Here is a 72089-nt window from a genome sequence, read left to right as displayed (position 1 = left end):
AGATCCAACTGCGAAGTCACTCGCATCACACATGATTTCAAAGGGTAGACTCCAATCAGGAGCAATCATGATAGGCGCATGTGTTAGCTGTTCCTTCAGATAGTTGAATGCTTTTCGACATTCTTCATTGAAGACAAACAGGACTAACTTTCCTAGGAGATGAGTGAGAGGTCGTGTGACCTTTGAAAAATCCTTAATGAAGCATCGGTAGAAACCGGCGTGTCCTAGGAAACTCCTTACCGTACTTACTGTGGTAGGTTCTGGAAGCTTAGTAATGGTCTCAATCTTAGCCTTATCAACTTCTATTCCTGCTTTTGAAATCTTATGTCCTAAAACTATCCCTTCTTTTACCATGAAGTGACATTTCTCCCAATTCAGAACTAAATTTGATTCTTCACACCGGGTGAGCATCTTGTCAAGGTTAGAAAGGCACGAATCAAAGGTACTACCAAAGATTGAGAAGTCGTCCATGAAGACTTCCATACAACGTTCAATCATATCGTGGAATATTGCTACCATGCATCACTGGAATGTAGCTGGTGCATTGCATAGCCCAAAGGGCATGCGTCGATAGGCAAATGTTCCATAAGGACAGGTAAAGGTTGTTTTTCTTGGTCCTTTGGATCGAGGGGAATTTGAAAGTAGCCGGAAAAACCGTCAAGGAAACAGTAGAATTCATTTCCTGATAGACGTTCCAACATTTGATCGATGAAAGGTAATGGAAAATGATTTTTCTGGGTTGCATCATTTAGTTTACGATTGTATATGCAAACCCTCCAAATGGTTACTTCCCGAGTTGGAATAAGTTCATTATTCTCATTTTAAATTACGGTTGTCCCTCCCTTTTTGGGTACCACTTGAACAGGACTAACCCATGGTGAATCTAAAATAGGATAGATTAGACCGGCATCCAGAAGTTTGATTACTTATTTCTTGACAACTTCTAGAATTGTAGGATTGACCCTTCTTTGCCTCTGAACTGATGGTTTGAAATCGTCTTCCATAAAGATCTTATGAGTGCAATAATTGGGTCTGATTCCTTTTATGTCGGAAATCTTCCAAGCAATTGCCTTCTTATGAGATTTCAAAACTTGAATCAATTTTGCCTTCTCTTGTGGCATGAGGTCTTTTGAGATGATTACAGGGAGTTGTGACTCTCCTTCTAAGAATGCATACTCCAGATTGTCGGGTAACTTCTTCAATTCCAATTCTGGAAGCTCCTCGATAGATGGCTTCATTCTTGCTATCTGCGCTCTGTCTAACGAGTCATACCTCTCTTGGAATTCTGATTCTTCATCATTAGTAGCGGTCACTGATGCTATCTGTTCTTCATTTCTGGAAATTGTCCTTCTTAATGCTTCCTCTTCAGAAACGTCTTCTTTAGTTTCGAAGGTTGGTTTGGGAGACTCCTCACAGTCATGTTCCCGATATACTGGAATGAAATCTGTTTCTTCATTCGGTCTTCTCCTTAGTAGAGGTAAAGAAATGCCTTGTCCTAGCGGTGCTATTTGAATAGTCTTGTCAAGGAAGTTACTTTCAAAGAGGGGAGATATGTGTTGACTAAGGTCTATGGCTGAATGGTTGTCGAGATTTCCTTTAGGAGGTGTAAAGAACAGATCCTTAGAAATTTGATCTTGACTACATATAGCCATAGTCTCTTTCAGGTATTCGTTGACAAGTTCTTGAAAAGAATCAGAGAGATTGATATCTTCTTCTTTAGGATGGTTCATGAGGTGATCAACATTGAATGTGATTTCTTCTCCTCCAACCCTTAGTTTCAATGATTTCTCGTGAACTTCAATTACGGCCTTGGCAGTAACTAGGAATGGTTTGCCAAGAATGAGTGGGACCTTCGTGTCTTCCTCAATATCCATAATGACTAAATTAACAGGAAACGCGAACTTATTCACTCTAACTAGGACATCCTCAGCTATTCCCCGAGGAATCTTAACTAATCTGTCCGCGAGTTGGATAGTCATTCTGGTGGGCCTTAAGTCCTTTAATCCTAGTTTTTTGAATAACGAATAGGGCATTAGGTTTACACTGGCTCCTAAGTCTGCTAACGCATTGCTAATTTGGACATCTTGCAGGTAGCAAGGTACCGTAAATCTTCCTGTATCTCCTAACTTAGGGGGAATTCCATGTTGTAGCACTAATGAGCATTCTTCAGTTAAGGGAAAGCTAACTATCTCTCTTAATCTCTCTTTGTTTGAAAGTAATTCTTTAAAAAATTTAGTGCAGTTTGGCATTTCTACTAAAGCATCTGCTAGTCGCACATTCAAATGCAAATTCTTAATAATATCCCAATACTTAGCGAATTGCGATTAGTTTTTTTTCCTTCCTAAGCCTACCTGGGAAAGGTATGCGGGCGCGTGGAATAATTTCTGGGGTCTTAGGAGAGATAGGTTCCGGTGAATTGACAATTGGGTCAATTGGCACAGGTTCCTTATCGAAAAAATCTTGTATGGGTATATTAACAGTTGTTTCCTTTCCTCCTCTAGTAATTACTAGGGCATCAAACTCACTACTCTCTAATTCAGCTTTAGCGGTTAAACGTTTAAATGTAAGCTGAAAATTTATGACTAACTCTTCAAAAGTCTTTATCAAGGTATCAAATTTTTTCTGGCATTCTATGACTTGAAGGTTTATTGTGTACTGCTTTTTCATAAATTTAACTAAAGCTTCTTTAGAGAGGGTGGCAGGTTTGTGCAGCGGGAGGAGTATATTAAAGTCCAAGCTATTCTGATGTTTATATGCCCATCTAGGGTAAGGATACCTTAGATTGGTTCTAGTAGCATCGGTACTTTTAGGATTTGATAAATCTTGAAGAGTGAGGGTGAGATCTTATAACCTGGTTTCTAGCATTTGTACCGTATGAGCGAAGACGTCATCCTTCTCAACAGCTTCATTGTTCCAATCCTCCTGCTGTGCAGCTATTGTGTCCAAGAGATCCCATGCTTCGTCTGCTGTTCGGGACATGAAATTGCCTTGTGAGGCCATGTCTAGGAGAGACTTATCATCCTTGGTCAAACCATTGTAAAGCGTGCAGATTATGTTTGACGACCCGAAAAATTTCGACTAATTTTAAACCAAACTTTCGATATGATTTAATATTTTTGACACGATAAGAAAAGTCTGTTAGGTTGAGTCTCAAAATTTTTGAACCATTTTCCTGCATTCATTTAACTTTCGACTGTTCCCGACGATTCACGAACAATTGTGTGTAAACTGATATGTATATATATATATATATATATATATATATATATATATATATATATATATATATATATATATATATATAGAAACATAAAGAAGTATTTATAATAATGTAAATAATAAAATGTAAACTTAATTATCAGAATTTAAAAATATAAAATAATATACAGAGTAATGAAGTTGCTATTAAAATATATATATATATATATATAGATATATATATATATATAGATATATATATATATATATATATATATATATATATATATATATATATATATATATATATATATGGTTACTATACATAATTAATATTATATGTATATTGTAATGTATGAATATCGAATATTCAATATATGTTAAATATAATTAGTAAATGTTACATAATTAATAAATTGCAATATTAATATATGTAATTACAAATTAAAATATAGTTATTACGTTCATCAAAATAAATAATAATATCAGTATTATTAATAAATATAAAGTTTGATAAATGTAAATTGTTACATTATTATTATTATTATTACTTTTATAAATATTATAATTATCATTAAAAATCATAATTTTTATTATTAATATTATCATATTATTATCATTTATTATTATTAGAATCCTCATCAAAAATATTATTAGTAGTAATATCATTATTAATAATTATTCTTATTATTATTATTAATATATTTATTAATTTAAAATAAATAAATTAAAAAGGTAAACAAATTGTACGAATCCGTTAGCCATCTAAATCAACTTTTATTTTTTTCTGTTGTCTGTAATCAAATGAATCTGAATCCATTTTTCCATCACTTTCAAAATTTTGTTTCCTGTCTTTAATATTATTACATGTCAGAGATTATTCCACAATACAGATGAAATCAGTTTAACAGCAATTGCAGCTTTTATATTACATCAATTGCAGCTTTTATATTTTTATATTCTGTGCCCTGATAGAAATCTTGTCGAATCCAATATCTCCACTACAAATAACCATCTATCAAATCTTGTTACTGTATCCATGATATACTTATACTCTATAAGATTCATTACTACAATTCTATGAAAAAGAAATCAAACAGACAGATACAAAAGTTGTTAGATATTAAACAGAGGAAGAATCGAATTCAGTTAGGCATCAACATCAATTTTCTTATTTACCTGTCCTTCTTGTCTGATAAGAATAAACACGTCGAATTCAATCGCATATACAAAACAAAATTTGTTAGAAATAAATATCAAATAAGTGTACGAATTTGTTACCAGTCATATTCAACTTGTATATATATATATTTTTTTATCTGTACCCGATTGATTCTTCTGTCGACCCAATCAAAGCTACGAAACAAACTGTAATCGAATCTTGTGATGTATATATCTTACGAATCTGTTACATTTCTATTTCTGCTTTATATATTTTTGTTTGTTACTCCTGGCTCGAATACTTCTGTCAACCTTCTCAATCTTCTTTTATTTTGTTGGTATCTCTTCGGATTGATTCTTCATGTCGACACCTCTCAACATATATATATATATATATATATATATATATATATATATATATATATATATATATATATATATATATATATATATATATATATATATATATATATATATATATATATATATATCAATCAACATTATATATATTAGGAAGTTATGATACAAGCATTCACACAACCATACCCTTATTTCTCACTCGACCATTAAACATCATCACCTTCTATTTTTCTGTTTCGAATTTACACCAACACCATCTTTGTTTTCCTTCTTGTTCCTGTAGACCCATTTATTGCTACTATATCGTTATTATTGTTGCACCATGTAGATGATGATACAAGTTGAATACGCCACCTCCCTTACTCTTCAAACAATCACCTAAATCAAAACCGTTGCTACAAAGTATTAGTTTCTGTTTCTTACAACCACCACCCTAAGTATTGGAACACATATATCGATTTTGTTTTCATTGACATCTGTAACCGAGACCAAACCCATTCTTCTTCGTGAACACTCCATCACCACCTTTATCTCTCTCCTCTCTCTCTATACTCTCTATATTTTTTTTCCTCGTGAACACCATTGATACAACCCACCACCTTCGGCTCATCTCTTTCATCAAACATTAAACCACCCACTCCGCCACCTCCTTCTTCTTCTTCTTTGAAAACATATCGTAAATTACTGCAGCTACTATCCCTTGTGTCACCCAAATTCCACCCCACTGCCATTGATATTTTTTTTCTATTTTCTATACGAAGAGTGTTAATACAACGATTGCTAGTCCTTCTTCTATTAATATAAGGCGGTGATGATTAATGATAGTGGATAATCATTAACAATAATGGTGAACGGGATTTAGTGATTCAAATACCCCACTTCACCCACAATATTATAAAATGTGGCCGATATATTTATCCTGCTTACTGACCGTTTAGAAAGTAATGATAAAAAAATGTGAGTGCTGTTTAACAAGTGGTTATGCATAAAGTTTGATTATACACTGAAATGTTTGGACTGATTATCTGAACTTTTATAACAAAGAAAACCCCTCCATGTTTTTATCTTCTAAATTGGCCGAATTACTTGGGCAATGACCTGCTACGATTATGTATCGGGTTATTGTTGGATCATTTAGAATGGGGTCCTTTTAACATTGATGGGCTGCTATGATATCATTGGGCCGAGATCCATTTGAATTTTCAGTTGGGCCGTAGACTAGTGTTTCTATTTGGGCCTTATGCTTCTGTTTTTATTCTTGGGCCGAATTATACATATATTAGTGACGGTTAGAGATGTTACGAGTGTGATAACGATTTGATTATGACTCACGATCGAAGATGATGATTTTAGTGATGGCATGTTATATGATGATGATGGTTAGATTGTTAAGGTGATGGCGATATAGATAATAATTTTGATCATACACAATGACAAAACAATATTCGATGATGAAGGGGTGACGTGATGATCATTATGAGATGATCATGATGTTAATCTAATGAAGATAACATTCATAAGATAATGATGGTGAAATTGATACAATAATAAGGAGCGATTATGATGAAGATAATGATAACGATGACGATATACGATAATGATACATGATGGTATAAATCTTATCATTATTATTATTATTATTATTATTATTATTATTATTATTATTATTATTATTATTATTATTATTATTATTATTATTATTATTATTATTATTATTATTAGTATTATTATTATTATCATATCATTATTAGGAATATAAGTATTATTATTATTATTACTAGATAAATATTATTATTATTATCATCTTTATTATTATTATTTTAATTATTATTATCAATATTATTATCATTATAAGTATTATTATTTTTAGTATCATAATTATTATTATTATCATTATTAAGTATATTTACTAATATTATTATTATTATAAAATAATACAACTTTTTATTTATTATTATTAATATTATTTTATCAAATGATTTTTGATTATATAACACTATAACTAATACATATAATATATGTATATTAACATTTTATTATAAATACTACTTATTTAGTTAAAGTACATAAAATAGAAATATTCAAATTCGTTATTAATGAAACATATAATGTATTCAAATAATAATTATATCATTAATAATATATAAATTTGTTCGATTACAATTATATGTGTTAATATATACATAAATGATATAGGTTCGTGAATCCGAGGCCAACCCTACATTGTTCCGTTCCGTCGTATGCATATTTTTACTACAAAATATCGTATCGTGAGTTCATTTGCTCCCTTTTACTCTTTACATTTTTGGGACTGAGAATACATGCGCTGTTTTTATAACGGTTTTATTAAATGATTTTGAAATATATTTTTGGACTGAGAATACATGAGATGCTTTTATAAATGTTTGACAAGATAGACACAAGCAAAACATTCCTCGAATGAATTACTATACAGACTGAAGTTCTGTGGATTATTATTGAATTAGTTGGACGTTATAATTGCCACTAATTGTTGTGAATATTTCCCCTGATTATTATTGCTTGGTAACCTAAGAATTAGAAAACGGGTATGGCCCTAATTCACACGAATCCTAAAGGTAGCTACCGGGTTTAACACCCCCACCCAGAATGTTCACTAGACGGAAGAGCTAGTGGGCGTGGTGTTTAGTACTTCGAAGTTTATATATTATACAGACGAGATGTTCTATTTTGGGGATATTATTGATGCGCATTATATGTTAAGGTCGGTTACCAAGCTAAGCAACGAAAGCAATGTGAATGTTATGTATCGAGAGAATGACTTTATACACAGGTTATGTGTGTGATATTTTGTACACGAGATAAGTGTACGGTTATAAAGAATTGTTGAAAAATGATTTCGTACACGAGATATGTGTACTGTATTTAAAAGAATTCTCATGTACATTACAGGTCGGTATAGGATTCGGGCCCATTTGTACCATGTATCTTTTAAATCTTGTGGTCTATCAAAATTACAGAATTTTATTGTTTTATGATAAACCTATGAACTCACCAACCTTTTGGTTGACACTTTAAAGCATGTTTATTCTCAGGTATTAAAGAAATCTTCCGCTGTGCATTTGCTCATTTTAGAGATATTACATGGAGTCGTTCATGGCATGTAGAGGGCGGAACCTCGCAATGGGACCATCTGTGGAAGACTTCGTCTAGGTGGATTAGGACGGGTCGTTATAGGTGGTATCAGAGCGGTGCTCTTAGCGAACTAGGTCTTGCATTAGTGAATCTGGACTTCGACCTAGTAGTTGTTTGGATACATTAATAAGTCTAGACTTGGACCTTGTCTGCATGTCAAAAGTTTTCATATCATTCTTTGTCGAAAAATATCTACTTATCATTTCCAGTCTTGACGCGTCTTATTGCAATTATTGCATAGATGGTGTACAGACGATTTCATATTCCATCACATTAGACCTTGTCTGACACGTTTCCTTAATTCTCTCCATAATCTACGGGATCTTCTGTACTATATATAGGTATTCTATGTAATTAGAATATCATCCGATATCCGAAAATCATTTCATATCGAAAATCCTTTATCTAACCGTGCAAGATGAATTCTGCAACCAGTTCAAGTTCCTCGGATTCCGACAGCTATTCCGATATGGATTTCAACTCGAGCTCAGAAAGCAGTGTAACCGGAAGGGATCAACCAATCAGCCATCATCAAATTTGGATGAATTGGGGTTGAGTTCGTAGTCGACTAAATCAATGGGACGAAAAGAAGGCAATCCTTTCCACTCACCAAATTTCCCACTCGGCGAAGAACCTGAAGCACTTACCGGCGAACCAGTCCGGAACACCATTTTCTCCCTCATTTCCAGGATATCTCGCAACGATTATATAATATCTATAATTCTAAACCTTATTCATCTGCTCGTTCTGACCGACAATCATCCCGGAATAATGGAAGAAGTCAACGAACTTCGCGCTCGAGTAATCAATTTGGAGAATATGGTGCAAAATTTACCAGCTTCAGCAACATCATCAGCACCAACAGTACCACCAACATCAACACCCGTACCACCAACAACCCAAGTTTCAACATCACACGCTTCAACATCACAACCTAGACCTCAAACCTAATCATCATTCTACCTATCGTTCTACGTCATTTATCTTCGTTCTACCTGACGATTATGTAATTTCTAATATTTTAGAAATAATGTACTCTAGTTCTAACCGTAAATCAGATGTTTAATATCATATTAACTCATTAAATCCACGATTACATCTGAAGAAAATATATATATATATATATATATATATATATATATATATATATATATATATATATATATATATATATATATATATATATATATAAGTATATTTTCATAAAGATTGTAATTAAAAATTCTTTTGTACAAACTGTTAATGGTGAAAATATTTTAACAGGTAGGAAATACTCGATGAATATTTAGATTTCACATTAATGTGTTACACTGTACATTCTTCACTCCAGATTCAGCAGTCATTAACAATACTGCCCAAATCCACACATATACGTATCCGTTCATCCACGAATAACCATTTTCATTCAAATTCAATTTCATATTCGGATTTTGACTTATCAAAATCCAAAATCAAGACTTGACAAATAGCATAATAAAGAAAATAATGGACAAAATAAAATTGATTAGTAACTAATTAATTAATTACGTAAAAAAAATTTTCTTCTGATCTTAAATATTTTAAATTCTAAGATTATATATTGGACTACTAACCTTGGACAATTAAACAGTATTAAAAGAGTAGGAAATATTAATTACAACATTTTGACTTAAAATATCGTTAATAAGTTACACCTACTACAGTTAAATAATTTCTCAAGTTTGTCAATTGATTTCATCTTAAACATCATTTGTATCTTGACGAATACAACCTGCTTTCAAACCCATCGAAAATCTTGAAAACACCTAAGATTGATAACCAATGATTCAGATATGAGAATACTGATAAAGCAGTATAAACGGCTGAGAGTCTTAGAAGACAAGAGTTTGATAACAAAAGAATGCTACGTTGGAAAAGCTCAGAAAAACATCGAAATCTTCTTTCTTCATTATAATATTTACAATATTTCTATGATATCGTTATATCTTCCTTAGTTGTAAATATCCTCAACATTTTCGAAGGTATCTTTACATTGTTTTCATTCGAAATTATCTTCGCTGTCCTTCTATCCTTAGTACATTGTATCAAAAATTATTTTGATTTCTAAAATTTAGTAAAACCTTGAAGTTTTAAATTCTTGGATATTTTAGAGTAATATTGGAATGAAAGCATGGGTTAATGTAATATAATGACACTTGATCAACGTGATTATATTATAGTAAGTCATGCGGAAGTTCTAATGGAATGTGATGATGGTAATGCTTGATCGACCTTACTGTCACTACGAACCGTGTTACTTGACTTGTATTCATCATAAACCATGTTACTTGACTCTCATATTCATCATGAAACTGAACTTGACCCTAGAAGAGTATTCATAAAACTATCTCTGTATTAATCTAGAAGAAAATCTCTAATCTTATCATTTTCTTCTTCGATGAAACATTTTCTCTTTCTATTAAGAATCTGAGTTCAAATTTAGTACTAAAACATTCTCGATTTCAATTCCAGCTGTCACCACTCAAATTTCGGGACGAAATTTCTTTAACGGGTAGGTACTGTGACGACCCGGAAAATTTCGACTAATTTTAAACCAAACTTTCGATACGATTTAATATTTTTGACACGATAAGAAAAGTCTGTTAGGTTGAGTCTCAAAATTTTTGAACCGTTTTCCTGCATTCATTTAACTTTCAACTGTTCCCGACGATTCACGAATAATTGTGTGTAAACTGATATGTATATATATATATATATATATATATATATATATATATATATATATATATATATATATATATATATATATAAACATAAATAAGTATATACAATAATGTAAATAATAAAATGTAAACTTAATTATCAGAATTTAAAAATATAAAATAATATACAGAGTAATGAAGTTGCTATTAATATATATATATATATATATATATATATATATATATATATATATATATATATATATATATATATATATATGGTTACTATACATAATTAATATTATATGTATATTGTAATGTATGAATATCGAATATTCAATATATGTTAAATATAATTAGTAAATGTTACATAATTAATAAATTGCAATATTAATATATGTAATTACAAATTAAAATATAGTTATTACGTTCATCAAAATAAATAATAATATCAGTATTATTAATAAATATAAAGTGTGATAAATGTAAATTGTTACATTATTATTATTATTATTATTATTATTATTATTATTATTATTATTATTATTATTACTTTTATAAATATTATAATTATCATTAAAAATCATAATTTTTATTATTAATATTATCATATTATTATCATTTATTATTATTAGAATCCTCATCAAAAATATTATTAGTAGTAATATCATTATTAATAATTATTCTTATTATTATAATTAATATATTTATTAATTTAAAATAAATAAATTAAAAAGGTAAACAAATGGTACGAATCCGTTAGCCATCTAAATCAACTTTTATTTTTTTCTGTTGTCTGTAATCAAATGAATCTGAATCCATTTTTCCATCACTTTCAAAATTTTGTTTCCTGTCTTTAACATTATTACATGTCAGAGATTATTCCACAATACAAACGAAATCAGTTTAACAGCAATTGCAGCTTTTATATTACATCAATTGCAGCTTTTATATTTTTATATTCTGTGCCCTGATAGAAATCTTGTCGAATCCAATATCTCCACTACAAATAACCATATATCAAATCTTGTTACTGTATCCATGATATACTTATACTCTATAAGATTCATTACTACAATTCTATGAAAAAGAAATCAAACAGACATATACAAAAGTTGTTAGATATTAAACAGAGGAAGAATCGAATTCAGTTAGGCATCAACATCAATTTTCTTATTTACCTGTCCTTCTTGTCTGATAAGAATAAGCACGTCGAATTCAATCGCAGATACAAAACAAAATTTGTTAGAAATAAATATCAAATAAGTGTACGAATTTGTTACCAGTCATATTCAACTTGTATATATATATATATATTTTTTTATCTGTACCCGATTGATTCTTCTGTCGACCTAATCAAAGCTACGAAACAAACTGTAATCGAATCTTGTGCTGTATATATCGTACGAATCTGTTACATTTCTCTTTCTGCTTTATATATTTTTGTTTGTTACTCCTGGTTCAAATACTTCTGTCAACCTTCTCAATCTTCTTTTATTTTGCTGGTATCTCTTCGGATTGATTCTTCATGTCAACACCTCTATATATATATATATATATATATATATATATATATATATATATATATATATATATATATATATATATATATATATATATATATATATATATATATATATCAATCAACATTATATATATAGTAGGAAGTTATGATACAAGCATTCACACAACCATACCCTTATTTCTCACTCGACCATTAAACATCATCACCTTCTATTTTTCTGTTTCGAATTTACACCAACACCATCTTTGTTTTCCTTCTTGTTCATGTTGACCCATTTGTTGCTACTATATCGTTATTATTGTTGCACCATGAAGATGATGATACAAGTTGAATACGCCACCTCCCTTACTTTTCAAACAATCACCTAAATCAAAACCGTTGTGAAGTATTAGTTTCTGTTTCTTACAACCACCACCCTAACTATTGGAACACATATATCGATTTTTTTTTGTTGACATCTGTAACCGAGACCAAACCCATTCTTCTTCGTGAACACTCCATCACCACCTTTATCTCTCTCTTCTCTATCTACTCTCTCTCTATATATTTTTTTCTCGTGAACACCATTGATACAACCCACCACCTTCGGCTCATCTCTTTCATCAAACATTAAACCACCCACTCCGCCACCTCCTTCTTCTTCTTCTTTGAAAACATATCGTAAATTATTGCAGCTACTATCCCTTGTGTCACCCAAATTCCACCCCATTGCCATTGATATTTTTTTCCTGTTTTCTATATGAAGAGTGTTAATACAACGATTGCTAGTCCTTCTTCTATTAATATAAGGTGGTGATGATTAATGATAGTGGATAATCATTAAAAATAATGGTGAATGAGATTTAGTGATTCAAATACCCCACTTCTCCTATGATATTATAAAACGTGGCCGATATATTAATCCTGCTTGCCGACCATTTAGAAAGTAATGATAAAAAAATGTGAGTGCTGTTTAACAAGTGGTTATGCATAAAGTTTGATTATACACCGAAATGTTTGGACTGATTATCTGAACTTTTATAACAAAGAAAACCCCTCCATGTTTTTATCTTCTAAATTGGCCGAATTACTTGGGCAATGACCTGCTACGATTATGTATCGGGTTATTGTTGGATCATTTAGAAGGGGGTCCTTTTAACATTGATGGGCTGCTATGATATCATTGGGCCGAGATCCATTTGAATTTTCAGTTGGGCCATAGACTAGTGTTTCTATTTGGGCCTTATGCTTCTGTTTTTATTCTTGGGTCGAATTATACATATATTAGTGACGGTTAGAGATGTTACGAGTGTGATAACGATTTGATTATGACTCACGATCGAAGATGATGATTTTAGTGATGGCATGGTATATGATGATGATGGTTAGATTGTTAAGGTGATGGCGATATAGATAATAATTTTGATCATACACAATGACAAAACAATATTCGATGATGAAGGGGTGACGTGATGATCATTATGAGATGATCATGATGTTAATCTAATGAAGATAGCATTGATAAGATAATGATGGTGAAATTGATACAATAATAAGGAGCGATTATGATGAAGATAATGATAACGATGACGATATACGATAATGATACATGAGGGTATAAATCTTATTATTATTATTATTATTATTATTATTATTATTATTATTATTATTATTATTATTATTATTATTATTATTATTATTATTATTATTATTATTTGTATTATTATTATTATTAGTATTATTATTATTATCATATCATTATTAGGAATATAAGTATTATTATTATTATTACTAGAATAAATATTATTATTATTATCATCTTTATTATTATTATTTTAATTATTATTATCAATATTATTATCATTATAAGTATTATTATTTTTAGTATCATAATTATTATTATTATCATTATTAAGTATATTTACTAATATTATTATTATAAAATAATACAACTTTTTATTTATTATTATTAATATTATTTTATCAAATGATTTTTGGTTATATAACACTATAACTAATAGATATAATATATCTATATTAACATTTTATTATAAATACTACTTATTTAGTTAAAGTACATAAAATAGAAATATTCAAATTAGTTATTAATGAAACATATAATTTATTCAAATAATAATTATATCATTAATAATATATAAATTTGTTCAATTACAATTATATGTGTTAATATATACATAAATGATATAGGTTCGTGAATCCGAGGCCAAGCCTACATTGTTCCGTTCCGTCGTATGCATATTTTTTACTACAAAATATCGTATCGTGAGTTCATTTGCTCCCTTTTACTCTTTACATTTTTGGGACTGAGAATACATGCGCTGTTTTTATAACTGTTTTATCAAAATGCTTTTGAAATATATTTTTGGACCGAGAATACATGAGATGCTTTTATAAATGTTTGACGAGATAGACACAAGCAAAACATTCCTCTAATGATTTATTATAAAGACTGAAGTTCTGTGGATTATTATTGAATTAGTTGGACGTTATAATTGCCACTAATTGTTGTGAATATTTCCCCTGATTATTATTGCTTTGTAACCTAAGAATTAGAAAACGGGTATGGCCCTAATTCACGCGAATCCTAAAGGTAGCTACCGGGTTTAACACCCCCACCCAGAATGTTCACTAGACGGAAGAGCTAGTGGGAGTGGTGTTTAGTACTTCGAAGTTTATATATTATACAGACGAGATGTTCTGTTTTGGGGATATTATTGATGCACATTATATGTTAAGGTCGGTTACCAAGCCAAGCAACGAAAGCAATGTGAATGTTATGTATCGAGAGAATAATTTTATACACAGGTTATGTGTATGATATTTTATACATGAGATAAGTGTACGGTTATAAAGAATTGTTGAAAAATGATTTCGTACACGAGATATGTGTACTGTATTTAAAAGAATTCGCATGTACATTACATGTGGGTATAGAATTCGGGCCCATTTGTACCATGTAGCATTTAAATCTTGTGGTCTATCAAAATTACAGAATTTTATTGTTTTATGATAAACCTATGAACTCACCAACCTTTTGGTTGACACTTTAAAACATGTTTATTCTAAGGTATTAAAGAAATCTTCCGTTGTGCATTTGCTCATTTTAAAGATATTACATGGAGTCGTTCATGGCATGTAGAGGGCAGAACCTCGCAATGAGACCATCTGTTGAAGACTTCGTCCAGGTGGATTAGGACGGGTCGTTATATTATGTCTGCCCGATTTAACGAGTGATTCGGACATCTTTTAAGCATCACTTTTACTTTATTCCATGCTAAACACAATGAATCGTTTTCTTTTTGAGAAAAGTTGGCGATATCATTTTTTAAACAGGTTTGCAGGGAAGGTGGATAAAATTTGTTCAAAAATTTAGTGGTTAATTCTTCCCATGAGTGTATTGAATTCGGGTTAAGACCATCAAGCCATGCTAAAGCCTGTGAAGACAGAGAATATTGGAAAAGATGTTGTTTCAAAAGGTTTTTCTCGTTTGCTTCCTTCTTAAAAGAGTCAACCAGACTGATAAATTTGTTTATCTGAAAGTTTGGATCGTCAGTCGGTAATCCTTGAAATTTACAGATCATACTGACTATTTTAATCATGTGTGAACTGATTTCAGGAATTCCTTCGGTTCCTAAGGTGATTGGTCCTCCTCTTTCTTCTAAGCATGACTTATGCATAGAAGCAAGGGTGTTTTGTTGTTCCATTTTTATGATTTTATGTTTAAAAAGACTTAAAAGTAACTTTCAGAAAATATTAATCTACTAAAAGGATCGATAATTAAAAAAAAATTATTCTTGAAATTCGGTCGCAAACCAGATCGGATATCTTAATTGATAGGACTTCTTACAGATTACTTTTATCTAGGTGGCCAGGTCGACTACGGAGAGGCAGGATCCTTTTGGTTCCAATATAATTGGAGACTGTTTGGAAAATCCAACAACCAAGTTCGTGTATAATTGTCTTTCTTAGACACCACCAAACAATACTTTGTCTGTTTAAAATCTTTCTTGATCAAAATATTCGATCCCCGGCAGTGGCACCAGAAAACTCGTTACTACTATGATATGGCCGAAACGGACGGTTTTATTCGTGCGGTGTCGTTAGGCCGCAGGACGTCTAATTCGGTTGATCAAGGTAGCACGCAGTGGTTTTGTTTATTTATATTTTGCGGGGCCTAAATTTACTTTTACTTTCTAAGGTGTAGAAGGTGTAAGTTAACCTAGTGTCGTATTTTTTTTGCTGATTAACGAATTGAAGATCAAGTGAATAATTGTCTTTTAGTTAAATTACATGGATGAAAGATAGTAGTTGATTTTAGCTAAAGGTCCTAAATGCAGAAAAGTAAATAAAGTGGAAGGATATCCGGAGTATGCAGATCAGGGAAATGTTGACCAAGATATCAGTATTGGGTTAGGGAAAGGTAATTATGCTTATGTTAAGACTATGCTTGGAATGATGTAGATCTAGTTGGATGAGCCAATTACACAGACCTACTTGTCTCTGAACTCTCGGAGTTCTCTTTGAGCAGTGAGAAGTATGTCACTTGGTCGTATAATTGAAAGTTAACTATACCTCGGAGGTTATCCTTAGTAAAGTACTAGGTTTGTTAGTGAGTTAAGCTCTAATCCTAACCCTCATTATCAGTTTAGGTAACTGAATAACAACGTGCCGTGTTGATTGAACACTGATCACAAACGGAAGGAGTCCGTCGGTTTAAGTTGGAAAAACCTTAAATGAAAACTAACAACCAATCCATCATACTAATGAGACCATAACAATTCAAGCATTATACAACGTCACAGTTAATATACTGGTAGTAAAGCAGATAGAAACCTAATGAATACCTAAACAGTTGATATGACTAAGACCTAAGGCAACAATCAAACAAGAACATGCAATAGGCTTGGGTCACATAGTGAAGGCACTAACTAGATCTTAACAGCTCCTAAGAGGTCTCTTTGGAACAGTCAATAGGCATACTAGGTCATTCATGTCTCAATTCCTAAGTTCCGTGTCCTAAAAGCGCATAAGATGCCTCTCGGGAACTCCGACCATACCGAGTTCATAGAATGTTCAGATACAGTATAACCAGGGGTCTTAATCCTATGAAGTAGCTAATTTCATATAGGTGGATAAGTCCTGATCACAACCTAGGTTGGTCAATCCTTAAGATGCTAGCATACAAATCTATCAGACTTCCTAGTTCAGCATTATAACAGTAATCGTGCTAAATTAACATAATTACGCTAACTCAAACTTCTATCATGGCAACATACATATTAATTAAGCTATCATGGTAATATCGAAACGCATTATTAAACATAAAAAGTAAGAACACATGTTTAATACAAAAGACAAGCGTTTCGGATAAAAACCTGAAAAGCCCGAAGAAATCTGCCCGAGATCGCAGGGACTCGCCGAGATATCCTCCGAAAAATAAAAGCTAAGGTAACTACTACTAAAAACTAACTAAAAGCTTGAAATATGAAATGAATTACAAATTGAGTGTGTGTTGAAATTGATGGAGAAGGCCCTTTAAATAGACTTGATTTTTGCCTGCGAACGGCTGGCAGGCCGTTTGGTAACACGTTTGGCAGGCCGTTTAGCCAGCCCGTTTGATGAGGCAGACCGTTTGCTTGGCCCATTTGCTGAAGCCGTATGGCAGGCCGTTTCTGAGCTTGGCAAGCCATTTGGCAGGCCGTTTGGCTCGCCAGGTCAGCCTGATTTCCTGGATCGTAACTTGTTTTCTTGTCTTTCACCGTTTTCACTCTAGATTCTTCGTTTTAGCTCCGTTTTACTTGATTCTTCTTGCATCGCCTTTGTAATTACTTAATCTACAAAATCAACCGACAAAGTGATTATTTTTGTGATAAAGTTTGGAACTTTTTGGTTTTTAGGGCTCAATATTGGGGGTAAAAACGTGACTTTTTGCCCGATATCACGCGTATGCAAGTAACTGGTGTGGCATGTCAAAAAATGGTTGCGGGTTAGGTTAACTGTTTGGTTGCATTTGTGCAAATGCCATATCTTGCATCCTCCAAAGCCCTTCCTCCTGTATATAGTTACAAGTAAACCAATATTATAATCAAAGTTTATCGATCGTGAGCTTATTGTTTTTAAATAATAAAAATATTACACTATTGTTACTTACATATACATTAGTAGTCCCTGCCCAATTAGGATATGTGTTGTTGCCGTCATCGATTCTGGGATCTGTAATGTGCACAACTGTGCGAGCCTTGTACCAGTGAAGGTAATCCCTACTCACACCCCCACCATCCCTACCAACAAATACACGGTTGGCTCGATCATTCCATTGTCCGGTGTACGTGACGTGCGGGGCAATAGTCCTCATATCAGCACTTTGTTTCATGCAAATGTTTGTTTTATGTAAATAATGATGCGTCTGAGCGAGAAGCAAGTGTTCAACACCTGGAATAGCCTGAGTCCATCCAAACTGCCTGCAGACCCGATCTGGTAGATGTGTCTCAATAGTAGCCCAAAATATAATCGCGCCACGGTATGACCATAAGGCTCTGTTAGCTGTGCACTGACGGGGTATTCGGCTCAGTAACACATCATCGTATGGTTGCCATATAAACTGCATCAGCATATTATAATACTTAATAAATGTTTTGACTTTAACATAGCTTCATAGTTTCATACCAAGTAAATGTTACCTGTCGAGACTGTAACGCCGCAAGTACGGAGCGACACGTAGGCAATACATGTGCCGGCGTACTTTTGTTTGTCCGTTTTGACTTTAACGTATGCGTCTCCGGGCGCCATCTTTCAACCAGAGCAGTAACAAGTGACCAATCGAGTCTTTATTTACCCAATTTACAAACTAAACCTAACCCTACATTATCAAGATACACCTGCACCCTCGCATCTATTGTTTCATTTTGAAGACTTGAAATATGCTGCCAAAAGCTCAGATCAGATCTTCTTGGCTTTATTAATACGTCCTCTGCAAGCTTCTTGTTAAAAATTGCATATGATCTGTGATTACTTTCCGCTTGTAAAAAGAATAGAGAACTATCAATCGGGACCGATCTAGCACGAACTTGATTCATTTGAGCCATTTTTTGTTGAAATTCGGAGTTTTTTTTTGGAGGATTAGTGTATGTGTGTGTGAAGTCGAACTTCCAGACTTCGGATTTTATAAACCCCAAAAACGAAGTTTGAAACTTCGGTTTCCACGTGTCCTCATTTGATTCGCCAGTTTTAAATTTTACGGATTATGGGGGTGATATTGGATTAAATGAACATTGAAGTCGGCAGTTGAAAATTTTGAACCAAAATCGAAGTTCCAAACTTCGGTTTTGCCACGTATGCCAACATGTCAGCGAATCTCTCTCACGTCAAACTTTTTCTGCATAAAGGCCCAAATCCGAAGTTCCAAACTTCGGTTTTGTCAAATTCGAAGTTTGGAACTTCGGTTTTACCATTTTCGTAAACAAATTTGTAAAATTTCTATTTTTGCAAGAAAGATTTGTAAATTTACTATTTAAAAAAAATAAAAAATAAAAAAAAAATCACACAAGTGGCCTTATATTATTCCCCTTTCAAGGAAAAGTTTTGCTTTAGAGATAGGCTAGCAGCAGCTAGTCAACTAACAAAGATAGTGTAGGAAGTAAAACAGATTGATTGGTAAAAATAACAAGTTAGAGCATCGTCTACACTTTTGACAATAGATTAATTTAAGATACTTTCGAAGTTTAATACGGATTTATTTAGTAACATTCACTTTATTTACTAATTGTTTCACATTATCATCAAATCTAACAAACACATAGATATGCATTAGAATGCATTACATATTGAATTATTCTTAACATTAAAGTTTTAAACAAAAACCATAGAGATACCAATCTTTGATTGAAAATTTATACAATGAGACCTAGTGTCAACCCTGAACCTTTTAACTTATCACGGGTAATGGAATCGATCCGATCTCTCATTTCTTCGGTCAAGTAATTCTCCCAATCTCCGACCTTTCCTTTCCTAAAAAAGTTATGATTTTGTAGCTCTATTTTAGATGAGAACTTCATAGTACCACCACCGCTCTTGTTAACTTCCAAATTACTCAAATTCTCAAAACTGCATAACTTCACAATCTCCTCCACCACCCCCTTCTCCTCCTCTTCCATCGTAAATGAGATTCCCATAAACGTCGCCAACTTCTTTACCTGGGCAACTGGATCTCTCTTCATATCCTCATACTTCAAAAACAATATCTTATCCGGTGATTCCTGCGAGGGTTGAACTGCTCATTAGTAGGGTCTAACATACCAGGGTAAAAGGTTCTAGTCCTGAAAAGTAAACGAATAATATTGTTTTTACACTTCAGACTACCCGTTAAGAGGGGTATTCCATCTACTCCGATGTACCTGACCTAACCTGGTTATTCCATAATTGTTTCTGACCCTTTTCTCTAATTACATTAAGGTTTAAATCTGAGATCTCATGTGGATATGCTAGAACCCATCGACTATTATCTTGCGATGATTTCAAGTGTTTAGTTGTGATCATAGGCGAAACTAGATAGGGGCAGGAGCATCTGCTTACAGTGGATTTGAAATTTTCAAAAGTTAAAATTTTGATTTTTTTGATTTTGCCTTTGATTTGAAATTTTCATGATTGAAATTTGATTTTGTCGCAAAAATCATCCATATTTTGCCTAAAAGCCTTCAGATTTTCCCCCCAACCCAAAATCCATGACCCAAAATATGGTAAATTTTCGCCCCCGGTGAAAAAAAATTTTAATTCTGCCACTCGTTGTTATATATAATACAACCATATTTAAAATGAATATACTTCCTCCACCTCAATTTTATTGTTTACTACTTGCTTTTTGAGCTATATTTTCACTTCCATAAACAGTTATAATAATAAGGTCCACTTATAACATTAACATGGTGTATTCATTTAAAACAAAAATTTACGTAATAAGTAAGGGTAAAAGTGATATCTAAACTCAAATTAGAGTGTAACAATGAAAAAAAAAAAAAGAGTGGGTCAAATTTACCGCACTCAATTATACCTGTCTGGCTTTCCAGTATCTCAAAACATGGTCCCAAAATGGACCATACTCTGAAACACCATTACAAAATAACTCATAAGCTTGGCCAAAAGAGAGAGTTGTCAATTCTTTAGACCTTGCTTTACTCATGAAGTGCCATTTAGAAATCAATGCATCTTTTGGATCCCTACAAACATACACAAACTTGCATTTTGACAAATGGGATGTAATTGAGGTTGGTAATGTTTCATAAGCATGGTGCGTAGCGAAAAGTCGAGGATTAGGGAGGTGATCAAACTTATTTATCGCGTCGTTAAGGAAAATATGGGTGTCAAGGAAAGGAAACGCACTTTGGGGTCCAATTCGAAGAAGAGGGTGGTCAGAGAATTTGTAACGATGGCGGTTAGCCGTGGCGAACATGAGAGCTTTTAGCCAAGTGGTGCCACATTTCATAAAAGAAGCAAGAAAAATGTCGGTGGGTTCGGGTTTGAAGCAATTTTCGATCAATAACAAGCCTTTTAGCACTTCGGGGCTTAACCAAAAGTTTTTGTAGAGAAAGATGGTTTCACTTCTCCAACCTTTGTTTTTGGGGAGAGTTGCAAGAAGATTATGTAGTTTTTTTTTGTAGTTTATTGTAAGTTTGTGTTTCTTGTGTTTCGATTTGGTTTTCGGCATAAATGGTTGTGGGATGGTAGTGCACATTTTGGTCGGGGAGAAGGTATGTCGACATGGTGTTAAATGGAGTTTGGGTCGTTCGGGAGACATATGTGCAAGAAACATGAAGCATAAACCATGTTTTATAATGGCCAATGAAGAAATAAAATAAGATTTTTTAAAAGTGAAGGGAAAAATGACGTATATTATTGAAAAATGCTGTATCCTCTTAGAATGTATAATCTAAAAAATTACAGTACTAAAATTTATTCAAATTCATTGTGAAGCCCATGTGGTTAAACATAGTGTTAGACTAGTTATATCATGGCCCATTATTGCTAGCCCTTGTCCCATTAATGTTTGGGCTTAGCCCTTTATATTTCTCTAGGGTTTAGCTTTTATATAACAGCACTAATCTGTATGTAACATTCAATCATTATCAATACAATTACGTTGTAACATGGTATCGAGCCCATCCCTTCAACCCTAGTTTTTACTTTCAATCGGCCCACAACAAAAACACACACATGCGGCCATTCTTCTCTTCAATTTCTTCTTCTTCTTCTTCTTTCCAACCATGTCCACTCATTATTATGATAAAATATATACTGTCACCTCCATTAATCATCTCATTCTTGTTAAGTTAGATCTCTTCACACTTAACTATTCTCATTGGAAAAAGTTCTTCACTACCCATTGTGCAGGGTTTGATGTATCGAAGTTTATCCTTGGGACATCAACAGCAGATGAACAAGTCACGCCCGCATGGATCAAAGCTGACACCGTAGTTTCTTACATGGATCTACAACACCATCTCTGAGCCTCTCCTTAAATGTGTTCTTAATAACGAGCCTGCTACAGCCCGAAGCATGGGTGTTTCTTGAAAAAAAAAATAAATAAATAAAGACAATAAGTTATCAAAAACCATGGAATCGAATGCGGAACTACGCGGATTGGATATCAGGAATCAAACTGTTAAAAGAGTATTTTTGAAAAATAGACAAGATTGCTGCTTCTTAAAAACTTGGGGTCCACTGATCTTGTCATGTATGCAGTTAATGGTTTGAATGACAAGTATCCACACGCTTCCCACATCATCATTCATCGACAACCATTCCCTGATTTTGATACGGTTTGCTCCATGCTTTTGATGGAAGAGATGAATGCCAACAGACTGAATCGGAAGACATCTGACAGACAACCAAACTCCTCCAGTCCATTGGCTTATTGCTCAATCGACACCTTCGCACGCCAATCAAACTCCACAGCCTGAGATACGTCGTAATTTTTCCAATGGGTATTGCAGGTTTGATCAGCGTTGCCGGTTCCTACATCAAGGGAATCCAAGAAGGTCCAGTTCTTCTTCTAATCAGCACAATAATACTCGCCAGTTCCTAATACTCGATCATAAGGGAGATTATAAAACAAAAATTGCTTGTATGACTTGCAAAATTGATAAATAATACACTTTCATTCATGGAGATCTCTCTTTAAGAAAAGAAAAAAAATACAACCTGAAGAAAAAATGGGTACATCTAAACAATCTCTATTTTTTTTCTTGATAATCCTATTCCTCACCTATCCGGAAATTGGTTGTGTATATATCATCACCCGTCCATAAAAAGCTAATAGACCAGGTGGTAAAATTCCAACTTCCATAAACTTCCAGCTTCGTTTTGTTCTTTGGGTTTCCAAACTTTGGCTCGTTTAAATCTTGAGACTCTTCAAAATAGTATACCCGCAAGTCGGTTCCTGTTAATTTTCTAACAACAGGGGAGTATAAATTATCTGTAAAGTTGATCACAGCTGAAACCACAAATAAATGATCTATGTATGTTGATCATTTTCTTGATGAATTAACCTGAAGTTTATAAATTAACCAAATTCAAGAAATTATACGGAGTATTAGTAATGAAAATCATAAATAATTACTTTTATGGCTTGATAGTGTCAGGAAAACATACATTAGAAAAACTAATAATTAAACTATAAGAACACAACTTTAAAACTGCAAAATAAGCATGTCAACATCCATATTTTGATACACGTCATATCATATATACAACAACAAAAACCTTTCATGTAGGTACTCTTGACATCTATTTTCTCATCTCACAAACCATGTGCCGATCGATCAACATAGATGTCATTCATACATCGCTGAATGAAATATCCATGTCCATATATCATTACGAACAGAAAACAAAATTTAAGATAATGTTTGCTTATTCATATGCTGAATCATCCATGGCGGCATGACCGTACACGGTTGACCTTGTCTAGGACATGTTTCTTCTACTTCACCATCATCTGCTGCTTGATAATTAGTATCACTGCGTATGTTGTAACTATATGTTAAGGCCAGTTAAGTTTCAATTTACGGTTATGCTTCTTGACAAAAATTTAACGAAAAGTAATGTTACCAGTTGTTTACAATGGCCAAATTTAACGAGGGCATCATTTCATTCGTTTGCTGCTCAAATTCATTCTCTGTTTCCTTGATCTATTTAAATTTAAGTCGTAAATAATAGAAGTTTTCAGTCGAATAATTAAAACTAGCAACGAAAAATCTAGATTAACATAGGAGTACCTGCTTAGAGAGAATGTTATTTTCATCCTGCATATCCTTTTCCTGTATTTATATTATATGTGGATCATATGAATCAATCATTTTTGTCTTGTAAAAAAGTTGGTACAAAAAGAAACTTGAATAATGTATTAGTAACAAAAAATGGTGTTTTAATGAATCGAGATATCGACATACCTTCTTTTGGAGCTCCGAAATTGATTCAAGCATCACATGGTTCTGCATGTTACAAAACCTCAGTATAATACTTGAACAATTACAGTTTAAACGAGGAAAATAGACCCACGCTTTGCTGCGAGGTGGTTTTGATCGATTAACAGTCGGTGGTTTAAGTATGCTAGTTATCAGTTAATTGGATGATTCACAAATAAAGGAATGAAAAAGTAAGTGAAAAAAAGGTTGTAATAGAAAGGGGAAATTTGTTTTAAAAAATTCGAAAATAAAATGGCAAATGACCGTTTTATCTGACGGGGTGCAAAATTACATGACTGCCATTGTGAACCGGCAGGTCTCACTAAAATTAGTTTTTATTTATAATTATAATTTATAATTTGAATTTGAATAAATGAAGATGGTATCTGCAAAACAAATTAAGTAACAATACCTTTTTCAACCTAACGTTTCTGAGAGCTGTATCAAGTTTCTGTTCCAGATTTTGAAGTTCTTTGAGGCTCAAAGAATCAAGTTCTTCTCCCTTCAAATGTCTATAATAATAATATAAAAATAATAAATAATAACAATATTTTTGCAATGTTTGCGATAACAGAATTTAAATGAAGTAATTAGATTTAAAATCTTTAATTTGTAGTATTTGTTGCAAGTACCTTTGGGACTTGTGCAACTGATCAATTCTAGCTTGAAGCTTGGCATGTTCCATAGACCAGTTTCCCTACATGTACGTAGTCAAAAATACAGTTCAGACTTTGAATTTTAATTTCAGGATATTAATTTATTTATATCATAAAAAGGAACTTGAAGATTAAACAGGTGACGTACGTGTGGCTCGTTATGAGTTGCAGAATGTGGCGTCTCAGCATACGAGTATCTTTCGTACCTCTCAAGTATCTGTTCCATTCTGTTGCTAAAAAAAGTGTTATAAGAATTTAAGGACAAATCAACCAAAGCAAGTGCTAAAGTGAGAAATAAAGCAGTGATCATAACAATTAACTTAAATCTTTACACCAGGTGACTGAAAAAAAAAAAAAAAAATTCAACTTTTCCATTGAAAATGTCCCAAAACTCCAAAAGATTGCCGTTTAAAAAAAAAAAAATGTCCCAAAAGATTGACAAAGACAGATTTCAATAGAAATATGATCACTACCCTCAAAAAAAAAAAAAAAAAAAAAAAAAAATAAAAAATATTGAAGCAGCTATTGGGCCTTTGCACTTGGACGCCCACCACTTTGGCAGATTACAAGTTGGAAAGAACTGGAAAAATGGATTTGGTCAAGGCACAAAGAATCTTTCTAATGTTTATCTTTATTTCATGTTTATCTAGTTTGTTGCTATTTTCCAGCTAGTAGTTAGTGATGCATACGTGTATGATCAAATTGAGCCTAGCCCAACAATTGCTTCTTATTTAGATTTTGGCTTTAATGGGTTGGAGGCTTCTTTGGACTGTTTGAATGTGGGGCTTGAAGCAAGAAGTGGACAAGGGTAGTTGTAGCCGTAGGAGTCAAGGAAAGCAAAGATAAGATGAAATCTGACAAGAATTAGTTTTTTATTTATTTTCTTTCCTATTATATTTTATTTGTTTCCTAGTTTTATAATTATTAGTTACCTTTGTTAACAATATATAGCGAACGTATGAGTTGTTTGTAACTCAGATGATTTTGATTATTACTGTGTTTATTCATATTGAATAAAATTTTGAACCGTGAAGGTTTATTGTTCAACTGAGAAGGTTGTGTTTCGATTTAAGCCGTGAAGGTTTTAATCACTTTTATCCTGAACCGAGAAGGTTCACTTTTATTGTCACAGTTGATCCGAGAAGGATTAGCTATCTATCATATTATTATTGTTTAGCCACGATCGTGTTTTTCCATCATTTGGTATCAGATTTCATACATGGCTAAACAAGCTGAGATAGAGAGACTGAATCGCAAGATTCAAGAGTTGGAAGACATGCAAAATCTCTTGCGTAATATAGAGATGAAGCTTGAAAATCCTAAATTTTTAGAAGAAGCTCAATCGGATAACTTTGTTGCTTCGGTTGATCATGTTTTTAACATGGAGTACATTCACGAATCTTGTGTGGTTGAAGATACCGTACCTATTTATGATAGTGATGGTGGGGAAGAGGCTGAAGAAGAAGAGGCGCAAAATGACCGGGTTAGCATCACTGTGACTCTTTAGTGTTGCCCATCACCCGTGATAGTGATGACGAGATAGTTGATGATTTTTTTTGTGTGTTAGAAAAAATTGACAACACATACAAAATTGAGGTCCAGCGTCATTATGATTTTTCTGCCACTTTTAATGTTTCGGATTTGTCCCCGCATGTTGGTGAACGTGATGATGATCTAGACTCGAGGACGAGTCTTTTCGAAGAAGGGGAGAATGATGCATACGTGTATGATCAAATTGAGCCTAGCCCAACAACAATTGCTTCTTATTTGGATTTTGGCTTTAATGGGTTGGAGGCTTCTTTGGGCTGTTTGAATGTGGGGCTTGAAGCAAGAAGTGGACAAGGGTAGTTGTAGCCGTAGGAGTCAAGGAAAGCAAAGATAAGATGAAATCTTTGTTTGACAAGAATTAGTTTTTTATTTATTTTCTTTCCTATTATATTTTATTTGTTTCCTAGTTTTATAATTATTAGTTACCTTTGTTAACAATATATAGTGAACGTATGAGTTGTTTGTAACTCAGATGATTTTGATTATTATTGTGTTTATTCATATTGAATAAAATTTTGAACCGTGAAGGTTTATTGTTCAACCGAGAAGGTTGTGTTTCGATTTAAGCCGTGAAGGTTTTAATCACTTTTATCCTGAATCGAGAAGGTTCACTTTTATTGTCACAGTTGATCCAAGAAGGATTAGCTATCTATCATATTATTATTGTTTAGCCACGATCGTGTTTTTCCATCAGTTAGACTCTTTTATACTAGCTTTTTGGTTGTAGTTGAACTCGGTTTCTTTAGATTATTATAACGTGAAATAACAAGTCGCAGCCGTCTTGCGTGCTATCTTAATTTTTGTGTTAAGATTACTTGTTTGGTCACGATCAAGATATTAAAAATTGGCAAAATGCTCTCCCAAGTAGCAAGGTGCTTTGCAACTTGGACCTTGCGACTTGATTCATTTTTTGCAAAATGTTACTTGTAAACTTTGAAACGTCATATCGTTTTGTAAAATGAGTTATTGACCAATATGCCCTTTTTAACGTACTATCACAATTCACCCTAACAAAAATATTAATTTCCAAAATGCCCTTGCGACTTGGGATTGCGACCCTGATAACTCCTGGTCGCAAGATGCTCTTGCGATCTTGCAACTGAGGCACGACCGGACATTATCGAAAATTTTTAGATCGCAAAGATTTTTGATCCGTAGCTCGTATTTAAGCACCGTAATTTTTTTTTGATAGTATGTATTTTTTAGAGGTCTATATGTTTATATTAAAACCGAAGTCTCAATTTTTATATAAAAGGCGACCGCATATTGTGAGTTTGTGAATAAATATGTGATTTTCGAGTTATGTAATATATTTCAAATTGAATGGAGGGATTTGTTTACTTTTAGTCGATAATGGGAGAGAATTAAACGGATCAAAAATTAGATTGTTCTATAGCAAGTTACAAGCGGTTAAAGTGTGTTTAAAAGTCAAAATAAATTAAAACAACAAAATTGAAGGTCTTCGAAGCTGGATTTTAAAATTGTTTTGGGACAAACCGCCTTCGACTGTTTCACCACGGATATATCTAGAAAAAAAATCACACTTTAGAAAAAAAATGGTGCCTAAATCAGAGATACATGGACCAAGATACTGTTAGACTAGTCCAGCACTCTTGTATTATATGGGCCGAGCCCATACATCTAGCTTAGGGTTATTGTATCTATTTATGCTTCTGATTGTACGTATGACAAAATCAATGAATAACAAGAACAATATTCCCTTCCAACATGGTATCAGTCGCTGGTTCCTAACCCTACCTTTTCATACGGCTACGGCCTAACTCTTCTTCTTCATCTATTGCAGATCTCTACTGTATAAATGGCACCAAACAAGTTCGATAAGATATACACCGTAACCTCCATAAATCATCTAATACCCGTTAAACTAGATCTTGCAAAACTAAATTACACACACTGGAAGAAATTGTTCACAGCTCATTGCACCGGTTTCGATGTCTCCAGCCTTATTCTTTGTGACGCAACAGCAGAAGAACTCGCTGATCCCGACTGGCACAAGGCTGATGCGGTTGTATCATCATGGATATACCTCACGATCTCCGAAGCACTCCTGGAGCGTGTGTTAAATTCTAAACCTGCTAATGCTCGTGCTGTATGGACCTTTCTTGAGAAGGTGTTTTCCGACAACAAACAAGCCAAGATCATGGAACTTCATGCGGAACTCCGTGGTCTCGATATAGGTAATCCTTCCATTGAAGAATATTTTCGTAAAATAGAAGGTATAGCTACTCATCTTCGTAACCTTGATTCAAAGATTAAAGAGAACGATTTGGTTATGTATGTCGTTAATGGATTAAATGACAAATATCCCCATGCCTATCATATCATCGTTCATCGTGTACCGTTTCCCGACCTCAACACGGCTCGTTCCATGCTCGTCATGGAGGAGATGGCATTGAACAGGAAAATTCGGGTTTCCTCTGATGTATCACCGAACTCATCGCACCCTTCGGCTTTGGTCATTCCATCTCAGCCTGCCCCACCGTCGACGCGTGTCTCCACAGGTTCAACGGAAGTATGTCAGAATTATTCTAAGGGTTATTATAGGTTTGCTGATCGTTGCAGGTATTTACACCATGGGACTGGTCGACGTGCTTCATCCGGAAGTGGTAACAGTACACAAAATAATAGATCAGGTGGTTTAAGTCGATCCCATCTTTTAAATATCATTGCGGCCCAACAGGCCCAATTGGCCCAAGCAGCTACTTCTCGGACTAGGTATGCTTCCTCACATACATCACCAGGCTTCCATCGTGTTCAGTCCACTTTCACTGGACCAACAGGTAATGGTTAGTCTTTCGACCCAAATACTACACGACAGCCACTCTACTTTGGACCTGCTACTTCTGGACAGCCAAACAATTACGGCCCAACTACTATTCAGCCCAACAACGTTCAGCCCGCTACTGGTCAGATTACTGGGCCTCAAGCCTACTATGCCACACCATCCGCTCCATACAGTTCCTTCATCGTTGATCCACGGACGCAATCACAAGATTCCATTTTACCGAGTGCATTCAGTGCAATGACACTACAAGACTACGGTTCAGCGGGTTAGCACATGGATACTGGTGCGTCCACCCATCTAACATCTAGCATTAATACTCTTAGTACTGTTTTTAATAATTGCAGGTATCCGTCAGTTGCTGTTGGTAACGGGAACACTATCCCCGTCACCAACACCGGTCATAGCTTGTTACCTACTCATCACCAACCTCTGCACTTACATAATGTTCTTGTCACCCCTAATATTGTAAAAAATTTAATTTTTGTACGCCAATTTACTCGTGATAATAAAGTTTCCGTTGAATTTGATCCTTTTGATTTTTCTGTGAAGGATTACCTGACTCGTCATCTCCTTCTCCGTTGTGATAGCACTGGAGAACTATACCCGATTACTACTTCAGCCTCGCACTCTCCTCCTCACGCTTTCATCACTAGTCCTGTCACATGGCATCAACGTCTTGGTCACCCTGGGCATGATGCTCTTAGAAGACTCATTTCAAATAAAGACATCATCTGCAATAAAACATCGTCTCCCGTGCTTTGTCATGCATGTCAACTTGGCAAGCATGTGAGACTACCATTTTTTGTTTCTAGTTCAACTGTTAGTTCTGCTTTTGATATTATTCAATCCGATTTATGGACATCTCCTGTTGCTAGTCTTAGCGGTTTAATATATTACATTATATTTCTTGATCATTTTTCTCATTATGTTTGGGTTTTTCCTTTACGTCGTAAATCCGATGCATTTAACATATTTGTACAGTTTCGTTCCTTTGTAAAAACACAATTTAAACATGACATAAAAGCCTTTCAATGTGATCAAGGGGGTGAATTCGACAATAACAACTTCCACCAACTTTTCAAAAATAACGGCATTCAATTACGTTTTTCTTGTACTCAAACCTCCCAACAAAACGGAAAATCCGAACGCATGCTTCGCACCATTAAAAATTTAATCCGAACTCTTCTCTTTCAGGCTCACTTACCACCAACATACTGGGTTGAAGCCCTACACATGGCTGCGTATCTCCTCAACATATTACCATCGTCCGCCATCCGCCATGAAATCCCTCACACTCGCCTCTACCATCAAAAACCTAACTATCACAACCTCTGTGTCTTTGGCTGCTTATGCTATCCCCATCTCAACACCACTAATAAACTCGCACCCCGCTCTACTCCATGCATCTTCCTCGGTTATCCCACCAACCAACGGGGATTCCGGTGTCTTGACCTAGCCACCAACAAAATCATCATATCCCGCCACGTAACCTTCGATGAGACATCTTTTCCTTTCGGTTCTATGACACCCACTCAACCACCTAACAACGAGTTCTTGGACCCTCCGCCCAACCTCTTCTCTCGATCTTTCCATTTATCCCCTTCCACTGATTCTCCTAATCCCTCTACCCCTCCCGCTCCGCACCATGAAACTCAGTCTCCTCATATTGAGACTACCGCCCCCACTATCCCACATGAGACTCAGTCTCCTCATATTGAGACTACCGCCACAACTGCCCCTCCTATCTCCACACATCCCATGATCACTCGCGCACGGGTTGGCACCACCAAACCCGTTGACCGCCTTAACTTACACACTTCCACCACCTCACCCATTCCGCGCACCTACCCAGACGCCCTCCGTGACCCTAACCGGAAACAAGCTATGATTGACGAATACAATGCTTTAATTAACAACGGTACTTGGAAACTTGTGCCCCGCCCATCGGACACGAACATAGTTCGCTCCATGTAGTTATTTAAGCCCAAGTTTAATGCAGATGGCAGTTTAAGCAGGTATAAGGCTTGTCTTGTTGCCAACGGGCGCAGCCAGCAGGTTGGCATTGATTGTGATGAGACTTTCAGCCCGGTTGTCAAATCGGCCACTATACGCACTGTCTTGAGTATAGCTGTTACCCGACATTGGCCCATACATCAGCTAGATGTCAAGAACGCCTTCCTTCATGGAACTTATCAGAGACCGTTTATATGCATCAGCCTCCCGGGTTTCGAGATCCCCGTCACCCTGACCATGTCTGCCTTCTGCAGAAGTCCTTATATGGCCTTAAACAGGCCCCTCGTGCATGGTTTCAGCGTTTCGCTGGATATGCCAGCAGCTGGGTTTCTATCAAAGTCGTTGTGACACTTCTCTTTTTATATATCGGCAGGGATCAGACATTGCTTATCTTCTCCTTTATGTTGACGATATTGTGTTGACAGCTTCTTCTACAGGATTACTTCAGCGGATCATCAATTCCTTACATAAGGAGTTTGCCATGACTGACCTGGGTCCACTGAATTACTTTCTTAGAATCTCTACCAGCCGTACTCCCTCTGGCATGTTTCTATCACAGAAACAGTACGCCTTAGAGATTCTCGAACGGGCTAACATGACTACGTGCCAGCCTTGCAGGACTCCGGTTGAGCCAGGAGCCAAGCTTACTGCTCACGGACCGCCCGTTACTGATCCGACTATGTATCGCAGTCTCGCAGGTGCTCTTCAGTACTTAACTTTCACTAGGCCTGACATCTCATATGCTGTCCAGCAGATTTGTGTTTTCATGCATGATCCCCGCGAGCAACATCTACATGCTCTCAAGCGGATCTTACGTTACATTCGGGGTACTACAGATCTGGGTCTTCAGCTATATTCGTCTTCACACACTTCACTGGTTGCTTACTCCGATGCTGACTGGGCCGGCTGCCCCACTACTCGGCGATCTACCTCGGGTTATTATGTGTTCCTCGGCAACAATCTTCTTTCATGGTCTTCGAAACGACAGGTGACTCCTTCTCGGTCCAGTGCAGAGGCAGAATATCGCGAGGTTGCCAATGCTGTTGCTGAAACCTGTTGGCTTCGCAACCTCCTTCGGGAACTTCACTGCCCCCTCACCACAGCTACACTTGTCTACTGTGATAACATCAGCTCTGTTTACATGTCATCCAATCCGGTTCAACATCAGCGAACCAAACACATAGAGATTGACATCCATTTTGTTCGTGACTTAGTTGCTCAAGAGCAGATCCGGGTTTTACGTGTCCCATCCAGGTACCAGTTTGCAGATATCTTCACCAAAGGACTCCCATATGCACTTTTTGCTGAGTTCAGATCCAGCTTGAGCGTCCGCAGCACTCCCGCTCACACTGCGGGGGGATGTTAGACTAGTCCAGCACTCTTGTATTATATGGGCCGAGCCCATACATCTAGCTTAGGGTTATTGTATCTATTTATGCTTCTGATTGTACGTATGACAAAATCAATGAATAACAAGAACAATATTCCCTTCCAACAGATACGACGTTCTAAAGTTTACAAAACTTGTTACAAAAATTGAACCAAGTTGAAAGGTCAAGTCGCAAGGTTCATCTTGCGACTTGCGAGGGCATTTTGACAATTTTATTTTTTTGAGGGCGAATTCTCATATTTCGTTTGAAAAATGGACATTTTGGTCAATAGATTAAAAAGAAAATTGCCAAAACGTCCCCGCAAGTTGGAAGGTGTCTTGCGAGCCCTGTAACTTGGTTTTTTTTTGTAAAAAGTTTCTTGTAAACTTTAAAACGTCATATCTTTATGACTCGTATCTCTAATTTACCCACCATTTTTCAGATGCGTGTATTTTTTCTAGATCTATCCGTTGGCAAACAACCAAAGGCGATTTGTGTAGTGACCCGAACTTTTCCATGTTTATATATATTAATTGAGATTGATGTTTACATGATTAAATGTTTCCAACATGTTAAGCAATCAAACTTGTTAAGACTTGATTAATTGAAATATGTTTCATATAGACAATTGACCACCCAAGTTGACCGGTGATTCACGAACGTTAAAACTTGTAAAAAAACTATATGATGACATATATATGGTTATATATATAGTTAACATGATATTATGATAATTAAACATATCATTAATTATATTAACAATGAACTACATATGTAAAAACAAGACTACTAACTTAATGATTTTGAAACGAGACATATATGTAACGTTTATCGTTGTAACGACATTTAATGTATATATATCATATTAAGAGATATTCGTACATCATAATATCATGATAATATAATAATTTAAAATATCTTTTGTTATTATAAACATTGGGTTAACAACATTTAACAAGATCGTTAACCTAAAGGTTTCAAAACAACACTTACATGTAACGACTAACGATGACTTAACGACTAAGTTAAAATGTATATACATGTAGTGTTTTAATATGTATTTATACACTTTTGAAAGACTTCAATACACTTATCAAAATACTTCTACTTAACAAAAATGCTTACAATTACATTCTCGTTCAGTTTCATCAACAATTCTACTCGTATGCACCCGTATTCGTACTCGTACAATACACAGCTTTTAGATGTATGTACTATTGGTATATACACTCCAATGATCAGCTCTTAGCAGCCCATGTGAGTCACCTAACACATGTGGGAACCATCATTTGGCAACTAGCATGAAATATCTCATAAGATTACAAAAATATGAGTAATCATTCATGACTTATTTACATGAAAACAAAATTACATATCCTTTATATCTAATCCATACACCAACGACCAAAAACACCTACAAACACTTTCATTCTTCAATTTTATTCATCTAATTGAACTCTCTCAAGTTCTATCTTCAAGTTCTAAGTGTTCTTCATAAATTCCAAAAGTTCTAGTTTCATAAAATCAAGAATACTTTCAAGTTTGCTAGCTCACTTCCAATCTTGTAAGGTGATCATCCAACCTCAAGAAATCTTTGTTTCTTACAGTAGGTTATCATTCTAATACAAGGTAATAATCATATTCAAACTTTGGTTCAATTTCTATAACTATAACAATCTTATTTCAAGTGATGATCTTACTTGAACTTGTTTTCGTGTCATGATTTTGCTTCAAGAACTTTGAGCCATCCAAGGATCCATTGAAGCTAGATCCATTTTTCTCTTTTCCAGTAGGTTCATCCAAGGAACTTAAGGTAGTAATGATGTTCATAACATCATTCGATTCATACATATAAAGCTATCTTATTCGAAGGTTTAAACTTGTAATCACTAGAACATAGTTTAGTTAATTCTAAACTTGTTCACAAACAAAAGTTAATCCTTCTAACTTGACTTTTAAAATCAACTAAACACATGTTCTATATCTATATGATATGCTAACTTAATGATTTAAAACCTGGAAACACGAAAAACACCGTAAAACCGGATTTACGCCGTCGTAGTAACACCGCGGGCTGTTTTGGGTTAGTTAATTAAAAACTATGATAAACTTTGATTTAAAAGTTGTTATTCTGAGAAAATGATTTTTATTATGAACATGAAACTATATCCAAAAATTATGGTTAAACTCAAAGTGGAAGTATGTTTTCTAAAATGGTCATCTAGACGTCGTTCTTTCGACTGAAATGACTACCTTTACAAAAACGACTTGTAACTTATTTTTCCGACTAGAAACCTATAATTTTTTTGTTTAGATTCATAAAATAGAGTTCAATATGAAACCATAGCAATTTGATTCACTCAAAACGGATTTAAAATGAAGAAGTTATGGGTAAAACAAGATTGGATAATTTTTCTCATTTTAACTACGTGAAAATTGGTAACAAATCTATTCCAACCATAACTTAATCAACTTGTATTGTATATTATGTAATCTTGAGATACCATAGACACGTATACAATGTTTCGACCTATCATGTCGACACATCTATATATATTTCGGAACAACCATAGACACTCTATATGTGAATGTTGGAGTTAGCTATACAGGGTTGAGGTTGATTCCAAAATATATATAGTTTGAGTTGTGATCAATACTGAGATACGTATACACTGGGTCGTGGATTGATTCAAGATAATATTTATCGATTTATTTCTGTACATCTAACTGTGGACAACTAGTTGTAGGTTACTAACGAGGACAGCTGACTTAATAAACTTAAAACATCAAAATATATTAAAAGTGTTGTAAATATATTTTGAACATACTTTGATATATATGTATATATTGTTATAGGTTCGTGAATCAACCAGTGGCCAAGTCTTACTTCCCGACGAAGTAAAAATCTGTGAAAGTGAGTTATAGTCCCACTTTTAAAATCTAATATTTTTGGGATGAGAATACATGCAGGTTTTATAAATAATTTACAAAATAGACACAAGTACATGAAACTACATTCTATGGTTGAATTATCGAAATCGAATATGCCCCTTTTTATTAAGTCTGGTAATCTAAGAATTAGGGAACAGACACCCTAATTGACGCGAATCCTAAAGATAGATCTATTGGGCCTAACAAACCCCATCCAAAGTACCGGATGCTTTAGTACTTCGAAATTTATATCATATCCGAAGGGTGTCCCGGAATGATGGGGATATTCTTATATATGCATCTTGTTATTGTCGGTTACCAGGTGTTCACCATATGAATGATTTTTATCTCTATGTATGGGATGTGTATTGAAATATGAAATCTTGTGGTCTATTGTTACGATTTGATATATATAGGTTAAACCTATAACTCACCAACATTTTTGTTGACGTTTTAAGCATGTTTATTCTCAGGTGATTATTAAGAGCTTCCGCTGTCGCATACTTAAATAAGGACAAGATTTGGAGTCCATGCTTGTATGATATTGTGTAAAAACTGCATTCAAGAAACTTATTGTGTTGTAACATATTTGTATTGTAAACCATTATGTAATGGTCGTGTGTAAACAGGATATATTAGATTATCATTATTTGATAATCTACGTAAAGCTTTTTAAACCTTTATTGATGAAATAAAGGTTATGGTTTGTTTAAAAATGAATGCAGTCTTTGAAAAACGTCTCATATAGAGGTCAAAACCTCGCAACGAAATCAATTAATATGGAACGTTTTTAATCAATAAGAACGGGACATTTCAGTTGGTATCAGAGCGTTGGTCTTAGAGAACCAGAAAATTTGCATTAGTGTGTCTTATCGAGTTTGTTAGGATGCATTAGTGAGTCTGGACTTCGACCGTGTTTTCTTTAAAAATGATTGCTTAACATTTTTGTTGGAAACTATATATTTTTAACATATGAATATTATGTGATATATTAATCTCTTAACGTGTTTGATATTATGTGATAGATGTCTACCTCTAGAACAAGTCCCATTGACTCACCTAATAATAATGAAGAGTCAAATGTAAATTGGAATGATTTGTGGACTGATTCACAAGTTCCCGAAGAGGAACCGGAAGAAGAGTCGGAACCGGAAGAAGAATCGGAACCGGAAGAAGAATCGGAACCGGATGAAGAAATAGAACCGGTGGGGGAAATAATAAAACGGTTAAGTAAACGAAAATCCTCAACCAACCGACCAAGGTTAATTATGGTCAATGGTGTTTCCGCCAAGGAAGCAAAATATTGGGAGGATTACCAATTCTCCGATGAATCGGATTCCGACGAGAATTCCGATGATGTTATAGAAATTACCCCAACTGAATTTAAAAAGGCAAAAGAAAATAATAAGGAAAAGGGCATAAAAATAGAGAAATCTAATTCCAACCCCGATGAACTTTATATGTATCGTCAACCCCCGAAGTCCTTAAGTTGTAACAATGACCCGGGAACCTCTAAACCACCAGGTTTTTCTAAACCAATGTGGACAACGACGGTTCGTATTAGGGGAACATCATATATCCCTAGAAACTTGGCAAAACGAACCAAAACCGAAGAAGAAGAAACGAGCGAGTCGGAATAAGATAGTTGTATTCGTGTGGTGTAATATATGGAATATAGTGTTCTTATGCTTTATGATATATGTAAAAATTGCTTGTATTAATAAGTATTTTTTTTTATGAATCTAACTCTTGTCTATTTTACAGTTTAAAAACACAAAATGGATAGACAACCCAATATTTTAAGAGACCTACCCGGAGACATGATTGATGAAATCTTGTCTAGAGTCGGCCAGAATTCCTCGGCACAACTATTTAAGGCGAGATCAGTTTGTAAGACATTCGAAGAACGTTCCAAGAATGTCTTGGTTTATAAGAGACTTTCGTTTGAAAGATGGGGGATATCACATTGGGAAACCCATAAGTTACGATGTGTTTACTTTGACGCATATATTGCGGGGAACCCAAATGCTATTTTACGCAACGGGTTAAGAAATTATTTTGACTCAATATATCCGAATATTGGACTTCGTGATTTAGAAAAAGCGGCTAACATGCAACATAAAGAAGCATGTTATGCTTACGGATTAGTAATGTTCGCTTCTCACCAAAGTGAGAACAAGAACATCGGGCTACAACTATTAAACAAAACGTTTCCACAAGTGACGGAGTCGGTAATTGGGGTAAGAAATGAGGTTTTTAGATTATTACGGGACTGTTGGACATTACGTAACCCTCATCCCTTTGATGACGTTACAACACGCTGTCTTATCAACGGCCATAACGGTTATGTTGCACAAGACCAAGGATGGGAAGTAGTCCTAGTAAAACTAGAATGCATGACTTGTTTCTGGACGTATGAATTACGTGTCTTTATTGCCTTTGCTGAGCGACTTGTGTACTAGCTAGAATTGTCTTCACAACTATCTTGTATCAAAGTTATTGTGTGCTATATTTCATGCTTTATGTAAAATAAGCGGTATTGTAAGTTTGTAAAATATTGTATAAAAGTTTGAACGCGAAATATTATTATAATCAGTTTTTCATATAGAATTGTAGTAGTTGAATTGTATATTAGCTACTAAGTATGAACTTAACGGGTAGGTACTACCCGAATTTAAACTTATAAAACGCTAATATGAAGAAAAAGCTTTTATAAATGAGTTCATATTATGCTACGAAATACTATTAACTACTCTTAATATTCTGTATGATTAACTTGTTCCATTTAACTATTTTGAAGGAAATGGCACCGACTACTCGACACACCGTGAATATGAATGAAGAGGAATTCCGTACTTTTCTAGCTTCAAACATAGCCGCAGTACAGGCTGCGCTACATACCAACAATAACCTTGGATCTAGCAGTACAGGAAATCGTGTAGGATGCACCTACAAAGAATTCACTGCCTGCAAACCTTTAGAATTTGATGGAACCGAAGGACCGATCGGATTGAAACGGTGGACCGAGAAGGTTGAATCGGTGTTTGCCATAAGTAAGTGTACTGAAGAGGACAAAGTGAAGTACGCTACGCATACCTTCACAGGTTCTGCGTTAACATGGTGGAATACCTATCTAGAGCAAGTGGGACAAGATGATGCGTACGCACTACCGTGGTCAGCATTCAAGCACTTGATGAACGAGAAGTACCGTCCCAGAACCGAGGTCAATAAGCTCAAGACAGAACTTAGAGGGTTACGAACCCAAGGATTTGATATTACCACGTACGAAAGACGATTCACAGAATTGTGCCTATTGTGTCCGGGAGCATTCGAAGATGAGGAAGAGAAGATCGACGCGTTTGTGAAAGGATTACCGGAAAGAATCCAAGAAGATATAAGTTCACACGAGCCCGCCTCCATACAACAGGCATGTAGAATGGCTCACAAACTAGTGAACCAGATTGAAGAAAGAATTAAAGAACAGACTGCTGAAGAGGCCAATGTGAAGCAAGTCAAAAGAAAGTGGGAGGAAAACGGTGATAAGAATCACCAATACAACAACAACAGCAATTACAACAATAATCGCAACAATTATCCCAACAATCGCAACATCAATCGCAACTACAATAAACGGCCCAACAACAACAACAACAACAACAACAGCAACTACAACAATCATCCCAACAACAATAATAACCGCAACAACAACAACAATCAGAAGCAACTATGCCAAAGGTGTGAAAAGAATCACTCGGGGTTCTGCACCAAATTTTGCAACAAGTGTAAAAGAAATGGTCATAGCGCGGTGAAGTGTGAGGTCTACGGACCAGGGGTTAATAGAACGAAAGGAACAAATGGTGTCGGAACGAGTAATGGCGGAGCAAGTAGTGTCGGAGCAAGTTATGCCAATGTAGTTTGTTATAAATGTGGAAAACCAGGCCACATTATTAGAAATTGCCCGAACCAGGAGAACACGAATGGACAAGGCCGTGGAAGAGTTTTCAATATTAATGCGGTAGAGGCACAGGAAGACCCGGAGCTTGTTACGGGTACGTTTCTTATTGACAATAAATCTGCTTACGTTTTATTTGATTCGGGTGCGGATAGAAGCTATATGAGTAGAGATTTTTGTGCTAAATTAAGTTGTCCATTGACGCCTTTGGATAGTAAATTTTTACTCGAATTAGCAAATGGTAAATTAATTTCAGCAGATAATATATGTCGGAATCGAGAAATTAAACTGGTTAGCGAAACATTTAAGATTGATTTGATACCAGTAGAGTTAGGGAGTTTTGATGTGATAATCGGTATGGACTGGTTGAAAGAAGTGAAAGCAGAGATCGTTTGTTACAAAAATGCAATTCGCATTATACGAGAAAAAGGAAAACCCTTAATGGTGTACGGAGAAAAGGGCAACACGAAGCTACATCTTATTAGTAATTTGAAGGCACAAAAACTAATAAGAAAAGGTTGCTATGCTGTTCTAGCACACGTCGAGAAAGTACAAACTGAAGAAAAGAGCATCAATGATGTTCCCATTGCAAAAGAATTTCCCGATGTATTTCCGAAAGAATTACCGGGATTACCCCCACATCGATCCGTTGAATTTCAAATAGATCTTGTACCAGGAGCTGCACCAATAGCTCGTGCTCCTTACAGACTCGCACCCAGCGAGATGAAAGAACTGCAAAGCCAATTACAAGAACTTTTAGAGCGTGGTTTCATTCGACCAAGCACATCACCGTGGGGAGCTCCTGTTTTGTTTGTCAAGAAGAAAGATGGTACATTCAGGTTGTGTATCGACTACCGAGAGTTGAACAAACTTACCATCAAGAACCGCTACCCACTACCGAGAATCGACGACTTATTTGATCAACTACAAGGCTCGTCTGTTTATTCAAAGATTGACTTACGTTCCGGGTATCATCAAATGCGGGTGAAAGAAGATGATATTCCAAAGACTGCTTTCAGAACACGTTACGGTCATTACGAGTTTATGGTCATGCCGTTTGGTTTAACTAATGCACCAGCTGTGTTCATGGACCTTATGAACCGAGTGTGTGGACCATACCTTGACAAGTTTGTCATTGTTTTCATTGATGACATACTTATTTACTCAAAGAATGACCAAGAACACGGTGAACATTTGAGAAAGGTGTTAGAAGTATTGAGGAAGGAAGAATTGTACGCTAAGTTTTCAAAGTGTGCATTTTGGTTGGAAGAAGTTCAATTCCTCGGTCACATAGTGAACAAAGAAGGTATTAAGGTGGATCCGGCAAAGATAGAAACTGTTGAAAAGTGGGAAACCCCGAAAACTCCGAAACACATACGCCAGTTTTTAGGACTAGCTGGTTACTACAGAAGGTTCATCCAAGACTTTTCCAGAATAGCAAAACCCTTGACTGCATTAACGCATAAAGGGAAGAAATTTGAATGGAATGATGAACAAGAGAAAGCGTTTCAGTTATTGAAGAAAAAGCTAACTACGGCACCTATATTGTCATTGCCTGAAGGGAATGATGATTTTGTGATTTATTGTGACGCATCAAAGCAAGGTCTCGGTTGTGTATTAATGCAACGAACGAAGGTGATTGCTTATGCGTCTAGACAATTGAAGATTCACGAACAAAATTATACGACGCATGATTTGGAATTAGGCGCGGTTGTTTTTGCATTAAAGACTTGGAGGCACTACTTATATGGGGTCAAAAGTATTATATATACCGACCACAAAAGTCTTCAACACATATTTAATCAGAAACAACTGAATATGAGGCAGCGTAGGTGGATTGAATTATTGAATGATTACGATTTTGAGATTCGTTACCACCCGGGGAAGGCAAATGTGGTAGCCGATGCCTTGAGCAGGAAGGATAGAGAACCCATTCGAGTAAAATCTATGAATATAATGATTCATAATAACATTACTACTCAAATAAAGGAGGCGCAACAAGGAGTTTTAAAAGAGGGAAATTTAAAGGATGAAATACCCAAAGGATCGGAGAAGCATCTTAATATTCGGGAAGACGGAACCCGGTATAGGGCTGAAAGGATTTGGGTACCAAAATTTGGAGATATGAGAGAAATGATACTTAGAGAAGCTCATAAAACCAGATACTCAATACATCCTGGAACGGGGAAGATGTACAAGGATCTCAAGAAACATTTTTGGTAGCCGGGTATGAAAGCCGATGTTGCTAAATACGTAGGAGAATGTTTGACGTGTTCTAAGGTCAAAGCTGAGCATCAGAAACCATCAGGTCTACTTCAACAACCCGAAATCCCGGAATGGAAATGGGAAAACATTACCATGGATTTCATCACTAAATTGCCAAGGACTGCAAGTGGTTTTGATACTATTTGGGTAATAGTTGATCGTCTCACCAAATCAGCACACTTCCTACCAATAAGAGAAGATGACAAGATGGAGAAGTTAGCACGACTGTATTTGAAGGAAGTCGTCTCCAGACATGGAATACCAATCTCTATTATCTCTGATAGGGATGGCAGATTTATTTCAAGATTCTGGCAGACATTACAGCAAGCATTAGGAACTCGTCTAGACATGAGTACTGCCTATCATCCACAAACTGATGGGCAGAGCGAAAGGACGATACAAACGCTTGAAGACATGCTACGAGCATGTGTTATTGATTTCGGAAACAGTTGGGATCGACATCTACCGTTAGCAGAATTTTCCTACAACAACAGCTACCATTCAAGCATTGAGATGGCGCCGTTTGAAGCACTTTATGGTAGAAAGTGCAGGTCTCCGATTTGTTGGAGTGAGGTGGGGGATAGACAGATTACGGGTCCGGAGATTATACAAGAAACTACTGAGAAGATCATCCAAATTCAACAACGGTTGAAAACCGCCCAAAGTCGACAAAAGAGCTACGCTGACATTAAAAGAAAAGATATAGAATTTGAAATTGGAGAGATGGTCATGCTTAAAGTTTCACCTTGGAAAGGCGTTGTTCGATTTGGTAAACGAGGGAAATTAAATCCAAGGTATATTGGACCATTCAAGATTATTGATCGTGTCGGACCAGTAGCTTACCAACTTGAGTTACCTCAACAACTCGCGGCTGTACATAACACTTTCCACGTCTCGAATTTGAAGAAATGTTTTGCTAAAGAAGATCTCACTATTCCGTTAGATGAAATCCAAATCAACGAAAAACTCCAATTCATCGAAGAACCCGTCGAAATAATGGATCGTGAGGTTAAAAGACTTAAGCAAAACAAGATACCAATTGTTAAGGTTCGATGGAATGCTCGTAGAGGACCCGAGTTCACCTGGGAGCGTGAAGATCAGATGAAGAATAAATACCCGCATCTATTTCCAGAAGATTCGTCAACACCTTCAACAGCTTAAAATTTCGGGACGAAATTTATTTAACGGGTAGGTACTGTAGTGACCCGAACTTTTCCATGTTTATATATATTAATTGAGATTGATGTTTACATGATTAAATGTTTCCAACATGTTAAGCAATCAAACTTGTTAAGACTTGATTAATTGAAATATGTTTCATATAGACAATTGACCACCCAAGTTGACCGGTGATTCACGAACGTTAAAACTTGTAAAAAAACTATATGATGACATATATATGGTTATATATATAGTTAACATGATATTATGATAATTAAACATATCATTAATTATATTAACAATGAACTACATATGTAAAAACAAGACTACTAACTTAATGATTTTGAAACGAGACATATATGTAACGTTTATCGTTGTAACGACATTTAATGTATATATATCATATTAAGAGATATTCGTACATCATAATATCATGATAATATAATAATTTAAAATATCTTTTGTTATTATAAACATTGGGTTAACAACATTTAACAAGATCGTTAACCTAAAGGTTTCAAAACAACACTTACATGTAACGACTAACGATGACTTAACGACTAAGTTAAAATGTATATACATGTAGTGTTTTAATATGTATTTATACACTTTTGAAAGACTTCAATACACTTATCAAAATACTTCTACTTAACAAAAATGCTTACAATTACATTCTCGTTCAGTTTCATCAACAATTCTACTCGTATGCACCCGTATTCGTACTCGTACAATACACAGCTTTTAGATGTATGTACTATTGGTATATACACTCCAATGATCAGCTCTTAGCAGCCCATGTGAGTCACCTAACACATGTGGGAACCATCATTTGGCAACTAGCATGAAATATCTCATAAGATTACAAAAATATGAGTAATCATTCATGACTTATTTACATGAAAACAAAATTACATATCCTTTATATCTAATCCATACACCAACGACCAAAAACACCTACAAACACTTTCATTCTTCAATTTTATTCATCTAATTGAACTCTCTCAAGTTCTATCTTCAAGTTCTAAGTGTTCTTCATAAATTCCAAAAGTTCTAGTTTCATAAAATCAAGAATACTTTCAAGTTTGCTAGCTCACTTCCAATCTTGTAAGGTGATCATCCAACCTCAAGAAATCTTTGTTTCTTACAGTAGGTTATCATTCTAATACAAGGTAATAATCATATTCAAACTTTGGTTCAATTTCTATAACTATAACAATCTTATTTCAAGTGATGATCTTACTTGAACTTGTTTTCGTGTCATGATTTTGCTTCAAGAACTTTGAGCCATCCAAGGATCCATTGAAGCTAGATCCATTTTTCTCTTTTCCAGTAGGTTCATCCAAGGAACTTAAGGTAGTAATGATGTTCATAACATCATTCGATTCATACATATAAAGCTATCTTATTCGAAGGTTTAAACTTGTAATCACTAGAACATAGTTTAGTTAATTCTAAACTTGTTCGCAAACAAAAGTTAATCCTTCTAACTTGACTTTTAAAATCAACTAAACACATGTTCTATATCTATATGATATGCTAACTTAATGATTTAAAACCTGGAAACACGAAAAACACCGTAAAACCGGATTTACGCCGTCGTAGTAACACCGCGGGCTGTTTTGGGTTAGTTAATTAAAAACTATGATAAACTTTGATTTAAAAGTTGTTATTCTGAGAAAATGATTTTTATTATGAACATGAAACTATATCCAAAAATTATGGTTAAACTCAAAGTGGAAGTATGTTTTCTAAAATGGTCATCTAGACGTCGTTCTTTCGACTGAAATGACTACCTTTACAAAAACGACTTGTAACTTATTTTTCCGACTAGAAACCTATAATTTTTTTGTTTAGATTCATAAAATAGAGTTCAATATGAAACCATAGCAATTTGATTCACTCAAAACGGATTTAAAATGAAGAAGTTATGGGTAAAACAAGATTGGATAATTTTTCTCATTTTAACTACGTGAAAATTGGTAACAAATCTATTCCAACCATAACTTAATCAACTTGTATTGTATATTATGTAATCTTGAGATACCATAGACACGTATACAATGTTTCGACCTATCATGTCGACACATCTATATATATTTCGGAACAACCATAGACACTCTATATGTGAATGTTGGAGTTAGCTATACAGGGTTGAGGTTGATTCCAAAATATATATAGTTTGAGTTGTGATCAATACTGAGATACGTATACACTGGGTCGTGGATTGATTCAAGATAATATTTATCGATTTATTTCTGTACATCTAACTGTGGACAACTAGTTGTAGGTTACTAACGAGGACAGCTGACTTAATAAACTTAAAACATCAAAATATATTAAAAGTGTTGTAAATATATTTTGAACATACTTTGATATATATGTATATATTGTTATAGGTTCGTGAATCAACCAGTGGCCAAGTCTTACTTCCCGACGAAGTAAAAATCTGTGAAAGTGAGTTATAGTCCCACTTTTAAAATCTAATATTTTTGGGATGAGAATACATGCAGGTTTTATAAATAATTTACAAAATAGACACAAGTACATGAAACTACATTCTATGGTTGAATTATCGAAATCGAATATGCCCCTTTTTATTAAGTCTGGTAATCTAAGAATTAGGGAACAGACACCCTAATTGACGCGAATCCTAAAGATAGATCTATTGGGCCTAACAAACCCCATCCAAAGTACCGGATGCTTTAGTACTTCGAAATTTATATCATATCCGAAGGGTGTCCCGGAATGATGGGGATATTCTTATATATGCATCTTGTTATTGTCGGTTACCAGGTGTTCACCATATGAATGATTTTTATCTCTATGTATGGGATGTGTATTGAAATATGAAATCTTGTGGTCTATTGTTACGATTTGATATATATAGGTTAAACCTATAACTCACCAACATTTTTGTTGACGTTTTAAGCATGTTTATTCTCAGGTGATTATTAAGAGCTTCCGCTGTCGCATACTTAAATAAGGACAAGATTTGGAGTCCATGCTTGTATGATATTGTGTAAAAACTGCATTCAAGAAACTTATTGTGTTGTAACATATTTGTATTGTAAACCATTATGTAATGGTCGTGTGTAAACAGGATATATTAGATTATCATTATTTGATAATCTACGTAAAGCTTTTTAAACCTTTATTGATGAAATAAAGGTTATGGTTTGTTTAAAAATGAATGCAGTCTTTGAAAAACGTCTCATATAGAGGTCAAAACCTCGCAACGAAATCAATTAATATGGAACGTTTTTAATCAATAAGAACGGGACATTTCAATTTGTCCAAAAAATTTTAAAATTCGGCTTTTAAGACCTTCATTTTTTTCATTTTTCGTTGATTTTGACTTTTAAACGCACTTTGACCACTCAAAAGTTGCTATATAACATTCTAATTTGTGATTCGTTTAATCCTTCACCATTATTGACTAAAACTAAACGAATTCCCTCAAACAATTTGAACTACATTACACAACTCAAAAATCACACATTTGTACATAATTCGCAACTCGCAATATGCGGCTTTTTGAATAAAAACTGGGAATTTGGTTTTAATAAAAACAATAGATCTAAAAAAACATACTTTAAATAAATGGTTTTAAATACGTGCTACGAATCAAAAGTTTTTGCGATCTAAAATTTCCGATCTTGCCCGGTCGCACCCAGTGGCAAGGTCGCAAGAGCACCATGCGACCCGGAGTTCACATAGTCGTAAGCCAAACTCCCAAGGGTCCTGGCAATTTTTTTAAGGCGAATCGTTGTATTTCGTTAGAATAATGAGTGTTTTGGTTAATATCCTTATTTATATAAATCTCAACTACAAGTATAAAAGCAAAACGGTCTGGTTTAGCTATGTGGACTAAACTGATCATCAAGTTTGGACATTTAACATAACTACATTAACCCTTTATTTTTGAAACAAATGAATTAGGGTCACTGACTAGGGCCATTAGCCGCTCACCCGATCATATCCAGAAAGTCGCAAGTTATGCACACTACCACACCCGTTAGGAGGAAACCTCGAAATATTACAGCTAAGAAAAACCCCCGACGGAACCTCGCTAGATATGGGCAGATCCTACCATTTGCAAGAAATTCATAACTGACGGTAAAGCAAATTGCTTTATGAAATTTTTAAAAGAGACTCGAACTCGAAACCTCTTGAACACTTAAAAACGCGGTAACCATTCACTATGTTGTTTTAACGATTGTTGAATGACTTGTCAAGTGTGTTATTATCACCAATTGCAAGATTTTTTTAAAGGAAAGCACCAAACTAAATTCAATGAATAGTATTTGATCGATGGACAAGGTTCACATAGAATAATACTCCCCACAATTCTACAAAGGATGGATAGTTATTATATAATTAACGGATAATCCCTAAAGTAAAGAATTTAGATTAGGGTTAAATTACAAATATGTTATATGCTATCACTTTAAATTTATTATAAGTTATATACCCAATAAAATATTAGTGTATGTCTTAAACTTTAAGGTTAAAGCTACAAACATGCAATATACTTTCACTTTTATTCCATTGTAGGCTATATACCCTATAAAATTCTAGTGCCGGTAACATGTAACATTTTATTTACATCGATACACGAAAAAATTCATGAAACAGAGAGAATAAAACAAACTAACCCAACAGACCTAAATCAACACAATCTAAACAAAAGTGACACATCAATGACACGACCAATAACAAATCCAAATGAGAATATATAAACGAGCCTAACCACCTTAAAACACCGCTACATCACAAGGGCAACCACACTACGCAACAGAAAAAGACGATTACTTTCCACTCAAATCGGGCTTATGAACCTATCCGTCAATCTTGTCCCTATTTAAAGATTTTACCCGAACGGTACAAAAGAGTTAATTTCCACTATCTTAATTATGCCCTTAAGGCAAGACATGATTATCTACCTCATTTAAAACGTGACAAATACTTACTGTTATTCATCTTAAAGTCTACTTTAAACACTTAGAGATTATTAATAGTAATATTTGAGAATTATGAATTAAGAAATATATTATAATAAGTAAATAATTAAGAATTATGTTAGTAAAATGATACCCAAAATATCTAATTAACCAAAAACAAAAGAAACAAGAGTCAAATTGGGTGATGATACATAACACACTTTTTATATATCCACCACAAAATATATCCAACATTACTGCTTTATACTAAAGGATCTTAGGATCTTAGGATCCAGTGTTTCACTTGACTTTTTACAAATTGTATCACTGTTATACCAGTTAATTACAAAAATAAATCATAACAGCTGTTGTTAAAAAAAAAAAATCCATCTACAACTAAATCAAATTAAGAAGACGGAAAAAGTCCCAAATCCTCACTTTCAGCAACACGAAAAAGCGTAACTTGCATTAAATTCAAACAACATTAAAAAAAACTATCATTTCGATTTTATAGAATAGAACGAATAAAAACATAGAAGCGTGCATGAACTTGATAAGTTTCCGGTTGCATATACTCCTTATTATATATATATATATATGAAATCAAAATCATTTAAAAGATGGAAAAAAGTAATTGAAAACGTACGAGGAATTAGTAGAGTACTCGCAGAGCTTTCCTTTGGTGGAGAAGACGATGAGAGCCACGTCAGCATCGCATAAAACGGAGATCTCATGAGCTTTTTTCAACAAACCTGAACGACGTTTTGAAAAAGTCACCTGTCTGTTAATTTTGTTTTCTATTCTCTTCAACGTCACCCTTCCCCGACCCATTTTATTTCTCCGATGATATATGATGATCTCTTGAAATCCTAATCTCTATCTCTATATATGTATGTATCTCTCTCACAAACACATACTTTATATTTATGTAGTTGTACTTCAGCCACACAAGATGTTGTTTATTTGTTTACAGATTATTTATTTATTTATTCATTTATTATTATATTGTAAAATACTCTACTTTTTTTTACTAATAATAATAACCCGTGGTTGTTAAAATAGTAGAAAGACTATAAGGATATGTTTGCACGAAAGCAATAGAGTTAGAGTCTGTAGCTACATAACTTTATTGCTAGAGCTGGAGCTAGAGTTTATTTTGAAGCTTAAAGCTGGAGCTTATTGTGTTTTATAAGTGTTTAGTAAAGGGGAATTGATATATCTACCATCCAAATTACTTCTTCCACCATAAACTGTGCATTAGTAAGTTGTACTGTACTACAACTTAATAATGCATACATTTGGTGGAAAAAGTAATTTGGATGGTGGATATATCAATTCCCTAAGTAATATAATAAAGGGTATATTAGTAAATTTATCTCTCATAAGCTCTTCTTATCTTCAAAAGCTAGTTTCAAGAGCTTCTTTATGTAGAGCTTCTTTTTTCTATAAGCTCTACTTTCTTATTTTGCCAAACAAAGTTTATGACTTATAGTTTATTAAAATCATAAGTTCAAGCTCCCATAAACTCGTCGGTCAAACACACCCTTAAATAGGGAATATTCTTGTATACATTTCATTTTATAATAGTATATATTATATAACATATAATTACACAGTAAGAAATTTTACTCCGTATACGGTGTACAAGTTAAAATAGTAATTAAATACGGAGTAGTTATTATTATTCTTATATGTGAATAAGTGTTACAACACAATGGATATAGTTAAAACTACATAATAACTAAAAAAATATAATACGATGTGATATAACTAAGGAGCCTAAACCAGTCTAGCTGGGACTTTTATAACTTTAAGCGAGCTAATCGAAACAAGCGGAGCTAGAGCTCGAGATCAATTATTTTTTACATGAAAAAATAAAAAGTTAAATATAAGAAGACATGAATGAAAGATCTAAACTTGACATAAAGGAAGAAAATGAAACCAACATTCAACCCAAATAAAGGAGATTGAGGATGCCTAAAACAAAAATGACAATGACAACAATAATACCATAAGGTCACTCCCTATCGTAACTAAACTATTCATCCTCTTAACCTTCCACATCATCGCCACATCAACACCAATATTCTATAACTAACATATAATTAAACACTCTCTATCATGGCTAAAACAATAACCCTCTTAATATACAACGTACAAGCAATAAAGCATTAAGTCCAACAATAAAAAACCATTGGGACCCACAAATCTATAACTAAACCTCATACTTCCATTAAATTCATGGTGAAAGCGGATAACTAAAGTGGATAACTAGCTCGTGCCTATGGTTAGTTACGGGTAATGAGCGGGTAACTAACGGATAACTAGCTGTAGGGAGTGGTCTAAGAAACTATGTCTAACATTAACCACTAGAAAAACGACTACCACTACATGAAACACTTGCAAAATAAAATAATGCGGACAAACAAAACCGCACAACCACATTGAAAAAAATAACTATTATAAATAGTTCGACTCGTTTACACCTTACAGATGACACATCTTTAAGGTACCGGTCAAATATATATAGCTCGATAAAAGAGCTTTTTATTTATAAATTTATCGATGCTGTGTATTTTTATTTTATTTATTGATATAAAAAATTTATTAGCAACTAGCTATATATAACAATTTTAGTAAATACTGTTATAATTCAGTAGGCTTATAACTACCTTTAGTGGTTTGATTCTTGATGTTATAATTCAGTAGGCTTATAACTACCTTTAGTGGTTTGATTCTTGATGTTATAATTCAGTAGGCTTATAACTACCTTTAGTGATTTAATTCTTGATTTAGAATACTAATAATGAAGTGTAAGAACAAAGATGATAATGGAGAGAAAGAAAGAAACACTTTGTAAGTGTGAGAAATTGTGCAAGTTTAATGCTTGCATTCATGAGTATTTATAGCCTAAAATCTCAATATAAAAATACATACTTTGTGTACCAAAATTGACTATATGTATACACCAAAATTGACTATCCATATCTATATTATTATTATTATTATAACACTCCCCCTTGGATAGCAATTTTATTTTGTTGAAGATCAACTATAAATTACTGCCTCGTTAAAAACCTTGCTAAAGAAAACCCAGTGGGAAAAAAACTTTAGCTAAGGGAAAAAGAGTGCAGCATGGAGTTGACTCCCCCTCAAGTAGACATCGCTTCAGCTGTTACATCTTTTGAACATGTCTCATGCCAATGTTATGAACGTGTGTTCTGAAAATAGCAGTTGGAAGTGCTTTCGTGAAAAGATCAGCAGAGTTTTTGCTAGATTGCACATATCTCATTTTAATCTGGTTGTCCTTAATGAGATTTTGAGTGTATGAGAAGAATCTAGGTGGTATGTGTTTTGTTCGGTCACTTTTGATATACCCTTCTTTCATCTGTGCTATGCAAGCTGCATTATCTTCATAGATAGTTGTTGGACTTTTATCGCGTTCTAGTCCACAAGAATCAGTAATGAGTTGTGTCATTGATCTCAACCAAAAACATTCTCGAGTAGCTTCATGTAATGCAATCACTTCGGCATGATTTGACGATGTAGCAACAAGTGTTTGTTTTTGAGAACGCCATGATATTGCAGTACCTCCATTTAGGAATACATATCCAGTTTGAGATTTAGCTTTATGTGGATCAGATAAATAACCTGCATCTGCATAACCAACCAAATCTTGTTTTGATTCGTTAGAATAAAATAATCCTAAATCAGTAGTTCCTCGAAGGTATCGAAATATGTGTTTGATCCCATTCCAGTGTCTTTTGGTAGGAGCAGAGCTGAACCTTGCCAACAAATTAACTGCAAAAGAAATGTCAGGTCTTGTACAATTTGTAAGATACATAAGAGCTCCAATTGCACTAAGATATGGTACTTCTGGTCCAAGAATGTCTTCTTGATCTTCACATGGACGAAATGGATCAGCTTCAACATTGAGTGATCTAACAACCATAGGAGTACTTAATGGTTTTGCCTTGTCCATATTGAAACGTTTCAAAATCTTTTCAGTATATGTTGTTTGATGTACAAGTAAACCATTAGGCATATGCTCAATTTGTAAACCAAGGCAATACTTGGTTTTTCCGAGATCTTTCATTTCAAATTCTTTCTTTAGAAGTTGAATGGCTTCATGGATCTCTTTATTTGTACCTATGATGTTAAGATCATCAACATAAACAGCTATGATCACATATCCGGATGTTGTTTTCTTAATGAAAACACAAGGGCAAGTAAGATTATTTGTATACCCTTTGCTTATCAAGTAATCACTTAATCGGTTATACCACATACGTCCCGATTGTTTTAACCCATATAAAGATCTTTGTAATTTAATCGAATACATTTCTTTGGGTTTTGCATTTGATGCTTCTGGTACCTTAAATCCTTCAGGTATCTTCATATATATATCACTATCAAGTGATCCATATAGATAAGCAGTCACAACATCCATGAGATGCATTTCTAAATTTTTAGAAACTGCCAGACTGATTAAGTACCTAAAAGTAATTGCATCCATAACAGGAGAATAAGTTTCTTCATAATCAATTCCCGGTCTTTGAGAAAAACCTTGAGCTACAAGTCTAGCTTTATACCTTGTAACTTCATTTTTCTCATTTCTTTTTCGGACAAAAATCCATCTGTATCCTACAGGTTTCACATCTTTAGGAGTGAGAATGATGGATCCGAAAACTTTTCTTTTATTGAGTGATTCTAATTCAGCTCGTATTGCTTCTTTCCATTGAGCCCAATCATGTCTATTTTGACATTCAACCATAGATGTTGGTTCTGGATCATCATCATTATTCATGATGTCATATGCAACATTAAATGAAAATTTCTCATCAAGATTTTTCATTTCATTTCGGTTCCATAATATTTTTGAATATGCATAATTGATTGCAATTTCTGTATTGACATCATCAATCTCCTCTGCAGTAGGAGTACTGATTTGTGGTTCTTCTTGAACACTTTCTTTTACTTCATTATCAGCTGATTTTCTTTTTCGAGGATTTTTATCCTTTGAACCGATTGGTCTTCCACGTTTCTGACGTGGCAAAGATTCATGAGTGACGTTATTGCCAGCTTTTGGAATTTCAATTCGAGCTGGAGTATTTACTGCTGGTATATATGATTTTGTCACCGTTTTTGTATCTGTAAATGCATCAGGCAATTGATTTGCAAGTTCTTGTATATGCATTATCTTTTGAACTTCTGTCTCGCATTCTTTTGTGCGAGGATCAAGATACTTTAATTGAGGTTCACACCATGAAATATCATTTTCTTTATTTTTCATTTCTCCCCCTAATCTAGGGAACAATGTTTCATTAAAATGACAATCAGCAAAACGTGCTGTAAAAACGTCACCTGTCATAGGTTCAATATACCTTAATATTGAAGATGTTTCATATCCAACATATATTCCCAACCTCCTTTGAGGACCCATTTTTGTACGTTGTGGTGTCGCAATTGGAACATACACTGCACAACCAAATGTTCTAAGATGGGAAATATTTGGCTCTTGACCAAAAGCAAGTTGTAGGGGGGAATATTTATGACTTGCACTTGGTCTGATGCGAATCAATGCAGCAGCATGTAAAATTGCATGACCCCATATAGATACAGGGAGTTTTGTTCTCATTATCAATGGTCTAGCGATTAACTGTAAACGTTTAATCAATGACTCGGCTAAACCATTTTGTGTATGCACATGAGCAACAGAATGTTCAACAACAATTCCTATAGACATGCAATAGTCATTAAATGCTTGAGATGTAAATTCACCAGCATTATCAAGTCTCACCCTTTTAATGGTGTAATCAGGAAAATGAGCTCTCAATTTAATAATTTGGGCAAGAAATTTTGCAAATGCCACATTACGGCTTGATAACAGACAAACATGAGACCATCTGCTAGATGCGTCTATTAGAACCATGAAATATCTAAATGGTCCACATGGTGGATGAATTGGTCCACATATATCACCTTGAATTCTTTCAAGAAACATTGGTGATTCTTTCTCAACCTTAAGTGGTGAGGGTCTAGTTATCAATTTTCCAAGAGAGCAAGATGTACATGGAACCATTGTATCATGATGGATTTTTCTATCCTTTAGTGGATGTCCATGAGTACATTCAATAATCCTTTTCATCATTGTTGATCCTGGATGGCCTAATCTGTTATGCCATAAACTGAATACACCAGGATCAATATATTTTTCGTTAACTACCATATGTATTTCTGGTACATTTATATGTGTATAATGTAATCCAGAACTAAGTCTTGGCAGTTTTTCAACCACATGACTCTTGTCAGTGATACTTAAATATTTCTCATTTTCTGTTGTCACTGACTGATAATCATACCCGTTAAGGTATATGTCGGAGAAACTCAATAAATTTCTGCTTGACTTGGGAGAAAATAAGGCATCATTTATTAAAAATTTTGTACCATTTGGTAGTATGAAATTTGCCTTTCCTATCCCTTTTATCAAGTTAGCAGGTCCTGATATTGTATGTATAGTTCCTTCCGTTGGTTTTAGATCAATAAAATATTTCTCGGATTTAAGTATAGTGTGTGTAGTTCCACTGTCTGCTATACAGAGATCTCCACCACTTGATTGATGTTGTATTCCAGCAAAATTCATATTGAACTTCATATATAAGAAATAAATAGTGAGTACATTAATATTACACAATATTTTAAACGCAAATAGATAGTACTGAAACATTTAGCAAACATAATGACAAAGACAGATGATATTAAATCGTTTATTTTTCAAAAGACACACAACTTAAACATTCAAGAAATCTTCATATAAATCAGATGGTTTCTCAGTGACTGTTGGATCAATATTATCCACAAAATTTACTTCCTTTTCTTTACCTTTCAGCGAATCCTGATACATCTTAACAAGATGTTTAGATGTTCGGCAAGTATTAGCCCAGTGGCCCATTCTACCACATCTGTAGCAAGATTCTTCAGAATTTTTAGAAGAATTTTCTTCAACATCTTGTTTAATGGGCTTGTTTTGTGGTTGATATTTATATTTTCGTGGATTACTATTTCTTTGACCACCACGGCCACGACCACGACCACGTCCACGCCCATTACCATTACCATAAGGATGGTTTCTACCATAGTTATGGCTTTTGGCATGATGATGGTGATGGTTATTATAACCACGACCTTGCCCGCGTCCTTGTCCCTGTTTATAATTATTTGCAGTATTTGCTTCAGGGATTGCAAGTGTACCAGTAGGACGGGATTGCTGATTTTTCATTAATAGCTCATCATTTTGCTCTGCAACTAAGAGATATGAATTAAGTTCAGGATATGTTTTGAACTTTAGCATTCTCAAATTTCTTTGCACTGTGATGTTTGCAGCATTCATTGTGGAGAAAGTTTTCTCCATCATGTCTGCATCACTAATTTCATGTCCACAGAATTTAAGTTGTGAACATGTATTATACAGAGCTGAGCTGTATTCATTTACTTTCTTAAAGTCTTGGAACCTTAATGTTCTCCATTGTTCCATTGCAGCTGGAAGTAAAATTTCTCTTTGATTATTGAATCTGCTTTTGAGACCTTCCCATAAAACATGGGGATCTTCTACAGTCACATAATTATTTTGTAAGCATTCATCAATATGTTGATGAATAAAGCAACATGCCGTAGCTTGTTCTTTTTCAGAACAAGTGTTGTTTTCATTTATGGTTTCAAGAATGCCCATTGATTTAAGATGCATTTTTACTTTTATAACCCATGGCATGTAGTTGTTTCCAGTTGATTCTAAAGGAGTAAATTTAAGCTTTTCCAGATTCGACATTTTCTATTATCAAAAATTAAAACAAACATCATGATAAATTAGAGTCAATTTATATTCATAAGTATATAAACATTAAACATAAATTTAATATAACATAAATGATAAGTAGGTGACAGTGTCGACCATGTGTAAGCAATCATAAATAAATGTTATATAACAAAAATATAAATATTAGTAAACATAAATGAAAAATTTGGCGACAGTGTCGACCATATATTTTTTCAGGTGGTATAACCGACCTATATCATTCTGGTGGTATAACCGACCATATATCATTTTGGTGGTATAACCGACCATATATCATTTTGGTGGTATAACCGACCATATATCATTTTGGTGGCAGAGCCAACCATATTTAGTATTAAGATTATCGTGCTGATAACGTGTTATAATTCAGTAGGCTTATAACTACCTTTAGTGGTTTGATTCTTGATGTTATAATTCAGTAGGCTTATAACTACCTTTAGTGGTTTGATTCTTGATGTTATAATTCAGTAGGCTTATAACTACCTTTAGTGATTTAATTCTTGATTTAGAATACTAATAATGAAGTGTAAGAACAAAGATGATAATGGAGAGAAAGAAAGAAACACTTTGTAAGTGTGAGAAATTGTGCAAGTTTAATGCTTGCATTCATGAGTATTTATAGCCTAAAATCTCAATATAAAAATACATACTTTGTGTACCAAAATTGACTATATGTATACACCAAAATTGACTATCCATATCTATATTATTATTATTATTATAACAAATACTGTATTTTTGGATTTTAATTTAGAGAATCTGAAAATTTTGAAGATTTTATGGAAAAAAAGCAAGAGGCTATATTTAGTAATCTAGTAGATGTCTCTTTTTATTGAAAAAGGTAGTAGTATCTAATTTTTAAAATGAATGATAATGACAGAGATATAATAATACGACTAATCTGGAAGGTGGAGCCCGAAAACCAGGTGGTAATTAAAAACCAGAGTGGTATTCTAAAAACGTTGTCGAATTTTGATTGGTTGAAGAATATAATAACAATTGTTGATGTCTGGTAGAGAGGGGACCACATAGTACTCTAATACCTTGAAGAAGGTGGTGGGATAAAAAGAAGACCAAATGCCAAGTTAACAACAGCATGCAACGGGCCCACCTCCAAGTATTTCCTTTAACAGAAACCCAACATTTTTTCCCAAAAATATAAAACATTTTCGTTTTTGGTAAATTTTTTGATTTACCATATATGTACCCATTTGTTCAAACAGTAAGATTCCTTTTGTGAGAAAGAAAAAAAATAAAAAAAAAATCAATTCTGAATATATACATGCAGCGTTATTGAATTTTACTTGTTTCGATCAAAGTTTTAACTTTTACCATGTAGACACAGTTTCAGAAAATTTAGCAAACCACTATTTATCGAATCCAATCTCATTTTATCCAATTAGATCATTTTTGATTTATTAAACAAAATATATAATATTTAGTAAAAAAGGGATTACCCTACTAAATATATTGAAAAGAAAACATTGACTTATAGTTCAACTGGTAGTGACCTATCTTTCTTAGCCAGAGGTCAGGAGTTCGACTCCGCTGTACTGCAACATGTCCTCGAAGTGGTCCGGGTTTCCTCCATGCCAGTTTTTGAGGGGCGGGTTATGCAACTACGAGAAATGAACGCGTGTATAATTTAGTTCTCCTGGGTGATCTCATGATGTCCAAAATAAATATATCGAAGAGAAAAAGAATAGATAACAAGTATGGAAGTATCAAGGCATACCAAGATACAACAAAACAAGACATAATGCCACAATTAAGAGCATTTAGCTAAACCTACACATTAAGAAAAATAATAGTACTACGTATTATCAACACTGACGGAGGATTTTAAGGGGTTGGGTGAGCCATAATCCCCCCAAAAACTCATGTCCTTACTAATAATTTTTATAGTTTGAAGGACTAAATTTGATAATTTCATATCATGGCCCCACCAAAGTATAATTAGAACACATAGAGATTATGTTATTTTAAACCTTTATGGAACCTGTTTATACATAAGAGACTACATGTTTTGATTATGTTATTTTGGTCGCTTCATTATTAGTGTTCAAGCTCTGTCACTGATTATCAATACCGAAGTTTGTTTTAGAATTCAAGTTCGAAAAATTCGCAAAATTCTTAAACTTCATCGTCATTAGCTTGAGTCTCACATTAGAGTAGTCTATTTCAAAAACTTGCAACTCTGTTGTAGACCTTTTCTTATAAATACGATTATTGCACTTTTGCCATATGAAGTATAATGCAAGCGCGAACACTATTTTTTCCTTGATAACACTCACCACTTTCACTCAGCAACATTAATCAAATCAGCAACTATGTCTTTCCAAGTATCTCTAACTTGCAAGCAAATAAAACTAACCAAGTTTGCTACTTTTGATCTACAATTAAAACCAGTATAATGGATGTCACAGACTAGAAATAGTGTTGCTAAGAGGGCCATGGTCATTCCATCCATCCATCAAATCATGCTCATGTTGTATATCCATTCTCAAACTTGTGAATAAAGAATACCCGAACTATATATCGAATTTGAAGAATTTTGCGCCAATTTCAACTGGAATTCGCATCAGATGTGACTTCCTAAAAGTGATCATTCCCCAACCTATGCGTATGGATCCAACGGACCCATACCGAATGCTTATGATTTAACATGTTCTATATTTCAAATCAATTCTTACCAATTCTAAATTCCTCCAATGCATCCCTGATGAGCATTACCGACTTTTAATCAGCAGCTGCAAAAATGAACAAGCCGTTTGATCAGGTGATTTATGTTGTATAATTGGTATGAAAATGTTCAATTATACTTGAAATACAATTTACATTGATGTGTTTTCGTGCATTTCAGGTTTGTGAAGATTTGGAACTAAAAGATGCTGAAAATGTCACTACAAGAAAAATGCTCCTATAGGACCCCCAATTTGGTCATATAAAGCCACTTTATAGGACCTTTGGGCTTGATAGGACCTACGAATGGGGGTTGTATCTAACGCGGTCGTATAAAGTATTGAAATTAAAAAGTGTCCTAAAAGGTCATAAGATTATGAAACCAATGATCAGGTCCCATAATATAATTAACAACCACGAAGAAAGGTCCTTAAAATACATATTAGGAGTCACTTTTTGAAAATGAGACATACACAAGGTGTCCCAAAAAGTGAAAATATATGATATAAGTACCAACAAAAATGTCCTAATAAAAATTTATAATTTGTAAAGACCAAAAAAATGATCCTATTGTAAAAAATAGTACATTAGTACCAATAAACAAAGTCCTAATCTAACGATACACTAGTTTGGTACCAAAGGAAAAAGTCCTAATATGCACATATTTTACTTTAGTACCATATAAAGGGTCCTAATAACAATTATTTTTAAGGATAGAACCACTAAAAGAAGTCCTAATGTAAACATTTGAAACGTTAAAACCACAAAATAGGTCCTAATATATAAAGATATGATACTTTAGTACCACATAAAGGGTCCTAATATAATTATTATTAAGGTTACTACCACTAAAAACTGTCATAATAAAAATATTTCACATCTTAAAACCACAAAATATGTCCTAATATATAAAGATATGATACTTTAGTACCGCATAAAGGGTCCTAATATAATAATTATTAAAGTTAATACCACTAAAAAATGTTCTAATAAAAATATTTCACACCTTAAAACCACAAAATTGGTCCTAATATATAAAGATATGTTACTTTAGTACCACATAACAGGGTTCTAATATAATGATTTTCAAGGTTGGTACCACTAAAAAAAGTCCTAAAATAAATAATATTATTAGATTTTAAAAACCAAGAAATGTGTCATAATATATCAAAATAAGATGTTACTTTAGTACCATGAATAAAGGTCCTAATATAATGATATTATTATATCAAGCTTATTATGACATAATAATAGGGTGTCCTATTAAGTTATAGTAGTTTTCGATTGGTTTCAGACTGATATTCGGATATTTGATTCCGGTTCGGATTCTGTTCCGAACGGGTATTCGGATCCGGTTCAAAAAATTCGGACCCGGTTCGGGTTAGCGGATTCAAATCGGACATTCAGGTCCGTTTAACTTATTCGGGTCCGGATCGGGTATTCGAATCCGGTTTCGTATTTGGATTTCGGTCGGGTTTTACGGTTTCGGGTTTTTTGAACATGATTATAGAAACACAATTAATAATTAATACTAAAAATCAAATATGAAATAAAACATAATTATAATTTCCAAAATATTATCATAAACATGAAAATCACCAAACATAAAATATTCTTAAATAATCCAAACATAAAAAGAAACCGAGTAGCATTTGAAAACGAAATTAAAAATAACGAAAAGCAACACCAAACGTCTTGGATCAGCAAGTATCTTTATTAATCCAACGGTACCACCTACAAATAAACCAAACATATATTTATAAGCATAAAGTTACATATTATAACAATTAATAAATATATTATAACAAATTTGTGGTAGGAATACCGATAAATATGTGGAAGGCCACGCGACACACGCGCCTCCAGCATCTCCAACTCGCATAAACAGATCAAATGGCCTGACCAATAATGAACCCCTTTTAATGATCGCTTGAACTTCTACGCTACACCAATCCTCTCCAATCTCAATACCGCCAACTTCCGTTGTTGGATCCATACTCCTCAACCATGCTTTTGCTACCTTCTCGTACGTAACAATGTTGTGGAGAAAAACTTCATCTCCGACCTAGAGTACCGTTATCAACAAGCATGTATGAAGGTAAAAAAAAAAAAACTAAATCAGACACATTGTGGTTTTAATTATTAAAATACCTTAAGACGTGGACGTGGAGGTACATTGACTCTAGTGTCTCCCTGTGCTCCTGTGTTATCTTCCATCAACTGAACCATTCTTATCTAACAACTTAGCTTTTAGATTTGTATTTTCTTTCACAAGTACTTCATTGTCAGACTTAAGTTTAACGTTCTCTATAAGAACAACATTGCGACTAGGTATATTACCCCACAGATCAGCTTGTCGCACACCTAATCCATACATGTCGGCTGCCCCATATTTATTGTTGCCCACAACTTGAGCAAAAACATCATCCGGTCCAGGCGCATCTACTGTTCCTTCAGGTAGATCTTTAGTTAGGTCATCCATGTTTTTCTGCATTTAATGAAACAAATGAAAAGTTTGATATACATAATAAGATAGATCCTTACAAACAATTCTGAGCAGTTTGATAATAGTCATGATGCAATTAACTGTAGTATACAGAATGAGACTTGATTTTACAATACAGTTATTAATTGCAGTTAATAATGGCCATGACGTACTAATTATATGTAATATACAGAATAGATCAATACAAACTGTGGATAATTACAGTTTTTACACAACCACTCGTACATATATATCAATAACTTGTATAACGCAATCTGAAATTAAATATAATACTTACAATTGCATTTTTAGCTGTTTCACACTTAGTAGCGCCTCCTCTAGAAAAACATTTTCGAAACATAGTCATTCGAGTCGGAGATTTGCCCTCTTTAGCTTGTTTTAAAAAAATAAAAATGAATAAGTACTAACAAATGGATATCCTTATAGTGTAGTAATAATTGCCAGTCAAAATTACCTTGAGCTCTTCACGTATACGTGCATAACTCTTTTTACCGGTGACCTGCACCATAACCTTTTTTGCCCAGTTTGCTTTGTTTTTCGCACATTTCTCCTTAAATGGGAATTTTATATATCGTATTATGAAAGCAAGTAATTTGAATTTTTGTTCATACCTGAACCGCTTCATTATTCCACATAGTAACCAGACTCTTCCATATTGCTTTTTCAAGTTCTGGTGGCCTTGATTTGACTTGCTTCCTAAATGATTTTGATGAATCCCAGTGTTTCTTCTTCAATCTTGCCCTCCAATTTTTGACTTTCCTGCCAATTGATCTTAGCATCCACCTATCCGCATGTTTTGGAATAATAAACTTTGACTGGAGACAAAACAGATTAATTAGTTGAGATAACCAAAACAGATTTTGTCTTTAACATACGAATTAATATTATTACATACCCTTATTGTTTTAATAATCTCTTGCTTTTGATCTTTAGAAACTTTAGTCCATGGTAAATCAATTGGGCAATGCTTGCAACTACGTGCAATTGTTCCCAAGAAATGGGTGAGCTTACTAGTGTTGTCACAAATAGGTTGACCGAGTGGATTAATAGTAACAGTAATACGACAGCCTGGTTTTTGATTCCAAACATCGGTCATACTTGTAGGTCCTCTCTTTCTACTGGGAAGCACTTCACCTAAAGCAGTGAACATGATTGAGAATATGTTTATACAATAAATATACTGTATAACCAACAAATTCCGTTAAATAATACATATAAACAAACAAAACATGAGTCACCTGTAGTTTGTGTAGGTTCCGTCTCATCTCTGATAAGCTCATCGTTATTGATTACTTCTGCATTGGAATAATAGTCATTTGTGTATCAAAAAAAGGTGCTAATGAAAGTTATAATACATAATGCTACGCATAAAAAACTTTTAGCCATTAAATCAAATATACCTGTTTCTGTCTGTGGTTTTTGAAAAATCATAAACCACACATTCGTCATAATCATCAATTTGAGCAGATCCATCTTTGTCATTCAGTCCATTCTGATCATCTTCATAGTCTCTAACTTTTTCATGCGTAACATCGTCATCATCATAGAGTTGATAAGTAAGCTCCATGTCTGCTACATCATCACTTTCTTCATTTAAGGATACTGCATTCTTATCTGTACATGCATAAAGGTTACGAGCGAATGTACTCAATTTAATCAAGTGATATTAACAAATATTTATCTTATATAAAATGTGAGTAACATCTAAATAGTTAATATTAACTCACCCTTTGTGACTGTTCCACTAGATTTATTCTGTTTTGTTGGTAACTTATAAACTTTTTGATATTTTTTTTGCGGCCTTGCTCAGTGATGTGTGTAGAGGTGTATACGAAGTAGTTATATTTTTATTGCGAAATACTATTAAATACGATACAATTTTACACAAGTTATTTATTTATTTTTAGAGTGGATATACCTAAACCTTGCTACAACACTTATAGGCAGTGTACCTAATCGTATAGTAGTGTAGTTTTTAGTAAGTCCGGTTCGTCCACAGGGAACTAGCCAAGTTTAACGCTATATTTTTAAAACTATATTTGTATAAAGAAATATATATATATATATATATATATATATATATATATATATATATATATATATATATATATATATATATATATATATATATATATATATATATATATATATATATATATAAGTCGTGTTATTATTATTATTATAAAAGGGGGGTTTTTACCGTTTAATGACCGGTTTGTCGATTTTATGTCTTAAGTCGCAGTTAAAACCTAATGTAAAATATTAAAAATAAATACAACTTAATTTAAAGCGTAAAGTAAATGACAATAATTAAGGTGCGATAAATTAAAGTGCGATAAATAAAATGACGATAAATAAAATTGCGATAATTAAAAAGTACGATAATTAAAAGTGCAATAAATAAAATGACAGTAAATAAAAGTGCGATAAAATATGAAATAAAGGAATTATGCTTATTTAAATTTCCGTAATCATGATGTACGACGTGTTGATTTTAATTTATTACCATGGGTTAATTGTCCTTTGTCCTGGATTATTCGATATGTCCATACGGTTTTGTCCGTAATAGTTCATCGTTCATAATTATAAAGTGCGAGAGTCTTCGTCAAATTAATCTTATGTCCGAAGTCAAATATTCCAACTAATTGGGGATTCGAACTGTAACAAGGTCTTAATACTTTGTTTAATGAATACACCAGGTTATCGACTGCGTGTAATCTAAGGTTTTATTACTTTGTTAACAATTACACCAATTACCCTTGTATGTAATTCACCCCTGTTTCAACAAGTCTATTGATTATTAATCAATCCCCGTGTCCGGTCAAATGAATAATTATTGGTATTTATAGATATCTCGCCCACCGTACCCAGTCAAGCGTATGTAGTTATATATAAATACATCAAATTATAAGTCTATATATTAAATTAACGAGGTATCATTTAGTTAATATAAAGCCCATTAATAGCCCATAGTCTAATTTCCACAAGTGTCGTTCTTTTATCCAAACCTCAATTATGGTCCAAAGCCCAATTACCCCGTCTTTAATATTTAGCCCAACATCACGATTACTTCGATTTAAATAAGCATAATAATAACTTAGCTACGAGACATTAATTTAAAAAGGTTGAACATAACTTACAATGATTAATAATAGTGTAGCTTTACACGGATAGAATTTTGACTTACACACTTACAACATTCGCTAACATAACCTTATTATTATTAATCTTAAATTAAAATTATAAAATATAAGTATATATATATATATATATATATATATATATATATATATATATATATATATATATATATATATATATATATATATATATATATATATATATATATATATATATATATATATATATATATATATATCGTGAGAGAGAGTGGATAGAAAAAGATGTATTATTTTCGGCCAAAACACGCAAAATTTATAGATGTGGCCAGACTTTTGGGGCCATGCGATCGCATGGGTTTTGTTCTTCCAGGCCATGCGATCGTATGGCCAGCTGGATCCAGCCCAAATGCTTTTGTTTTCTTGTTTGCCGACGGTTTTAATATATAATATAATATATATAATTTTAAGAATTAATTATATATTATATTATATTCATGTGCATAGTTGACTTGTAATTTTTAGTCCGTTGCGTCGCGCGTTGAGAGTTGACTCTGGTCCCGGTTCCGGATTTTCGAACGTCCTTTCGTACTATTTAATATCTTGTACTTTGCGTTTTGCGGCTCGTACTCTTGTAACTTTTAGACCTTTCTCATCAATAATTTGAACCTCTTAGATTGTAATTTGTACTTTTGAGCTTTTTGGTCATTTGCGTCTTCAATTCGTCGAATCTGTCTCTTGTCTTCACCTTTTAATATTTAAACGAATATCACTTGTAAATAGAACAATTGCAACCAAAAGCTTGTCTTTCTTGAGGGATAATGCTATGAAATATATGTTCGTTTTTAGCATTATCAAATATTCCCACACTTGAGCGTTGCTTGTCCTCAAGTAATATAGTCTTGAAATAAAAATACTAGAATCACTTCTTTATTCTTCACACTTTGTACATCAGTGATTTTAATACGGCCGTATGAACAATGATAGTAACGTTGTGGTTTACAGTCCCACATGACTAAAAAATTTAGATCCTTTGGGAAATTGGATCTTTATGAAAACATTTGACCTTTTGAAAATTCAATCTAGCTTTTACCCTAGATAAGTTTTCTGGAATAACCCTTCACCGGTGTTTGCGAAATTGTTTTTGTGGGTTTTGTGGGTTTCAGATTTGAAAATTTTAGCTCAAAAACTTGCAGTTTTGTGTCACCCACTTGCTAACCTTGTATTAGGAAAGCAACACGTCCAGTATACTTGCTCCGTATATTACCTTTCGGTAAACTACCGTTCGGTTGTAAAGGAAAGCGTTGAACAAGCAACTGTTAAGGCAATGTCCCGTGACATGCTTTTGATTATGGTCTATAATGTGTCGGATGCAATTACTATCCTTTGTAGGAGCAATAGTAAAGATCACCCTATAGTTTTTCGGTCTGGCACAAGGTCCTGTCTTCGACCATGCTATGCAACCACCGTTCTTACGGTTGACACCCGATTTGGTTCAGGTGACCTAATGAATTCCCGGTGAATTCCTAGGATTTTACGTTCAATGGTTATGAACGTATTAAAAATGGGTTTCCAAAAAACAAATCGATTTGTAATTTTGATCAAAATATTTTATCGTTCAAGCTCGAGTTTAGATATCATCGAATTCCATGAGTTTTTAATTCTCAATCTTTAAAAGTCAATCTCAAGGATTGAGTAATATCAGTCTTAAGAGCTGATTTTTGATCTTTAAGGAGATTATTCTTTCTGGGGATCTGATTCATTAGTCTTATAAGCTAATTTGCATGGTGCCCCCCCATTGTACGAGACAGATCCTCTCATGGTTAGGATAAGTCTGACCACTTGGCGACCCTGTTTTATGCTGAGGTCCGTGGATCTCCAGCTGATTTTCGAGAAAACTTTTCAAGGTTTTTCGTAGACTCTACAACTGGTCTGGACGACAACTTCCTGACCTAAATCAAGAAGCGCGTGTCTTTTTCTCGGAAGACTTTACTTCCTTTTTAAATTCTATTACAATAAACTGGGTAAAACTTGATTAAAATTGTCCAAAACAAAAGTATCTTCAATTATTTGTACAAAAATATGTGACATATGTTCTAAATAACTTGGTAAATTTTTCCCACACTTGGCTTTTATTTTCCTTTCTTTGCCTTTTTATTTTTCTCTATTCCATTTTAAATGAATTCTAACATTTTGGGTTGTTTCTCAATTTATGTCCTTTCCGAGGTAGCAATAATTTCGGCGTTAACACCTAGTTTTATCGTTCATAAATATGTATAAACATGATTTTGAATTCATTTATTTGAAAATTTTGAAAAATTTTACTAGAATTGGGTAGTCAGTATATAAGACTAGGGATGTTCTTTATTATCAGAGAGCACTAGATTCTAATACAACTACTGCGTTACTAGTATTTTTAATGGTAACCAAGTGTATAAATTAAAATTTTAAAAATCCGAAAGAATTTAACCCCTTCCCACACTTAAAATCTTGCAATGCCCTCATTTGCAAGAAATCAGTAGCAATTTAAATTATTGAGGGTGAGTAGCGTAGAAAAATGATTAAATTTTACCAAAGTTTCCAAACATATTGGCGTTTGTTTGTTGAATGATAAATGGTGCACATCATTTTTTCATTCCGTCTTGTTGTTACATCACATTTGTTTTTCGTTTTATCGTCAAAATTAGTAGCTTTTGCTGAACTTAATGCCAGTCTTTGAAAGTTCGCTGTTTTACCATGTTGTATACAATTGACAATATACATACATACAAATAATAACATGCATGGTAATTTGAAATGAGACTTAACATCCCACTTTCAAATCAAATATGAAATATTAGTACAACATAATAAAAAAAATTAAAACTTACATTAAAGTATCACAATATTATATGTTTTAAACATAAGTAAATAAAAATAATAAAAGATAAAAATCACCAACGGGAACTGTATCAATCTGGATAGGGGTTCCAGTTCATGTCATCGGTCGGGTTCCACGGTTGGTTATAGGTGTACTGATAGGTCTGGTTAGGGTCGTAGAGAGTAAATGGTGGTCGCATATCGGGCTGGTGTGGAGGATAGTAAGCAGGTCGGGTCGGTACGTAGTTATTTGGTACCTGAGGTGATAGCTGGCTCATGATCTGATGCTGATGATAGTGCGATCTATCATGCTGTCGTTGCCTGGAATGCTCGTACACATTCTCGGCGTGCCACTGCTCGAACTGACTATGTCTAGCCTCGTTTGTCATTTCTACCTCATCTATACGCTGGTAAACGTCAGTAATAGCCTCCCTAATGACATCCCTAATGTCATCCGGTTCCTCCATTTCCTCATCTGAACCTCTCTCTACCTGTGGATGATGACCCTCATATGGTACTGCCTGATTGCGTCCGATCTTTAATACCTTTGCACCCTGATAGACCCGCAATCCTAAAGTCTCAACCTGTTCCCTACACACCATCAGTAGACCCCCTTGATCCCTATCTACACCCAAATACTCTCCAATGAGAGTAACAAAAATACCTCCTCCTATTATTCCCCCGTCATATATTCCTGTCACCATTTTGGACAGATAAAAACCAATGCAGTAGGGGATATTAACAAAGCTTCTAGTGTTTCGAATACACTTAAGGTAAAATAAATCGTGTAAGGTCATCTTCTCCTTGTTTTTACCTCTTTGTATTATCGAATTAGCTAAAAATCTATGTATAATACGTAGCTCTGGTTTGTTAATATCTAAATAGGAGTGTCTTCCTCCCAGCGTAAAAAAATTATAATTTGACATACGCCTCCAGACGGCGTCCGCGTCAAAATTCCTATCTACCCTTTCACCATAATAAATCAAATTTATACAATCAGGTAGTAGTAATTCACCAGGAATGTAAATCTGTAAAGCCCTGGCCATGTCCAGCATGGACATCCTATACATCCTACGGCCAAGTAAAAATCTAAGAAAATTCCTATCGTCTAACCTAACTATATCCGTATCAAGTGATATAGTACTCATAAGCTCAACACACCACTCTTTATATACAGGCCTACGAATGGTGAATAAACGTTTCCAATCGGGAAAAGAAGAGTTCCCATACCTTTGGATCAGATGCTGCCTAACTGAGTTAACTAGTTGGACCCTTTACAAAGGCTCCCAATCGATTACCCTCGGTACTTCTACATTTTTTGTTACCAGTTTAAATTTGTTACTTTGATACGTCGGGTAATCTCTCCAACTTCGATCAAATCTAAAATTGGGATGCAACTGTTCTTCATGAATCGTTGGGTGTTCTATTATCGGATGAATAGAAAATTGTACATAGGCATTAACATATTCTTGTTGCGGATCATAGTATGGTATGTGTTGATCATTATGACATTGTTGTTCCTGTTGTTGTTCCTGTTCAGGTTCTGGTTCATATTGTGGCTCATATTGCATTTCTGGTTGTGGTTCGTTTTCAGGTTGTCTGGATGATGATGATGTAGCGACCCCGACAAATCGTCAAATGACGGCGTCATCTACGTATGGTCCCATTACATGGTCGTAAGTCTTTATAACAAAGTTTGACCGAAAAGTATGTCGCATTCATTTCATAAATAAGGGTGTTTCAAAGTTTACAAAAGTAGTTTCCATAACAAGTACATAACAATGTTTAAAGTTTGTATGAAACACATGCGACACGATTAAAAGTAGTCAAAAAGACGCTCCACGTATGCAAGTATACTCGACATCCAATGCAAGTATCAAATAGTATGAGCGGAAGCATGTATCACCTAAGTTCAAGGACCTGAGAAAAACATAGAGAAACTGTCAACGAAAACGTTGGTGAAATCATAGGTTTAAATAAGTAAATGAGTAATAGTAAGTTGAACCACAAGATTTGCAACATCGATAAAGCCATAGTACATTCTAAAAGTTAATATTCACGAGCACCCAATTATCAAAGCTTAACGTTCCGTCCGTTGAATACCCCATCAATTAGTGCTAGAACAACACTGTTCCCGAAAATATATTTCATTCGTAAACGGTAGCGAACCGTTTGAATGAGGGTTTGTCAAACCCATATGGCCATATAACATAAGTTCTCGCTTACACCATCTGATGTAACTAATGATAATCGGATTGAGGATTTTCGTTCTAAACTCGTATGTAGAATGTTTGTTTTCCCGTTCTTGTGTTCACTTAGTTCAAAAGAATCGTTTATGTTTTCTCATCCCAAAAGTAAGTTTAAAAGAGTAAAAGTGGGACTATGATCTCACCTTGTATGCACGAACCAAAAAGTACTTCGACAAGTAACGTGTGCAAAGAACAATGCTAGTCTTGACCTAAACAAATAGGTTGTATTAATTAACCGGTTACGACACAAGGTCGGGTGAAATGTGTTCAATTAGTCCTATGGCTCAATACGACTTGAATAGTATAGCATGTGAATCACGTTGTCAAGTTTCATGCAAGAATCACGTACAAAAGCATGTTAGAACGATTGTATAAAAGTTTGGTTAAGTTTGACTAAAAGTCAAACTTGGTCAAAGTCAACGAAAAAGTCAACGCGTTCGGGTCGGGTCCCGGACTATTTTTCTATGCTAAATATTCATATACAAGTATATTAAAACAAGTTTCATGTGAATCGGAGGTCGGTAGCTAGTCAAACATTTCGCGTGAAATGTGACAAAGTGAGCAGAATCTGGCCAGGCGATTCTGCGCGCCGCGCGGGGATGTGGCGCGCCGCGCCACTACCTGGGCAGAGAATTCTGGTCAGTTTTTCCAAGTGTGCACGAACCAAAACCTTTTCCAACCCAATTCTTGACCCGCAAACACTTATAATGCCTATCATATATCGTCGAAAAGGTATTTTGACGAGGAATACAACTAACCACATCTCATCAATCAAAAACATCATTTACAATAACCGAAAACTCGTCAATTGATCAAGAAAGGTTTATTTTCAAAGTTTCAAGTTCGTAAAACGTATTTTATGATTCGGGAATCCAATTTACACATACGATATGCCGTTTCGAAGGTAATTAAGCATACATTACAACTAATCACTAACAATTAACATTCCATGGCATTCAAGCATCAAAAGTTCATGTCAAGAACTATCAAACCCTAGTCAAACATCACAAAATCAATATTCATGTTTTTGAAGTTTTCTTAATCAACCTACGCATCAAAACGAAGCTAGTGATACTAGTAACACAATTAAAACATGCACTTTAACAATCTAACAACATTAACTCATCCAAAATCAAGGATTAAGCACACCCATTTCAAGTTCATGCTAGTTACTCCAAAAACAACAAATCGAGCAAACCAAACATATATTCATGTTAGACTCGAGCCATAGACACTAACTAACACCATTTCAAATCAAAAACACGAATTTAGAGAAATCTAGAGTTTTAGAAATGTTACCCAAACGAGATGAAGTTGGTATCAAATTGTAGAGGATGAAGAGAGGATTCCAAATATGTAATCGGATTTGTTGTGAGCTTCCAAGATTGAATTTAGATGATGAATGAATGGAATGGGTTTGTGTGTGTGTTCTTGAGATGGAGAGAAAAGGGATGAGGGAGATGATGGAATGGATGAAATGGGTTGACTAGTTGACCTAGTTAACTAGTTTGCCCATTTGGCAACTCCGGTCCCTCGAGTTTCAAAGCGGATGCGGGATTTAACCGATCGAATATTTTTAAAACGCAAGTTAACGAGAGATGTTATAATTAAATGACGGAATTATTATGAACGTTAGTCAACGGAAACTACGAATTTAAATAACGAAAGGTATTATTTAAAAGAAAAAGACGGTGTTAAAAATAAATTTAACGGAAAAACGCGGGATGTTACATTATCCACAACTCAAAAGAAATTTCGTCCCGAAATTTAGTTGGAAGTAGTAGTCGATATCTCTTACTCGAGACTTTACGTTGTCAATGCTATGAATAAGTGAAAGTACGTTCTTGAGGGTTCTCATGAATTTGGATAGTCAGGGTTTTACGTTGCATTAAGGTTCGGTTTTTACGATCCCCAGTTTCAACTGGTTTTCCTATGAAGAGAAGTTTGTCATCGATAGTTGATGTATCCAGCAGGATTGCACGTTCCTGTTCCGCAGGACACGTTTCTAAGTTTGTTACACGAAATGTAGGGTAAACGGAAACTTAATTGAGTCGGAAGTTCTAAACGGTAGGGAGCGGTTCCAATACGCCCCAAGGTTTCAAAAGGGTTAACATGTCGCGGGTTTAACTTTCCCTGATTCCCGAAACGGATTACACCCTTCCAAGGTGCGGGTTCTCAATATTACGCGGTTACACACTGGGATTTGTGAGGTTCTCCTCTAAGTTTGGTATAACTCTTCTGGCGACAATGGGTCGTCTCGAGCCCTTCTCGGACTTGAACGATCTCAATTGTTGTTTCTTGATGGAGTTCAGATTTCGGTGGTTGATGCTTTGGTTAAATGAACAGGGGTATGACATTAGCGGTCATATAAGGTTTCGAAAAGTGCGCGTGAACACACGAGTGGTAACTACTGTTGTAAGAGTGATCTACTAAAGGTGACAATACGAGTTTGTGAGATGTCTTTCCAAGACGTAAATCGTTCGTTTGCTCGGTTCGTCAGTTTGTGGGTGGTACGCGGTACTCATGTCTAAGCAGGTTCCCAAGGTTTCTTGTAAAACTAGAAGTGAAACGAGTATTTCGATACAGAATAATTGACAAAGATACACCGTGTTGGAAAAGAATC

General features: G+C 34.3%; 2 protein-coding genes and 1 pseudogene across 3 annotated transcripts; all 3 read right to left on the bottom strand.

Moving 5' to 3' along the window:
- Positions 1-19882: 19882 nt before the first annotated feature.
- Positions 19883-21854, bottom strand: LOC139867126 (cytosolic sulfotransferase 5-like; annotated as a pseudogene).
- Positions 21855-23759: 1905 nt separating this feature from the next.
- On the bottom strand, positions 23760-49152 carry LOC139866880 (agamous-like MADS-box protein AP1). Of its 2 annotated transcripts, none has more exons than XM_071855174.1 (8): positions 48846-49152; positions 25362-25446; positions 25190-25254; positions 24970-25069; positions 24543-24584; positions 24369-24410; positions 24202-24281; positions 23760-24111 (listed from the first exon to the last, which is right to left on the bottom strand). In XM_071855174.1, exons 1-8 carry the CDS (start codon positions 49028-49030, stop codon positions 23988-23990), a joined length of 723 nt encoding a protein of 240 aa, XP_071711275.1. In that variant the 5' UTR covers positions 49031-49152; the 3' UTR covers positions 23760-23987. The 2 variants fall into 2 exon arrangements, with proteins under 2 accessions (XP_071711275.1, XP_071711276.1); XM_071855175.1 differs by having other exon boundaries at positions 25362-25440; positions 48846-49151.
- Positions 49153-60449: 11297 nt separating this feature from the next.
- LOC139868133 (uncharacterized) lies at positions 60450-62806 on the bottom strand. Its single transcript, XM_071856468.1, has 8 exons — positions 62675-62806; positions 62135-62419; positions 61851-62054; positions 61694-61789; positions 61012-61221; positions 60885-60953; positions 60559-60798; positions 60450-60467 (listed from the first exon to the last, which is right to left on the bottom strand). Exons 1-8 carry the CDS (start codon positions 62804-62806, stop codon positions 60450-60452), a joined length of 1254 nt encoding a protein of 417 aa, XP_071712569.1.
- Between the last annotated feature and the right edge of the window lie 9283 nt (positions 62807-72089).

Source organism: Rutidosis leptorrhynchoides, chromosome 9 (genome assembly GCF_046630445.1).
Source record: "Rutidosis leptorrhynchoides isolate AG116_Rl617_1_P2 chromosome 9, CSIRO_AGI_Rlap_v1, whole genome shotgun sequence".
Lineage (NCBI taxonomy): Eukaryota > Viridiplantae > Streptophyta > Magnoliopsida > Asterales > Asteraceae > Rutidosis > Rutidosis leptorrhynchoides.
This window is presented reverse-complemented; position numbering and strand designations above follow the sequence as displayed.

Coding starts and splice junctions, on each gene's coding strand:
- LOC139866880 (XM_071855174.1), bottom strand. CDS start 49,030: ATGGGTCGGGGAAGGGTGACGTTGAAGAGAATAGAAAACAAAATTAAC. Junction 25,447..48,845: donor GAGTACTCTACTAATTCCTC/GTACGTTTTCAA, acceptor CACTTTTTTTAG/CAACAGAATGGAACAGATAC. Junction 24,282..24,368: donor ATAACATTCTCTCTAAGCAG/GTACTCCTATGT, acceptor AAATTTAAATAG/ATCAAGGAAACAGAGAATGA.
- LOC139868133 (XM_071856468.1), bottom strand. CDS start 62,806: ATGGAGCTTACTTATCAACTCTATGATGATGACGATGTTACGCATGAA. Junction 61,790..61,850: donor GGAATAATGAAGCGGTTCAG/GTATGAACAAAA, acceptor TTCCCATTTAAG/GAGAAATGTGCGAAAAACAA. Junction 60,799..60,884: donor CTCCACGTCCACGTCTTAAG/GTATTTTAATAA, acceptor ACGGTACTCTAG/GTCGGAGATGAAGTTTTTCT.